We start from the raw sequence: 72,089 nt of genomic DNA, 5'->3' as shown, positions 1-72,089 counted from the left end.
TGTTTATTACTTAAGACTTCTTTACGTAACATATCCCAATTAAATGAACATTTATTAACAGGATACCTACCTACATATGATCTTGTCAAAAAAATCGAAATTCAGTACATTTCTTAACCACAAAGCACAAGGTCATGTAAGAACAAGGTCGGAATCAATTTAAAATCGTTTTGGCAAAAAACGAGACTTATAACAATCAAAAGTATTTAAAACTGTTGTTGATAATAATCTGACAGTTTTTGTTATGTTTGTGCTTTTTCGGTACAAGAAAAGTTCCAGCACCAAAGAAAAACTGGGTCATTCCATCTGAAGCGGAACAGCATTTGAAAATTACCCTCTCCGATCCTGCTCAAATTTGGCAGAGCTGTTGATACTATCAAAACATGCAAGAATCCCGAATTTCATCCAAATCGGACCACCCCATCCATTTTTGTACCTCCCCAAAAAATCGACTTTTTGGCGATTTTTGGCCAAACCTCCTAGTTTCAAACGGCGATAGCTCAGGAACCACAAATCTCAGAAGGTCGGTCTTAGACTCAATTTTGAAGGAAATTGGACGTAGAATCCATTTCCGTGATCAAAATGTTGATTAATTTATTTTTTCTACCTGTATTGCGCAATTGAAAACTTTAAACGGCCGTATCTCAAAACACCCCAACTTATTTTTTTTATTTGACCTCACCATTGTGTTCCCCGGCCAATTTTACATAAGAATCACCTATCGACAGAAATGAATATGTTTCGTTCCAGAGATATCGAATTTTAAAGTTTTGTGTTTTCGAGATTACCTGCATCAGCTTCATTCGCCGCATCTGCTAGATGCACACAGGTGGGCTGATCAATAACTGCTACCTGGCCATTTATTGAAATAATATTTCATCATAAATAATCTTCATCAAATTGAGCAAAAATTAACTGTATAATACTGTAGGAAACTGAAGTTTAATCGCAAATATTTATCTGCTCAAAAAATTAATGAAGTGAATTTCTGTGTTAACCCACTGGACAGAGCAATGACGACACACAGTAAAGGGCAGAATTGGATTCCGACGGAGCGAGAAGAAAATGCAATTCTCGGATTAGTTTTCAAAAAGCCGTAAGAGCCATTGTTAAACAAAGTCCTTTTTGCATCGGTATTCGACCTACTTACGAAAAACCAATATCAAAATGCTCGAGATTGTTCATCTACACGTCCTTCAAGTGCCCCAAACTTAAAATAAATGAAATTTTGTTTCATTTTCTAGAAAAACGAAAATTAGTGTCAGAGGTCACAATGGCTCTTACGGCTTTTTAAAAACTCACCCGAGAATTAATCTTGTTAGTAACACTGAAAAATAAGTGCACGATACATTATTGAGTAAAAATATGAATTAAAATGAATAAAATTTGTTGATACGTTGTACTCTAGTGAAGGACGATCACAAAGAGTAGGAAAAGGATTTCTGGAATGTATAAAACTGAAAAATGTAAGAAAATCACAAAGTTTGATCTGCTGCAAAGCGGCTGATTCTCCAAATTTAGTTGCGATGATTTCGACACCGTCCGAAAAACAGTGTTTTTTTTCAGCTATCATTCTTGGATTCTTGGAACACAATACGGCTGCTGTCCTCACGTATAAGGATTTTTTTAATTAAATGTACCTTGACCAAAATCATATTTTAATGAAATGGAGCTGGCTCACTATATAAAAATTGATTTAATATGATCAATCTAAACCATAAATCAGAATTATGGTAAAGTGTCAATAATAAACTATAATAATAATAATAATAATAATAAAGCAGGTTTTGGGGTTTTTGCTGAATGGCACTATTTTGCTCCACTTCATTAATTTTTTTGAGCAGATAAACATTTGCGATTAAACTTCAGTTTCCTACAGTATTATACAGTTAATTTTTGCTCAATTTGATGAAGATTATTTATGATGAAATATTATTTCAATAAATGGCCAGGTAGCAGTTATTGATCAGCCCGCCTGTGTGCTTCTAGCAGATGCGGCGAATGAAGCTGATGCAGGTAATCTCGAAAACACAAAACTTTAAAATTCGATATCTCTGGAACGAAACATATTCATTTCTGTCGATAGGTGATTCTTATGTAAAATTGGCCGGAGAACACGATGGTGAGGTCAAATAAAAAAAATAAGTTGGGGTGTTTTGAGATACGGCCGTTTAAAGTTTTCAATTGCGCAATACAGGTAGAAACAATAAATTAATCAACATTTTGATCACGGAAATGGATTCTACGTCCAATTTCCTTCAAAATTGAGTCCAAGAACGACCTTCTGAGATTTGTGGTTCCTGAGCTATCGCCGTTTGAAACTAGGAGGTTTGGCCAAAAATCGCCAAAAAGTCAATTTTTTGGGGAGGTACAAAAATGGAGGGGGTGGTCCGATTTGGATGAAATTCGGGATTCTTGCATGTTTTGATAGTATCAACAGCTCTGCCAAATTTGAGCAGGATCGGAGAGGGTGATTTTCAAATTTGCACTTTTTCGTGCACAGTTGAGATGGAATGACCCAACTACAAGTTTTTCAACCTTAAATTTTAATGACTTTGAGTGTTTGAAATTTCTCCCAGAACATTTCATTTTCCTATGTAGGTCCCTAGTCGGACCCCGCCTATCAAATACGCAACTCAAAATTGCCATGGGAAACTTTTTTTCGTGACGGCTTTCTCATCACGCTCCCTCCAACAGATCTAGACTTATATTTGAACGTGGCGTATATCTAAACAAGTTTTTCAAGCAAATGATTCCAGAATGCTTATTTTGTAATCGCGAGTTGTTTGTGGCTTTCTCAGTCAATAAAACAGATCAAACGATTTTGTTGTTTGAAATTGCCCGACGTTTCGGCTCGGGTTTGAGCCTTTTTCAAGGGAAACTATAATTGGTTGAAACAAGTTAAAATACACATCAAAACAAACAAAGAAATGGACATACTTATGGTCTAATCGTTATCGTTAAAAACGTTAGTTGCAAACGGTGGGACGTGTCTAGGGGGATGGTGTTGTTGGTGGTGCTATTGGTACAAAATTGAACGGTTAGATTTGAACATAAAACATAATTAAAGAACATACTGCACAAACATGAGATTTGTTCGGAGATCTCATACTATCACTACGCACTGTTACGATCACTTGGCTACTTTTGGGACAACATGGGATTGGTACAGTTTTGGCTCAATAGTTTTGGCTCAAATGTTGGGTTCATTTTGGTTTTTGGTGAGTTCCTCTAGGGACGTGTTTGTGCTGATATTGTTCCTGCGTGTAATATGTGTGTTGATGGAGTGTAGTATTCCTGTGTAGGTAGTGCCAAGCTTCTCTACATCGGTACGGTGGTTAACTGTGTTTGTTTTGACAGCAATATGACACATTTCCAATATCGGCAGAGCAGTGGATTTGAATGTACTGTCGATGATCTGGACCTTGTCCAGACCAAACGAGTGTCCCTCTTCAATACAATGTTCAATTAACGCAGTTCTATCCTTTAGCTTGTCTTTCTGCTCTTCGATATTGGTAATGCCACTTACCACTACAGATTGAAGTTTGTTTACATCGTGCTTGTGTCCGTACATTCTGGTTTGGAGTTTGTTTTTAGTCATGCCAATGTATGTCATTTGGCAGTTGTTACAGGGGATACTGTAAACAACTTTGGACTTTTGCAGAGGTTGTACTGGGTCACGGATGTTTTTGAGGATTTGGGAATTTGTTTTGAGGGTTTTGCGGGCTATTTTAGTGTTGGGAAAATCATTTTTAAAGGAGCTAATTAGTGCACTAGTGAGGATCGGGATGTGGGGCAAGGATCTGTATGTTGTTTGGGCTGTTTCTGATGTTGTTGTCGGGTGGTTACCTGTTGTGTTGTTCATGTTATTGCGGGACCACAGCCGGTTGATGAGGGTTGTTGGATAATTGTTGAGGCGCAAGTGTTTAAAAATGATTTGTTTTTGCTGTTGTAGGGGCTGGTCGGTCGTAAGGGATGTCACTCGGTGGATGAAGTTGGCAGCTACGTTGATTTTCATTCCCGTTGGATGAAACGACAGGTAGTTTAACAGCCGCCCAGATGCGATGGGCTTGGAATACCATTCGGTTGACACGGTCTGGTCTTGGTTCCTGATGACGACAATGTCCAGGAACGGTATTTTGCTGTCTCTCTCTTCTTCCATCGTGAACTGCAAATGTTCGTTGTAGCTGTTGAACAACGCCAACGTGTCGTGATCAAGGACAAGGGCAAACGTATGGTCCTAATGAAGGTGACAGAATATGACGAGAAGATGAACGCTCTTCTTACCGACTCGACGTACAAGGTTCTTCCCAAGGACCCAACTCCGAGCGTCGAACGTAAGAACAACAACTTGGTAGACCGACTGCTGGATTTACACCTTATCGATAAGGACACTGGCAAACGGTTGAGGAACAAAACATCGATATGCCCACGCATCTATGGTCAACCGAAGGCACACAAGGCAAACCTCCCGTTGCGCCCAGTAGTCCCAAACATCACGGCGCCGACCTACCAACTCTCCAAGTACCTGTCCAGCATCCTATATTGGAGCTTATATCTGTAAGCCCATGAGTCTGCGATCAGCAGAGAAGCGAGTCAGACGTGCGTCCCTCACACACCAAAAAAAGGTGCAGGTGGTTATGTTACACATGACCAGTATGACAAAGAACTTTGCAAGATGATTGTTGAAATTTTCGATTAGAATGTCCGGTCCAAATTCCCCCCTTATAATAACCGTCCTATCGAACTAAGGGGACGGAAATTGCAAGTGGAGCTGAAATAGAAATCGAAGTGAAATCAATTTACTTTCCTTCACCACTCGAAAGTTACCAAGATGCGGGAATGTTTTTGCAGGGCTGTTGCAAGCAATCGGCGGCAGTAAAGGAAATTTGAACAGCAGACAATAAAAACTACCCTTACAGGGCTCTTAATGATTACGTGATAGTTATTTTAAATTTCCAGAAACAGATTTTCGCAGTGGCATAAAAAAATGTGCATCGCAGTAATCTATTTATTACTTCCTGCCTAATAAGCAATATATTTTAACTGCTTAGTTTCAGATAATGGCCAAATGCAACTTTTTATGTCCAGTATCAAAAATCATAAAGTTTAATACCCATATTGCCCCAACTCTTACGGTTCGGCAAATGTCCCCCCCCCCATCGGAACATCCGCGCGACCTCCGGCCACTCCGGATTGTGGCCACTACTGCCAAAATATCAAATTTCATATCCAGTATCAAAAACCATAAAGTTTTATACCCATATTGCCCCAACTCTTACGGTCCGGCAAATGTCCCCCCATCGGAACATCCGCGGGGCCTCCGGCCACTCCGGATTGTGGCCACTACTGCCGAAATGTTAAATTTCATGTTCAGTATCAAAACCATAAAGTTTGATACCCATATTGCCCCAACACTTACGGTCCGGCAAATGTCCCCCCATCGGAATATCCGCGGGGCCTCCGGCCACTCCGGATTGTGGCCACTACTGCCGAAATGTCAAATTTCATATCCAGTATCAAAAACCATAATGTTTGATACCCATATTGCCCCAACTCTTACGGTCCAGCAAATGTCCCCCCATCGGAACATCCGCGGGGCCTCCGGCCACTCCGGATTGTGGCCACTACTGCCAAAATGTCAAATTTCATGTCCGGTATCAAAAACCATAAAGTTTGATACCCATATTGCCCCTACTCTTACGGTCCAGCAAATGTCCCCCCATCGGAACATCCGCGGGGCCTCTGGCCACTCCGGATTGTGGCCACTACTGCCGAAATGTCAAATTTCATGTCCAGTATCAAAAACCATAAAGTTTGGTACCCATATTGCCCCAACTCTTACGGTCCGGCAAATGTCCCCCCATCGGAACATCCGCGGGGCCTTCGGCCGCTCCGGATTGTGGCCACTACTGCCAAAATGTCAAATTTCATGTCCAGTATCAAAAACCATAATGTTTGATACCCATATTGCCCCAACTCTTACGGTCCGGCAAATGTCCCCCCATCGGAACATCCGCGGGGCCTTCGGACACTCCGGATTGTGGCCACTACTGCCAAAATGTCAAATTTCATGTCCGGTATCAAAAACCATAAAGTTTGATACCCATATTGCCCCTACTCTTATGGTTCGGCAAATGTCCCCCCATCGGAACATCCCCGGGGCCTCCGGCCACTCCGGATTGTGGCCACTACTGCCGAAATGTCAAATTTCATATCCAGTATCAAAAACCATAAAGTTTGATACCCATATTGCCCCTACTCTTATGGTTCGGCAAATGTCCCCCCATCGGAACATCCCCGGGGCCTCCGGCCACTCCGGATTGTGGCCACTACTGCCGAAATGTCAAATTTCATATCCAGTATCAAAAACCCTAAAGTTTGATACCCATATTGCCCCAACTCTTACGGTCCGGCAAATGTCCCCCCATCGGAACATCCGTGGGGCCTCCGGCCACTCCGGATTGTGGCCACTACTGTCGAAATGTCAAATGTCATGTCCAGTATCAAAAACCATAAAGTTTGATACCCATATTGCCCCAACTCTTACGGTCCGGAAAATGTCCCCCCATCGGAACATCCCCGGGGCCTCCGGCCACTCCGGATTGTGGCCACTACTGCCGAAATGTCAAATTTCATATCCAGTATCAAAAACCCTAAAGTTTGATACCCATATTGCCCCAACTCTTACGGTCCGGAAAATGTCCCCCCATCGGAACATCCCCGGGGCCTCCGGCCACTCCGGATTGTGGCCACTACTGCCAAAATGTCAAATTTCATGTCCAGTATCAAAAACCATAAAGTTTGATACCCATATTGCCCCAACTCTTACGGTCCGGAAAATGTCCCCCCATCGGAACATCCCTGGGGCCTACGGCCACTCCAGTCCATGTGGTGGCCAGTTCCAATGATCGACTCCCGCGACTGGCATGTCGCTTAGCTGGTCCTTGCCTCCAAGCCATCTGATCTGCTCTCGGACCTCCAGGCCGTCTGCTACCAGGCCACCAGGCCATCTGCTTCTGATGTGTTCTCGTCGACGTCCAGCAGAAGAATGAATTTTCGGGACCGACCGAGCCTAGTTTTGTTGGCTCGTCGGCGATCCGAAAATTATGAGGTGGAGTGGGGGTGAATTTAGATACATCAATCTCACGTCTCTCGATTGACTGATTGGGAAACGTCCGTTCATCCAACCAGCGTGCACCAAAAAGAGGGGAAATTTGCCGAGAGGGGAATTCGTCACGTAACGTTTTCGCTTCGCGAAAATTTTGGATTGACACCACGTATAGAAACCTTAGGACAAAGTTCTTTGTCAAAAGTGCTTAAAAAGTGCAAAAATGCCTCACGGCAAGAAAAAGAGGCGGTCCTCACCAGTAGGATCGGCAGATTTGAAGAAGCTAAAGAATGCCGAAGCGCTACCTGCAAAGCCAGGCAGTTTGAGCAAGGACGCTCAAAAATTGTCTGGAAACCAGTTCGCTACCCTTCCTGTGGACGTGAGCGAGAAGGAAGAATTTGAACGACGGGAAAAGTTGCCACCCATTTTTGTGAAAACATCGTCATCGGATTCGGTGCGAAAGTGGCTGACCGGGTTTATCAAATCTGGTGCTTTACGAGCTTCCATTCGCTTGTGTGCTGATGGACTCAAAATTCTGCTACCTACCAGAAAGGATTACAACTACGTTCGGGATTTCCTGAACAACACAAACATTGAACACTACAGCCATGACGATACAGGTAAACGCCCCATGAAACAGGTCCTCCGAGGCCTGTACGACATGGATGTGAGTGTGTTGAAAGAAGAGCTCAAAACGTGATCGAAGTCTTCAAGATGACGAGACACAACAAGGACATCAAGTATCGTGATCAACTGTACCTGGTTCATCACGAGAAAGGATCGACAACGCCATCTGAGCTGAAAGCAGTTCGGGCAATTTTCAACATCATCGTGACTTGGGAACGTTATCGTCCAGTGCACCGTGACGTGACACAATGTTCGAACTGCTTGCAGTTTGGACATGGTGGAAGGAACTGTTTCATCAAGAGTCGTTGTGCAACCTGCGGAGGTGAGCACAAAACTCAAACTTGCGAAACAATCAACGAGAACATCGAAGCCAAATGTTTCAATTGCGGCGGCGACCATTCGACCAAGAATCGAAGCTGCCCAAAACGAGCTGAGTTTGTGAAAATTCGGCAGCAAACGACGACGAGGCACCAACCAAATCGTCGCAAAACACCACCAACTTTCACGGACGTGGATTTTCCTGCTTTGGCGTCACCTGGAGCGGGATCTGTTCGAGTGGTTCCAAATCTGCAGCCATTGCCGTTGAATCAGCGGCAAAAAGTTGCAGAGAATACAACACCTCCTGGCTTCAGTCAGCAACCGAGGGAAAACCAACCAGCATCAACGGATGAAGGCAGTAGTGACCTGTTTTCACCACAAGAACTTCTGAACATTTTCATCGAGATGACAACAACACTGCGTGGTTGCAAAACTCGTGCGGAACAAGTAAGAACGCTTGGAGGATTTATCTTAAAATACAGTTCGTAGTTTACTCGTTCTAGTGATTTTGAATGTTTCAATGAATTATTTTTTTTAGTTTTAAGTTAGGATTAGTTGTTAAAGTGATTTTTTTCTTTTTTACCCAAATGTATTCGATTCAATGCAATAATGTAAAACAATTTGAAGTAAATAAAATAAATGTGATCAGTTAATAATAAAACGAAAAATACAACAAAGATGAAGAGCATTAGGCCATACCACTTAGCATGTAAAAGAAATGTAATTATTATAAGAAAGTTCAATAAAGACATATTTAATTCCAAAATTTCTGTAAGCCCATCAGTGATGTCAACCATCGCGAGGCTCATTACTGTTGTTGAGTTCTGCAAGTGCTTCGGACACAATTTTGGAAAATTCCGTAACTGAAAAGCAAAACAAACGAAAAATGTGCCGCGAACCAAAAATGAGCGTCGAAATGGTTGACATTAGAGGTGGGCAAAAAAAGAGCGAGCCGCTCAAAGAGCCGGTTCACTGAAAAGAACGAATGAACCATGACTCTCAAAAAAAGATCCGCGGTTCTTTTTTAACTTCGGGATTTTTAATGAACCATTCCAAGATATAATAAATATGATTCATTGAATTTCGAACAAATAGTAGCATAAAATCTATTTTTGAGAGTTGAAAATGCAATTCCAAATTAAAATATAATTGCTTATTAAAAAATAATCCCAAAATAACATTGCTGCCAAAACCCACTTAAAAAAAATAACCTCATTTTCAGTTTCCTACTTTTTTTTGAAATTCCAAAAATCAATGATTTTCTTAACAAAATGAAAAACAAAATTATTGTACAACTAATTGTACATTAATAAGTTACCAAAATACAAATTTGAGCACTTAAAATTGCTAAACTTGTCAAATATTACCAAACATCTACTTTAGGAAAAAAAATTCTCTTGTCCGATTAAACTTTAGCGTTTAAAGGCTTAATCGATTAAATCAGAATGTAGCAAAGAGTTTACAGAATATTTTCTCCAAATAAAATGCATTAGTTCAATTTTGGCAAAAATAAACGCAATTTTCAAATTGATCGCCATCTTCAATTTCTTCAAAATCCAAGATTTATGTTTGGATGCCATTCAATTATTTCAATGTTTTGGTTCGAGTAGAAATCTTGAAAAAAAAATCAAAATCAAAATCAAATTATTATTCCTACTCGTAACTAGGTGTCCGAAGGCTTGATTGTTGAGGCAATAGCAAACCTCTTTTAACACCTTAGCTTCCATCCACCCCGGGATTCAAACTGACGACCTTTGGATTGTGAGTCCAACTGCCTACCAGCGACTCCACCAGAACAGGACCCAGGGAGGCGACTCTTACACCTGGACTGAGCTAACGAACTAACCTTTTTAGGTTAGGCCGGGGCCAACATTTTCTTCCCGTCCGACGGAAGGCGTAATCAGACAAATCTCGTTTCAAAATTTGCCACCGGGACCTTCTGGGATCGAACCCAGGCCGACTGGGTTACCCCTACACCACGGTCCCGGCTACACCCATAACTGGGCATCGGCATACGAGAGAATAAAGAGCACGATTCGGTAGTAAAATGGTACTGTGTGCGGACTGAGAGGATAAATCCCGAAATAACCGTGAGTACTTTACTCATGGGTTCATCTTCAAAAAAAGTTCATCTATCAAAAAAAAAGTACCGGTACCGAGACTCGAACCCAAAACCTTCGGCATATTGAACCGTGCCTTTGCCGTATGGGCCACCGCGGTTCGGTGACAAAGTGGCGGTCATGTGTCCATATAAGCCACTCAATAGGATGAACTGTTCCAATGAACGAATGAACACGCGAGAGGACTATACTCTCGCAAAATAACACTTTCCTTACGTTTCTTTTCGTGAGGACTATCCTCTCGTTCTTTAACTTTGGGTGTAGAAATCTTGAAACAGAGATCAAATTATTTACAAAAGTTCAATGTGAGATAACTTTGAAAACCATAGCATTCTAAAAAATAACCTTTTTATCATTTTTTTTAAAGAGCGAAAGAGCCGTTCAAAAGAGCGGCTCTTTTTAATGAGCGAACGAAAATGAGCGGCTCCTAAAAAAGAGCGGTTTTGCCCACCTCTAATTGACATCACTGAAGCCCATGCATCCGATTGAAATGTGGTCAAAGACAAACTTATGGGAAATTGGACGAGCTTTCCGGTAAAAATATTTTCGAGACTGAAAAATCAAGTCTGTCATTTAGAAATTGCCGAAAACCATCAAAAAATCTATTTTTTCAACATTTTTATTTTTAAAACCGCTGTAACTTAGGACAATGGTTAATATGAAGAGTTTTATGTAAAATTGTCTGGAAAATCGACTCTCGTGTTCCGTTTTTGAAAATTTTGACGTTTAGAGCTCTTTAAAAAAAACAGTAAATGATTTTTGTATTTTTTTAGGTGAGTTGCTCCATCCTGCATTTTTCGTTAGTCTTTTTGTAACATCTAAGGCTATCTCCACAAAAATTTTGAACGAAAAAAAATCGTGAGCTCACCTTCAAATTTGACTTTTAAACTTTAAAATCAAAAAATCTCATAAAAGTGGAGTGTTTTTTTCTTTCAGTGTATTTTTTTTGGAAAGCCCGTCAAATTTCCAACAAGTTTTTCTTTGACCACTTTTTGATACGATACAACGGCTTCGAGATACAGCAATACTTAAATTACGAAATACAAAAATATTTAAAACACTTACGCCCTTCTGTGTGTAACTGGCTCCATATATACAAAAATGGCTTATATATGCCTAGGATAACATGTCTACAAAGTTTCATTGAAATCGGAGAGGGTCGAGAAAAATGTACCTGTTTTGGGCTGAAATTGCTCAGTTGATTTTCATAAAATACTCAATTATCTCAACCTTGACAATGATCCGACACATTGAACGCCACCTTTTGGTGGAATTATGAAGTTTTTGCTTTTTCATGTTTGCGCTTTTCCCACACAAACTTCAACGATAAAAAGTGACGCTTATACCTTAACCGATTTGGCTCAAAATTACTTACTTATTACTTATTGTTGCCTGAAGGATCGAACCAGGGGGTATATCTTAAAATTTTCTAAAATTTTCATTTTTCTTGTCACCCTAATAATACTTATCATTTTTGGATATGTAACAAGCTTTCAAATCAGAAAAAAAGTTTTATTTAATCCCTGTACTCAGCAACGATTTGAAAATGTCTTAGTATTTTGCATTAAAAACCCACCTTATCGCCTTTGTTTTGCAACGTGTGAACTAAAATAGGTTTGGCCGTTTCGAATATAATTTTTCAAAGTTGTTTTAGCTGAAATCGCTAAAGCTATGCTAATGTTTGAACCACCCTTGTTCGGATAGTATCACCCTAATTTCCAATCTTCCTAGGAAGTTCCATGCCAGATTTGAGACCCCTTCCATTTTGAACATGTGAAAAAATACATGATTTTCTATAATTTGCAGCCTTCTGCGGTGAGTTAGTGGTGAGATAGAAATTTGACGTCTAACATTTATGTAAAATTGAACTCCCGATTTCAAATGTTCGAAAAAGAAGGGGATGTACCGCTCCTCCGTCACAAGCTTCTGACTGGTTTTATGGTATAGTATAAAGCTTTGAACTTCCAGGAAAAATCAAGTCCCGCAACTGTACAGTTCCCCCCACAGAAAGCACAGCCTCCGATTACGGAGGTCACACTCACGCGGAGAAAACAGTCGGTGGAGCTTCCGCAGTGTAGTTGTCATTGGAGCGTGCTTTTTGCTTCCTCATTGAGGTCGACCGGTTCCACACTGCTGTAAACGGTTCCGGGGCAGCATGGAATAAAAAAAGGACCCGAGTAGTGTATACCAACTACCCACTGTATGAGCCAACATCATCTATATGGGCAATTTGACGTGACCTGGTGGTTAAGGTTGAGCGGAGGAACAACCCGAGCGGGGAATGACTCTTCTCTTTTCCGTCAATTAGCGAGGCCCGGCTCGGAATGTGTTCCACCTGATCGGGGGCTGTACAAAGGGTTACGCGGAAAAAGATTCCACGTGGACTGGGCAACCGACAGGACAGGGTTCTGGGGTAATTGAGCGAAGCCGATATGGCCATTTGCGGAGGAGATTCGATGGTATGTTTATTCAAACCTGGAGTTTTTTTTTTTTTTTTGAAAAGGTCCAATAAACCAAAATTTCAGTTTTTGCTTTTTGGGTGTTTTTAAAACCGCCTTGAGTCAGGGGTATTAAAAAACACCCAAAAAGCAAAAAATGAAATTTTGGTTTATTGGACCTTTTCAAAAAAAAAACTCCAGGAACTAACATAAATAGGAATTGGTTGGTTACTCATTTGATCATAAAGTTGAAATTTTAGAGGAGTTCGATTAAAAAATAGTTAAATATTGACGCAAAGTATGAAAGCATCGATTTGCTCAGTTAGTTTTCAATAAACCTAGCTCAACATTTCCGCTGTCCTTAACCAGCAGCGACACTGTCCTCAGTGATTATTAACCTTTCAATCCTTGTTTTCCGACCTGTTCCACAAAACTTTCCTAATGACCACCAGCACCACTAGCAACGTTTCAACGGTTCCACCACACACCTGGGTCCAATAGTAGCTACTAGGATATAGTTATGCTGCTGCACTCTTGAGCTGCATCCGAAAGGCATCTGTGAAAAGTGAGGATGTCATTACAATGTTCCTATTTTCGATCTATTGTGTCTAATTTCGACCTATGCAATATCTTTATTTTATGATTATGAAATTTAACAGAAATATGACAAAATAGACTGAAAATAGGAACACTTCCCTTACCCCTACAACTAGCCTGGCACAATGTTGCCACTCCCAACACCAAAGAAGCTGCAGTGGGTGTTGCACATCAAACGGTTTTCATTATCCATTGCATCATCACCATGGTCCTTATGATGGTCGTTATCGGTGGCTGGCATCACTGCACTTCGAAAGTGTTACAAAAGGCTCTGTTTGTGCTGGTGTTGGCCGGAATCACTCCGGACTTGAACAACTCGACCAAAGGAACGAGGAGGCATTCATTATCATCATTATCCCCTTCCCATCTTGAGCTTTTGCGAGATCAGCTGCTGGGGGGAGCTTTTACTTTTACAACTTTTGCCCACTTTGGATGCATGAAATAAGCATTCCGGTTCTACCCTGGAAGGGATTGCTCCCGGCAGTCAGCTAGAAAGAGTGATTGGTTTATCCCGTAAGGGTTATTTGAAGGTGCATTTTTAATAATTTTAGATTCTGTTCTCTGTTCTCTGTTCTCTGTTCTCTGTTCTCTGTTCTCTGTTCTCTGTTCTCTGTTCTCTGTTCTCTGTTCTCTGTTCTCTGTTCTCTGTTCTCTGTTCTCTGTTCTCTGTTCTCTGTTCTCTGTTCTCTGTTCTCTGTTCTCTGTTCTCTGTTCTCTGTTCTCTGTTCTCTGTTCTCTGTTCTCTGTTCTCTGTTCTCTGTTCTCTGTTCTCTGTTCTCTGTTCTCTGTTCTCTGTTCTCTGTTCTCTGTTCTCTGTTCTCTGTTCTCTGTTCTCTGTTCTCTGTTCTCTGTTCTCTGTTCTCTGTTCTCTGTTCTCTGTTCTCTGTTCTCTGTTCTCTGTTCTCTGTTCTCTGTTCTCTGTTCTCTGTTCTCTGTTCTCTGTTCTCTGTTCTCTGTTCTCTGTTCTCTGTTCTCTGTTCTCTGTTCTCTGTTCTCTGTTCTCTGTTCTCTGTTCTCTGTTCTCTGTTCTCTGTTCTCTGTTCTCTGTTCTCTGTTCTCTGTTCTCTGTTCTCTGTTCTCTGTTCTCTGTTCTCTGTTCTCTGTTCTCTGTTCTCTGTTCTCTGTTCTCTGTTCTCTGTTCTCTGTTCTCTGTTCTCTGTTCTCTGTTCTCTGTTCTCTGTTCTCTGTTCTCTGTTCTCTGTTCTCTGTTCTCTGTTCTCTGTTCTCTGTTCTCTGTTCTCTGTTCTCTGTTCTCTGTTCTCTGTTCTCTGTTCTCTGTTCTCTGTTCTCTGTTCTCTGTTCTCTGTTTTTGTTTTTTGTTTTTTGTTTTTTGTTTTTTGTTTTTTGTTTTTTGTTTCGAGTTGTTTCTTGAAATTTTTCGACAAACACAACAAATCAATAATTTTCTTTTGCACAACTGGAAACCAGAAGCATATTTTCAAAGTTTCTTGTCGGTATGACATTGCGTATTTCACGGATTTTAATGAACATCACATTCGATTGCCGTGCGCGAGCATATTGATTCTGCATACACTAGACGCCATATTAAATTCCCTCGTCAACAAACTTGATGGTGTGATGCTGCGTACAAGTGTTGATGATGATAATTTGCTGATGCTCCGTGATAGTGGTTTCGGCAAACTGTTCATCTTTCTGCCCTAGTTAGGTGGTAATCTTTGCTGATTTGCAATTTTAGGAAAAGCTTTTAATATTGCATGAAATTTATTAAATAAATTTAAAATTGTTTATTGAACACTTGTTTAATTTTCCGTAAGATATTCTAGTCAATACAGCTTAAACCTGACTTTTTTTTCTAAGAATTGAGTACCGAATTGACAACTTTAAGCTTTCAAGTTAGGAAACCACATTCCCGGAGAAAAAAGTAAGACCGTTGCCGTTTTCTACCAAATGGCCTAAATCCTGATTCATTTCCGGTTCACTTTGCACCACCAACCACATCCACAAAAGCGGTGGCCTATCTGATGGAGGTGCTCTCAGTCGGCACAACCAAACTGCGTGTTGAAGTGAAATCTTCTTTCTTACCAGAGTTCGGGGTCATTTGTCAACTGTTGGAAGTTTCCTGAAATTAGTGAATTTAACTCGCTTCACTTATTGCAGTAATTGCATACTTTGAGGCGTATTTTACCCCCTGAAGTTGCGCAGTCACTTTTCTTTTTACCCCTGCAGCGCTGCAAAGTGGTCAGCTAACTGCACAAATTGGAATTCATTTCACCACCAACTAGTTTGGTTCTGGCTGGGTGACCTACCCCGGTAGCAGCGGCAGGAAATTGATTTCATTGGCACAAAAGAAGAGCCTTCATTTGCAGTGTTGCACTTTTGCTCAAAACCGCAGCTGCACGAGTTCTGGCGTGACTCGTTTTGACAGACGAGCACGCTTGTGTGCAGAGCGTTGAGTCTACATTCAGGCGCAAGCGAAAGCTATTAGTGAGAAAGGCTGTTGCGGAAAGGTATAATAAGTAGGCGTTGTCCGGCTTTCAAATTCCCGGGAAACGCTTTGAATCAACCGTCCTTAAAAGCCGGTCCCAAAATTACACCATCAATCATCGCGTCTCGTCTCTCTTTGAAATCAAACACGGTTCAACACAATTCTTCCACGAAGCCGGTTGATTAATCTACGCTGGGCTAAAGTGAAAGTCACCCTCACCGGTGAAATAGAGCGGATCCCGGCAAATGTCATTCATTAACGGCCGCCCCGTGGGACGAGCGCGGATTCCGTGAATTTAGAAAACCCCCGCCAAAAGATTCACCGGAATCTGGCCGGAACTTTTGGAGCGCGTTGTGGAACGTCGTCATCATCGCCGCCGCCGGTAATGAGGACAAATAATGAATGAGAGCGAAAGGTTTGCGTTGGACGCTAACCGAATTAGTCTTGATTTTCGACGAACCCCTTGCGTTTATCATTTTAATATGCATGAATTAGCAGGTGAAAAACAAAAAGCATAAAATAGGTCATCATCACAGTAAAAAGTTGTGTAAAATTGGAAGGTGTTATTTTAGAAGGTTGAATAAAACCCATTTTATCAAAATCAAATTATTCGCTCTACAGCATTGCCTTGGCGTTCTCGATTGCAAGATTTCTCCTCGAAACTAGGTGTCCGAAGGCTTGATTGTTGAGGCAATTGCAAAGCTCTTTTTACACCTTAGCTTTCATCCTCCCCGGGATTCAAACTGACGACCTTTGGATTGTTAGTCAAACTGCCTACAAGCGACTCCACCGAGGCAGGATTCAGGGAGACGACTCCTACACCAGGACTGAGCTAACGTCCTAACCTTCTAGGTTAGACCGGAGCCAACATTTACTTCCCCGTCCGATGGAGGGCGTGGTCAGACAAATCTCGTCTCGAAAAATGCCACCGGGACCATCTGGGATCGAACCCAACCCGACTGGGTGAGAGGCAACCACGATTACCCCTACACCACGGTTCCCAGCGATATTTGTGATATTATTTTCCCTAAATTTAGACTGAAAAATGACATTACAACACAAAATTTGTTGATTGTTAATTTGTTAATTTGATAATTTGTTAATTTGTTAATTTGTTAATATGTTAATTTGTTAATTTGTTAATTTGTTAATTTGTTAATTTGTTAATTTGTTAATTTGTTAATTTGTTAATTTGTTAATTTGTTAATTTGTTAATTTGTTAATTTGTTAATTTGTTAATTTGTTAATTTGTTAATTTGTTAATTTGTTAATTTGTTAATTTGTTAATTTGTTAATTTGTTAATTTGTTAATTTGTTAATTTGTTAATTTGTTAATTTGTTAATTTGTTAATTTGTTAATTTGTTAATTTGTTAATTTGTTAATTTGTTAATTTGTTAATTTGTTAATTTGTTAATTTGTTAATTTGTTAATTTGTTAATTTGTTAATTTGTTAATTTGTTAATTTGTTAATTTGTTAATTTGTTAATTTGTTAATTTGTTAATTTGTTAATTTGTTAATTTGTTAATTTGTTAATTTGTTAATTTGTTAATTTGTTAATTTGTTAATTTGTTAATTTGTTAATTTGTTAATTTGTTAATTTGTTAATTTGTTAATTTGTTAATTTGTTAATTTGTTAATTTGTTAATTTGTTAATTTGTTAATTTGTTAATTTGTTAATTTGTTAATTTGTTAATTTGTTAATTTGTTAATTTGTTAATTTGTTAATTTGTTAATTTGTTAATTTGTTAATTTGTTAATTTGTTAATTTGTTAATTTGTTAATTTGTTAATTTGTTAATTTGTTAATTTGTTAATTTGTTAATTTGTTAATTTGTTAATTTGTTAATTTGTTAATTTGTTAATTTGTTAATTTGTTAATTTGTTAATTTGTTAATTTGTTAATTTGTTAATTTGTTAATTTGTTAATTTGTTAATTTGTTAATTTGTTAATTTGTTAATTTGTTAATTTGTTAATTTGTTAATTTGTTAATTTGTTAATTTGTTAATTTGTTAATTTGTTAATTTGTTAATTTGTTAATTTGTTAATTTGTTAATTTGTTAATTTGTTAATTTGTTAATTTGTTAATTTGTTAATTTGTTAATTTGTTAATTTGTTAATTTGTTAATTTGTTAATTTGTTAATTTGTTAATTTGTTAATTTGTTAATTTGTTAATTTGTTAATTTGTTAATTTGTTAATTTGTTAATTTGTTAATTTGTTAATTTGTTAATTTGTTAATTTGTTAATTTGTTAATTTGTTAATTTGTTAATTTGTTAATTTGTTAATTTGTTAATTTGTTAATTTGTTAATTTGTTAATTTGTTAATTTGTTAATTTGTTAATTTGTTAATTTGTTAATTTGTTAATTTGTTAATTTGTTAATTTGTTAATTTGTTAATTTGTTAATTTGTTAATTTGTTAATTTGTTAATTTGTTAATTTGTTAATTTGTTAATTTGTTAATTTGTTAATTTGTTAATTTGTTAATTTGTTAATTTGTTAATTTGTTAATTTGTTAATTTGTTAATTTGTTAATTTGTTAATTTGTTAATTTGTAAATTTGTTAATTTGTTAATTTGTTAATTTGTTAATTTGTTAATTTGTTAATTTGTTAATTTGTTAATTTGTTAATTTGTTAATTTGTTAATTTGTTAATTTGTTAATTTGTTAATTTGTTAATTTGTTAATTTGTTAATTTGTTAATTTGTTAATTTGTTAATTTGTTAATTTGTTAATTTGTTAATTTGTTAATTTGTTAATTTGTTAATTTGTTAATTTGTTAATTTGTTAATTTGTTAATTTGTTAATTTGTTAATTTGTTAATTTGTTAATTTGTTAATTTGTTAATTTGTTAATTTGTTAATTTGTTAATTTGTTAATTTGTTAATTTGTTAATTTGATAATTTGTTAATTTGTTAATTTGTTAATTTGTTAATTTGTTAATTTGTTAATTTGTTAATTTGTTAATTTGTTAATTTGTTAATTTGTTAATTTGTTAATTTGTTAATTTGTTAATTTGTTAATTTGTTAATTTGTTAATTTGTTAATTTGATAATTTGTTAATTTGTTAATTTGTTAATTTGTTAATTTGTTAATTTGTTAATTTGTTAATTTGTTAATTTGTTAATTTGTTAATTTGTTAATTTGTTAATTTGTTAATTTGTTAATTTGTTAATTTGTTAATTTGTTAATTTGTTAATTTGTTAATTTGTTAATTTGTTAATTTGTTAATTTGTTAATTTGATAATTTGTTAATTTGTTAATTTGTTAATTTGTTAATTTGTTAATTTGTTAATTTGTTAATTTGTTAATTTGTTAATTTGTTAATTTGTTAATTTGTTAATTTGTTAATTTGTTAATTTGTTAATTTGTTAATTTGTTAATTTGTTCATTTGTTCATTTATTCATTTGTTCATTTGTTCATTTGTTAATTTGTTAATTTGTTAATTTGTTTATTTGTTTATTTGTTTATTTGTTTATTTGTTTATTTGTTTATTTGTTTATTTGTTTATTTGTTTATTTGTTTATTTGTTTATTTGTTTATTTGTTTATTTGTTTATTTGTTTATTTGTTTATTTGTTTATTTGTTAATTTGTTTATTTGTTTATTTGTTAATTTGTTAATTTGTTAATTTGTTAATTTGTTAATTTGTTAATTTGTTAATTTGTTAATTTGTTAATTTGTTAATTTGTTAATTTGTTAATTTGTTAATTTGTTAATTTGTTAATTTGTTCATTTATTCATTTGTTCATTTGTTCATTTGTTAATTTGTTAATTTGTTAATTTGTTTATTTGTTTATTTGTTTATTTGTTTATTTGTTTATTTGTTTATTTGTTTATTTGTTTATTTGTTTATTTGTTTATTTGTTTATTTATTTATTTGTTTATTTGTTTATTTGTTTATTTGTTTATTTGTTAATTTGTTTATTTGTTAATTTGTTTATTTGTGAATTAAGTTATTTGTTCGTATCATTATGTTATGAGCAATTCCAGCTCAAATCAGGAATTTTTCTGGTACTTTTGTACCCGACCCTCTCCGATTTCAATGAAAGTTTTAAGACATGTTATCCTAGGCCTATATAAGCCATTTTTGTGTATATGGAGCCAATAGTACTCGAAAATAACATTTGAGAAGGGCGTAAGGTATTTAAATATTTTTGTATTTTGCAATTTAAAAATTACTGTGTCTCGAAGCCATTGCGTCGTATCAAAAAGTGGTCCAAGACAAACTTGTAGGAAATTGGATGGGCTTTCTGAAAAAAATACACTGAAACAAAAATACACGCCACTTCTATGAGATTTTTTGATTTTTAAGTCTAAAACTTAAATTTGAAGGTGTTGTCACGATTTTTTTTCGTTCAAAATTTTTGAGGAAATAGCCTAAGATGTTACCAAAAGGCTGACGAAAAATGCAGGATGGTATGTCTCTCCTAAAAAAATACAAACATCATTTACTAAAACTGTTTTTTTGAAAAGTGGTCTAAACGTCAAAATTTTAAAAAACCCATAGTGGGAATCGGTTCCCCAGACAATTTTACATAAAAGTCTCCATATTGACCATTGTCCTATGTCCAATCCTTGGGAAGATACAGCGGTTTTAAAAATAAAAATGATGAAAAAATGGGTTTTTTGTGGTTTTGGCAATTTCTATATGACAGACTTGGTTTTTCAGTCTCGTAAATATTTTTACCGGAAAGCTCGTCCAATTTCCCATAAGTTTGCCTTTGACAGCATTTCAATTGGATGTAAGGGCTTACAGTTATAAGCTTAATTACATTGTTAATAACTGAAAAGAGAATATTTTTTGCAGTGTGGTAGAAACCTGGATAATAAATTAGCTTACGTAAATATCAAAACGAGTCAAATCAAAAAGCTGTCAAAGGCAAACTTATGGGAAATTGGATGAGCTTTCCGGTAAAAATATTTACGAGACTGAAAAACCAAGTCTGTCATATAGAAATTGACAAAAACCACCAAAAAACCCATTTTTTCATCATTTTTATTTTTAAAACCGCTGTATCTTCCCAAGGATTGGACATAGGACAATGGTCAATATGGAGACTTTTATGTAAAATTGTCTGGAGAATCGATTCTCATTGTGAGTTTTTTAAAATTTTGACGATTAGACCACTTTTCAAAAAAACAGTTTTAGTAAATGATTTTTGTATTTTTTTAGGAGAGACATACCATCCTGCATTTTTCGTCAGCCTTTTGGTAACATCTTAGGCTATTTCCTCAAAAATTTTGAACGAAAAAAAATCGTGACAACACCTTTAAATTTAAGTTTTAGACTTAAAAATCAAAAAATCTCATAGAAGTGGCGTGTATTTTTGTTTCAGTGTATTTTTTTCAGAAAGCCCATCCAATTTCCTACAAGTTTGTCTTGGACCACTTTTTGATACGACGCAATGGCTTCGAGACACAGTAATTTTTAAATTGCAAAATACAAAAATATTTAAATACCTTACGCCCTTTTTAAATGTTATTTTCGAGTACTATTGGCTCCATATACACAAAAATGGCTTATATAGGCCTAGGATAACATGTCTAAAAACTTTCATTGAAATCGGAGAGGGTCGGGTACAAAAGTACCAGAAAAATTCCTGATTTGAGCTGGAATTGCTCTTATGTGTTTTTTAGTTTCTTACTCACTATCTTGCAGGCTTCCACAAAAGTATCATCAAATGGTGCTCAGTGTGCAGAATAGAACTAATATTTGCAACTCCATTCTTCAAAATCATTTTTCAAACAACATTACTTAAGTGAACTCAGCAAACTGAAACAGTTTCAATTCGCTGATAGAGTCGTCGTCAACTTTCGTCATAAACTAGGGTACACACATCATATCATACAACTGAGTGTGTGTGCATTAGCATTCAATTTGGTCTCAAAAGTGGAGAAATAGGATGGGATTCCGCTCTGGTTTCATAATAAAAAGTTTTGACATCCGTGTGACAGCAGCAGCAGCAGCACCGTTGACAGCAGAGTGTCATCATTTCATGCGGTACCACATGGTCTTATGTAGGTTATTGTGTTCCGGAGGAACATCACATATGACTTTCTTACACAGTCAGTGCAGTGGTAGAGCAAACAAAATTTTGCAGTAAGGATGGCTTAGTTAAATTATTTTTTGTGAAGTGTTTAGTTTTCAACAATATTTTAGTCAAAAATTAGAATGTATGAATTTAAATTTGTGTATACTGAACATTTTAAAAAATGTTATGAATTGGTAAAAATATTTATTTCAGGAAAGGTTTAAAAATGTCATTAAATTTTCAACCCAACCATCTCTGAATATCTGTTACTATTACTCCACACTCGCTCCTTCCGAAACCAACTTTTGTCTTGTCAAATATGGACAAAAAACTCCAGCGAGCCACCATGGAGACGACTCAGCCAGCATCAGGAAGCTTTTCGGAAAAGAAATTTGATGGAAGGCAAGAATCCAGGAGGAAAAAACTTTTTTCCCGTTTCACAAACTCAACTAGTGCCTGGAACATCCATCTAATACGGGTTCCAGAAATGCGGGACGACGAAGGTGGAATCCTTAAGCCTAGGCAGGCAGGACATTTGAGATGTGTGAAATTGAAATGTAGCACAGAGGAAACCGGAAAGAAACACAGTTGTTTCAACAGTTGTGTGTTCTGCTCCACATATTGACACTGCCGGGGCCAAAACTGACAGCGTAACCATTTCTGATGGTCTCAACGGAATCCGGGAACATGGGACGAAGATGTTGATAGAGACGACTTCCCTTATTGACTGACAGTTGTTAATTCTTGGTCGGAATTCATCATTCCGCAAAAGTAGGTAACGTCCGGTGACAGACTTGATCCGTGTCAATCTTTGATGCACAGTATCCGTGAGAAGAGGGACGACAGCTTATCAATGTGGTTTTTTTTGTCATTTTTTCGATGTTGTATAAGTTTTCAGAAATTCTATAATTAAAACATACAATGAACACAAAAAACTCAAATTTTATCCACCCTAGTTTTATTGTTCTTAAAAAATAATAAGGTCAAATACGTTATGCGTTTCCATGAGCACGAGATTCGTACAAACCTGTAGGGGAGAGTGGGGAGACTTGATCCCCGGGGACACTTGATCCCAAGCCTGTATCTCGTCAGCATGTGGGTAAAACAATTAGCTTTGTTCTAGAAAGTTGTGCGAAATTAACTAAAACTCATTGTAGAAAACAAAGAAAAAAATTAAAAAATGTTTAGATTGAGTTACACACATTTTTCTAAAACGAGCTGCAAAAAACTTCCAAGAGATCTTTTTTTCTTTTTCTGATATGCATAAAAAACACTAAAAAAATATTCAAAAAAATATTTTTTGTATATGAATTGTTTGATAAACTTATCAACTTCAAAACCCTTACGCATTTGATGTTAAATTTATCATCATACTATTTTTACAATCAATTGTTTAAAAAAGTGCGTTTAGGGAGACTTGATCCCTGCCTTTTTGCAGTCACTGGAATCAGCCTCAAGATTAATTAATTGGGCTGGGATTTCATACTTAGTTTCCTTTAGTATAGTTGTACATAACTCACTGCAGTTTGAACCTTTTTTCAAAAGTTTTGTAAACAAAAATTTCCAGCTTTTGTAAACATGCTTAATTTTGATCTAAAAAATAATATTTTAAGTTTTTAAATATTTTACATACTAAACTTGTTAAATTTTGAACAAAAACGTACAGGTTTTATGTGAAATTGCTGTAACTAATAGAAAATTTAAAGTTTGCATGAATAAGAAACATTTTGCTTAAGATTTCTTCAAAATGTTGAAAGGGGGATCAAGTTACCCCTAACATTTTAAAAATGCCGGTTTAAAATATTTTTTTAAAACGCTTGGCTAGATTCGAAGAGTTTATCTGATGATATATCCTTATTAGGCAAACATACATGAATGTTTAAGCTTTCAATTCATGCAAAAAGATCATAGTTTTGTGAGTAATTGACAGAGTTATGTGCGATACAAAAAAAGGGGATCAAGTCTCCCCACTCTCCCCTACATTAGTTGTAATTAATCTCAACAGCGAACTTGACAACCTAAGTTGTCATCGTGGCGCAGTAAAAGCACCAACTGGCACCACCGGAAGCGGACCAAAACTCGGAAATGCCACGCACCGTCGAGTTCGCAGTCATCCACGGCAGCGTCCCCTCAGGCGAAAGATTTACCGTTGTGTGCCACGTGGTGCGGCCACGTGGTAAAGCTTTTAAGCGGCTACACAAAATATGACAAATAAATTATTTTGCTACACGGAAAAAGGATTTGTCACGTTTGGTCCCCCCAAAGGCACGGATTCTGGGCGAGCTCCTGGGCCTCTGCCAGCGAACACAAGTAATAATCCCTCGTGATTTTCATAAAGTCGCTGCCCGGCTGCTGACTTAGTGTGGATGAAGGGATTTTTCATTTGTTTGCTGTTTTGGGCTGTTTAAGCCTAATTTTGACTTTAGAACTCTGGTAATCCAGCACAAAGTCAGTGTTTAAATTGTGAACGAGAATAATCTCAGAAGCTAAAAATTACAACTGATGATGACCATTTGGCCTTAACAGATTCCTAACATTCGATTTTAGTTTTGAGATATTCTACATTACCGTGAGAAACTTTGTTCAATGTTTACACAATCTTCAATTGTTAAAAATCCTTTCATTTTAGTTGCACTTTATTTTGAAATAAAATTACATAATTTTTCAAAGTATCGGTACCATTTCTAAGAATATTAAAAAAATCGTTGGAAATACAAGTGGATTTCAGGCTCAGTTGTGTAGTGCACCGAGAAAAAAGAGTTCCCAAAATCGTGAAAAAGTGTTCATGAAAATGGGAACCACGAACAAAGTGTTCAAATTTCATGGTACATTTTTCAAAATCGTACCATGGGATTTGAACACTTTGTTCGAGGTTCTCATTTTCATGAACGCTTGTTCACGATTTTGTGAACTCTTTTTTCTCCGTGTGGTAGGCGTGGTTGCCTCTCACCCAGTCGGCCTGGGTTCAATTCCAAGCGGTCTCAGTGGCATTTTTCAAGACAAGATTGGTCTGGTCACATTTTCGTCCGACGGACTTTGGGGGGGGGGGGTAGTATTTTTTTGAGAAATAGCAAGAAAACTATTTAATGCATATGAACATCCCCTTCCATTTGCGGGGTGAACGAAAATCTTTGGTCGGGAAAAATTAAAGTTATCATCTTTTGAAGTTTTTGAAATTTTTTCCTATGGGACGAAATTTCACCTATTTTAAATTTGTTTTGTTTTACGTACACGTGGACATGATGTATGGTTCAAATCAAATCATTTCTTATGGAAAATGATGCAGGGAACATTTTTCCTGAAGCACGCAAAATGATTGGAAATAAGATAAAAAAGTTTTAAAGGTTTTATTGAAATTTGGAAAAATTTTGTCCACAAAATTGATGTTATTACTAATAACTGCAACTTCAAATTTGTATTTTCAATACAAGAAGAATGCCCAAAAGGACATTAAAATTATGGAAAGGCTAAGAAACAAAAACCTTGTAATTGTATTCAAACTGCAGATCTCAATCAAATAAACAAATATCATGTGGACCATGAACTCACAAAAAAACTGTGAAAAATTAATGAAAACGTTCATTTTATAACCAAAACACACCAAAATATGTCGATTCGATTAAAATCCAAAATTAATAAAAATAACTTATAACACCAAAATATGTCGATTCGATTAAAATCCAAAATTAATAAAAATAACTTATAGTTGAGCATAAACCCAATCAATTACACTTTTTTGTTGTTGTTTTTTGTTCTCAATGAGCCCAGAAACATCTCTCTAAAGAGAATTTACCAAAACAATTATTTCAATATCGAAAACATTGCGGTTTTTGAGAAAGAGGGTGCACAATTTCCCAAATTTTAATAAAACCTTTAAAACTTTTTGCCTTCCTCACTGAGGTAAGGTTATAATCCTGCTCTAAAAATGAACTTTGTATAAAAACGTCGTAGACCCACCTTCATGTGTACATATCGACTCAGAATCTAAAACTGAACAAATGTCTGTGTGTATGTGTGTGTGTATGTGTGTGTGTATGTATGTATGTGACCAACAAACTAGCTCATGTTTCTCGGCACTGGCTGAACCGATTTGACCCGAACCGGTTGCATTCGACTTAGTTCAGGGTTGATGAAAAGACACACAAGAATTTTCTAAGTGTACTATGATTTGGTTCTGCACGCGACAAAACTGTGAGCGGTGTGCGTGCTTATGTTAAGCACGCAGTGCTTATAATTTCCCGTGCCTATCTGGTTTAAATACATTTTAAATCAACCCACTATATTTTTTAATAAATGACCTTCACTGGCTTTGCCAACGGCTTTGATCCTAGTTCAATCTGGTGTGATTATTTGTAGAAAAAATCGGTAAAATAGTTCTGAACAAAACAAAACTAAGGATTGGTTTAGTTTATAGAGTTAATTAAATAAAATTGGTAATCGACCTTCCATTTGTCGGAACCCGAAGGATGCGTCTGCGCTCTGTCCCGGATTAGTTGGTCTGAGTCTATAAGTGATAGGACCATAACCCGTCATCCGATGCATCCCCGCGCCATCATCGTCAGCCCGCTGTTCGTACCTGAAAAGGAGGGTCACCTATGCGGATCATCAGGTGCTAGAACTGCCAAACAGCCAAGGATAGGAGCCTAGGCACCTGCCCGACGGAACCAGCAACGCCTGTAGGTCATCCATAGACCAAGAACAAGTAGCCGAGAAAACGAAGCCGTATACGGAGGTCGGCAAAGGACACTGCATCCGGCAACTGAAGACCGGGCTACAGCAACCTGCAAAAAGCAACTTTTACCAGCAAACAACTTCCACCGGGCGTTTTTTCCCCATTTTTTTAAATTTAAATTTTGAAAAAGGTTCTTCGGTCTGTTAATTTTTAATTGCTCCATCCTAAAAGAAAAATGATTTTTTCTAAGTTTCCTCAAGAAAGAAATTAGGGGAACTATACCCTTTCTCAGCCTATTTGTATTATCGGCCTATCAGCACTTTGATCATGAATTACAGCTTAAAGAAAGTGTTTTTGACTGTCCCAAAGTAATAAATAGCTCAAATAAAAGTGAGCAAGCAAATCATCATTGTTGATACATCTGAAAATGATGATTTAATAGCGGAAATGGCAAAAGTGATGAGAATGGGTCGAACGGCTTAGTGTGATTAAAATGGGTATATTTCCCCTAAATATTTTACAAACCTCTGAATGTCACTTGGAAAAAGTCCCTATGAAAATAAGCACACGTGCAGTAATGTGCTTAATATGTGACGTGCTAACCCGAAATGTAAGCACGTGAAAATAAACAAGTGACGTGCATCACCATAGACACTGAAAAATATGCGTGTTTGGTGACAACTAGATGCCCACCTCCTTTGATTTAAGCTCGGCACCGTGCATATCAATCAACCCTGACTTAGTTTAGGGTACCATAGATCGAGTTTTATACAGATTGAAGTTTCGATAAGTAGTTGAACTATGTATGAACTATGTGTTGAAGTTTTGTATAAAAATGTGTTTTCACATATATCCAGATCTCACTTAAATGTATGTAAACTATGTTCGGGTCCATCATCCGACCCATCGTTGGTTAGGCCATCAAAAGACCTTTCCAACGAGCCCAAAACATTGAAGATCTGGCAACCCTGTCTTGAGATATGCCCACTTAAGTGATATTGATGTACTTTTTGGAAGCCGGATCTCACTTAAATGTATGTAAACTATGTCCGGATCCACCATCCGACCCCTCGTTGGTTAGGTTATTAAAAGACCTTTCCAACGAGTCCAAAACATTGAAGATCTGGCAACCCTGTCTCGAGATATGCCCACTTAAGTGATATTGATGTACTTTTTTGAAGCCGGATCTCACTTAAATGTATGTAAACTAGGTCCGGATCCACCATCTGACCCATCGTTGGTTAGGTTATCAAAAGACCTTTCCAACGAGTCTAAAACATTGAAGATCTGGCAGCCCTGTCTCGAGATATGGCCACTTATGTGATATTGATGTACTTTTTTGAAGCCGGATCTCACTTAAATGTATGTAAACTATGTCCGGATCCACCATCCGACCCATTGTTGGTTAGGTTATCAAAATACCTTTCCAACGAGTCTAAAACATTGAAGATCTGGCAACCCTGTCTCGAGATATGGCCACTTAAGTGATATTTATGTACTTTTTTGAAGCCGGATCTTACTTAAATGTATGTAAATCATGTCCGGATCCACCATCCAACCCATCGTTGCTTAGATTATCAAAAAACCTTCCCAACGAGTTCAAAACATTGAAGATCTGGCAACCCTGTCTCGAGCTATGTTCACTTAGGTGAAGCTGGATCTAATTTTAATGTATATAAACTATGTCCGGTTCCACCATCCGACCCATCGTTGGTTAGGTTATCAAAAAACCTTTTCAACAAGTCCAAAACATTGATGTTCTGGCAACCCTGTCTCGAGGCATGGCCACTTAAGTGATATTTATGTACTTTTTTATTCCGGATCTAAAAAATAGATGAAATGTTTGTACAATTCCATCACATCAGCCATTGTTGGAAATAAGTGAGGAAGGCTCCAACCACGTAGGTGGATTAAGTTAGTTTTTCTCTTATTTCCAATCATTTTGCGTGCTTCAGGAAAAATATTCCCTTCATCATTTTCCATATTTAAGTATTTGATTTAAACCATAAATCATGTCCACGTGGACTTAGAACAAAACAAAATTGAATTCGATGAAATTTCGTCCCAATGGAAAAATGTTAAAAAACTTCAAAAGATGATAACTTTATTTTTATCCCGACCAAAGATTTTCGTTCACCGCGCAAATGAAAGGGGATGTTCCATACTTTCATATGCATTAAATAGTTTTCTTGCTATTTCTCAAAAAAAATACTACCCCGTGCATGGCTCCCTGCATCGGTGGAGTCGCTTGAAGGCAGTTGGACTCACAATCCAAAGGTCGTCAGTTCGAATCCCGGGGTGGATGGAAGCTTAGATGTAAGAAGAGGTTTGCAATTGCCTCAACAATCAAGCCTTCGGACATCTAGTTTCGAGTAGGAATCTCGCAATCGAGAACGCCAAGGCAATGCTGTAAAGCGAACTTTTTTTTTTTTGTTCAAGAAGTTTAAGAGAATATTAGAAGTGTGCATTTTGAGAAACTATAATAAAAGATTAATTTGTTTATGTGAATCCAACGGGGCTTTAATGTTTTTTTTTTTTTTGTTTGGAGAAGATGTTTTACCGAATGACTTTATTAGGTTTAATTTGTAGTGGCTACAACAAAGTTGTTTCCATCAAACAACTTATTCCAAAATTCAAATCAAATCCTCCCAATCACGACGTCACATTTCGCGGTTACCGTCGAAGCCATAAGTGGTGCGGTTTCGTATCCACTTTGGCCCGGACACAGCGTGAGGAATATCCGAAACGCAACCAAATTGTTTATCATCGTCACCAAATTGGGGAAGGATATGTCATCGGAATCGGCGCCGGAAAGTGAGAATCGCCAAATATGTGCTGCTGCACCATATTTGACAATTTAACCCCTCTTCTCTCTCCATCCCCGCCACGTGAATCGTTAGACAAGGACAAAATGTCAAATGCAGCCGCCGCCGGAACGCATCAATCCCGGGAATGTTTGGTTTTGTCTAATTTATGTCGAAACTCGCTACAATGTCAGTGGTTTTCTGCCAAACGGGGTCGAACCTTCATAATTAATTATCCGAAAGACGCGGCAACATTTCGACATCCGGATATGCATCGCCGTGCCATGGCAGTGACATTCACGTGTGGGCAGAGCAGCGTGGATGTGATTTGCATTTTGCACGCTCTGTCATTCCGCCGATATCGGGTTCGGGTTGATTTTACCTGATGGTGACACTATCCGTGCTGGGTTGTCCTGGAGAAGATCGCTCGAGTGATGAGTTTAATGAGTTCCGGCGGTTTGGGGGCAGGAGATTTTCAATAATTTACGAATGCCCTCGAAAATGTTGACTTTTTCCGATTAATTTGCAAGGTTTACTTTTTTGGCTTGCGATGGTTTGATTGACTTACTATGAATAAACTATATTTTTGCCAAAATTTTTCGAATCTGAAAATTTTAAATTCAAGGCATTGGTTTCATTTTTTTAATTTTAATTTTTGCCCATTTTAACTCTAATAAGCGGTCGTGTGTGAATGATGCTGGATAATCTGGATTGTTCCTTGAAATTCACTAAAACCAAGTACACCAACGAGTAGAGCAACTTTTTGTGAACATTTCTGTTTATTTTCACTTTTTTTAAAGGTTATGCTATTCCTTTTACAAGCATTTAAAAAAAATATTTCAAAATTGCATTCTAATCAGTCGAGTGCATTGGGCCACGCCCATTTTTCTATTTTCAGCTTAGTTCTTTTTTTCTTCCAGCGCTCTTTTGGGTCTACTTAGTGCTGCCAAAATTGATGAAATTTTAAGCGAACACTCACGAAAAGTAGCATTTATAGCGAAAGTTTCCTGGCAGCACTTGCTCACTCCAACAGGCGCTGCACCAGCATGTTGGTGGTGTTGGTGGCCACCCTTTGTTTTTTATTTGCCTTCGCTCCTCGCTCGGTTTTCTTCAGCCTTCGATCAGAAAAAAGACTTAGCGCGTTTGTTTTTTTGATGGTGCTTGCTAATTGTTTACATTTTTCGGGATTATTTTTCAAGTGAGTGACTAAGTAATGGTCAAAAGAACATGTTGCCGGTAGTTGGAAGCAATGTTATATCTTAAGCGCTATGAAATCGTTAGCGCAAGTTAAAAGATATTTATGGCGACTTTCGTTAAGCAGTTAACCTCTGATATTGCGTGTGGATGTGTGTGCCACCAAAATGATGAGAAATGGTCTCGCAAAATAGAAATTATGATCAAAAGTGCAATCAATTTGATCTTTTTGGCCAGTAAGTGACATAAATTTGCGTGCTTACTCGAGGCGGTGCCGTTGCTGGTAAGATTATAGCCTAAATAGTGTTTTTGAAGCTTTAATCGAGCATCAAACTCTCCATATGACGAAGATATGTGTTTGATTAGAAAGGGTATATTTCCCCTATAAGCCCGGATTTGAACCACTATAATACACATTTGTTCAGTTTTTGATCTGATATGTATACATGAAGGTGGGTCTACGAAGTTCCTGTGAAAATTTCATTTTTCAGGCAAGATTATAGCCTTACCTCAGTGAAGAAGGCAGAATACAAAGAAAAAATGATTTGCAAAAACGAAGAGGATAACTCTGAAGTAAAATAGTTTATAAGGAAAACGTTACTTAATCCACCTTAAGGTCATATTCATTTTGTTTTTTAGGTTGTATTTTCAAATAATTTAAGAGTTTTTTTTATTTTTTTTATTAATTTTTTTATTTTTTTTCATTCAATTTTTTTCATTAATTTTTTTTTTTGCAATTTTCAATTCTTTTTTAACCAAATCTCCAAAATAAAGGAGAATGGGGAATTTAAAAGTCCTGATATGCCAACATAGCACTATGGGGTATTTCCATATAAGCGAGCGGCCAAAAATATTTTTTTGCTTTTTTGTGACTTTTTTGTGTTGTTTGTACTTAGTATAATGAAAACAAATGAATTTTGATATTTTTCCAAAAAAAAAGTTTAATTTTCGATTTTTTCATATATTTGAGGCCACATGCATTAAAGTGGTGAATTTTAATATTCTTGCTCTGTCTATTTGATGCACGGAATGGCGGTTTATGCTATGTTAAAGTTTCTGATTTACGTTCAATCTCCCTCCTCTTTTTCTTGAGTTTAAATCCACCTCTCTTTGAAGACCCCCCCCCATCCCCCTCCAATTAAAATTTGATTTTTGCGGTGTTTTAGAATTTTAGACGGTTTATTTTATGGAACATTGTATGGATTCTCGTCCACGTTTTTGGTTGATCCACTTGCAAAATTCACGTTTTCCACGATAAATTCTTCTAAATCAAAATCACTATGTAACCGATTGTCTTTAGATTACTTAAAATATGAACTTCTTCTATGGGCTTTTGTATACCTCGTTTTGAAGCTACAGAACAGCATGCGTAGTTTTTCCTCTGTGGGTTTTTCCTGAGTTGATCATGTGATGGTTCTGCAATGTTGTAATTCTTACAAATATACTCGAAAGCAGTTCTCACGTTTTCAGAATAGTGCTTCGTTATATCGTACAGGGACACTACGGTATTATTATCCATACTTTCAAAAGAACACAACAACGAACTGATATGAATATTCGACGAATCGTTTCTGTAAAATACTTAGAATAAGAATTTCTAATTTTATTAAACGTACCTAAGTACCGTAAACTGGGGTGACTTTGATAGCCCGGGGTGACATTGATAGAAATTTGATTTGGCCACTATTTTTGATATTACTCTTCTCATTGAAAAGTTCCGGCGACAAAATTGGGCGAAAAGTTCACCGCCCGGAGATCGCGAGTTGGCGCGAGTGAATGAACACCGCGAAAAAAGATTTGGGGGTGCATTGGGGTTAAATGATTATTTCGTCATTTGGTTTAATTAGAAAATAATTATTTTTTCGTAAATATCGCTACTTTGATGCGATGTAATTAATTTTGACAGTAAATTAGGCATTGTTACATCAAATTTGACCTTTCAAACGCACTAGAATGGCCAAATTTTAAAACAACAATGTTTGCCAATTTGACCGTTTTACCCCCAATTCCCCTAGTAGAACAAAAGAAAAGTTCATCCGCGGTCTGTCAGCAGCGCGCTGTTTTGTTTGCTAGATCAACATTTGGAAATGTCGAACGTTGAAGGAAATCGCTCAAAAAATAGAAATTAACCGATTTTAAATGTTTTGGCCGCAAATGAAAGGTAAGGGTGCCTAATTTTTGATTCCAATCTGTAAAACTAGTTCTGGCGAAGGTTCTGGGCACTGCGGCAATCGATTTTACCGGCGGGTTGCTTCCGGTTGCATTTGATTTGCGGAGAAGGTTTTTCAATCCACCAGGGGCTTATTCGGGGGCAACAGTTTCGGTAATCCGGAACTTCTGGTAAGTTTAATATTTGCAGTGTTTAGCATGAAAAACAAACTTAGACTAATCTTTCAAGTGTGCGCTCTTTTGAGCGTTGTTGCGGGGTTTTGGCGTAAAACGGGATTTTCTTTTTTAATTTTATTTACAATTAAACGAAACATTTATATAAGGGGTCATCCACAAAACACTGATAAGGGGTCATCCTCAAATCTGGGTATCCAAGAACTCCCGGATGTCATGACCTGGATATCTACCTGCTCAACGGGGGTCTATATGGGTGAATTTATCATCGGTGTAGCTTCAGGTAGCTTCACTGAACCACGATGTTAGAGACAAACCCGGCACGGAAACCCAGCAGCATGGTGCAGCAGTGTGCAAAGTGTCAATCATGGTCCACTAAAGCTTCTTGAAGCGATACCGATGGTTGATATACCCATATAGTTTCGCGTTGATCAGGTAGATCATCAGGTCATCACTTCCTGGATTTCTTGGATGATCAATAACAATCCAACGTAGGGTAGAGTAGTCATCAATGAGACACGGGGAACAATGATAAAATGGCTCTCACAAGTCGAAGTTTCAACCAATCAGGCTCATATTTGGGGGAAAGGTGTGTCTACTGGATACACGTCTGCCATATTAGTGGCTTTGGTTATGGACGCTCCCTTGAAAAGTTATTCATAAATGTTTGATTCTGGGGTGTAAAAGTAAATTATGGACAAAAATTACTTTTTCGCTCGTAGGCTGCCATTTACACCAAAACTAATATTTCTTCAAATTTCTTTCGACGTTCCATAGGGATTAAGTTGGGCTACAATGTCCTTTCATTAGATTTGGCCAAAATATAGAATAAACTCAGAATCCAGGGCTGTCTCATTGTTCCCCACTCATTTCAGCCCATGGGTAACAATGAGACACTTTGATTTTTCTTCATTAAACTTTTCAAAATCGATGGAAATCTTTCAAAACATGAATTAAAAGTGATTTTTGGCATATTTATAGAGTTTAAACTTCATTAAACCAAAAATACAAAGTTATTTGGTATTAATATATGGATTTTACAAAATTGAAATACTTTTTAGTGTAACTTTTGTTATTAAAAGTTTCATGTTGGCAAAATTGCTCTAAAATGTTCAAGGCAAGTCACCTGCAATGGAACAATACAAAAACATGATGTTTTGCTAGAAAAATGTTGATTTTCGTAGAGTGTCTCATTGTTCCCCACCTGTCTCATTGTTCCTGCCAAGTGCGTCTACAATGAGACAGTTGAATAACTCTGGCTGTAGATGTCGGATCGATCTCATATTTTTGTCAATGTTAGAACACATTAAAAGAATGATAATGCAACTAAAAGCTCATTAAAACATGCTGATGAAAAAATTAGAAAAATCGATGAAAGTTGAAAACCAAAAGTGTCTCATTGATGACTACCCTACCCTACCCCAGAGTATCTCTCGTGGTTCACTAAAGCTACCTGAAGCTACACCGATTGGTTAATTCACCCATATAGACCTCCGGGTCGTGTGTGTGTGTGCGCGCTGGAGTGAAGAGTAGCTCCCGACCGTTCCGCCGGAATTCGTCGAAAAACCCGCGGTACCGTAGTGTCCCACGTCGCGAAGTGGCCGTATTCACCGTCGGAACACTGAGTGATCCAGACGCCGGTGAAATCCGTGCTCGCCGGTCGTTAATTTGGCTGCAATTAGTGCGCGAATTTGTGATCGGCCACGGGCCAAAGCCAACAGCAGAAGGAAAAAAACAATACACGCAGCCGGGCGCCTTTGAAAGAACGTCGTCGTCGTCGTCCCTCGACCACGTTGATCGTGGTGTACGGCAGTAGTGTAGTGTGGTAGAAAACGAACACAAGTGCGCGGCACGGAAAACGCGGAGTGTGCAAAATTTGTTTTTGAAAACGGAGAAAAGTTTTTAATTTTTTTTGAGTATTATTTTGAATTAAAAAGTGAAGTGCCCCCCCCCCTCCTCCGCCGCAACCAAGAACCCCCGGGGCGGCTCGAATCAATAGGAGTTCGAGTGTTCGCAAGCTGTTAGCGTCTGTATCCCAGGTCAGGGGCGGCTGACAGCAGCGGGTGTTGGAACCCCCCCCCCCCCCTCTTCGAGCGCCTGTTCCCCAGGTTAGGGGCGGCTCAAGGAATCCGGTGTCCTACTCCATCGTCGAGGTAAGCGTCTGTTCTCCAGGTTAGGGGCGGCTTACAGCAGGTAGAGTTAGGACCCTCCCCCCCTCGAGCGTCTGTTCCCCAGGTTAGGGGCGGCTCGAAACAGCGTCTGTACCCCAGGTTAGGGGCGGCTGATTGAAAGTCCCTGTGTCGGCGTGGGACTCTAAACAGTACCGGCACGACGGTCCTCCGGCGAGACAGGGGGTTTGTGATGGCTACACGCACCCGCCGTAAAACCGTAGTGCAGAGAGCTCCAGATGCGAGCCGATCCAATCGCCGACCCGATTTTCGGGGATCCAGGGATTGGAAACTCGGGACGTGTAACTGCAGGTCCCTCAACTTCGATGGGAGCGACCGCATTCTTCACAACGAATTGCGGGTCCGCGGTCTCGAGGTCGTGGCGCTGCAGGAGGTGTGCTGGACGGGGAAGGACCACCGGGTGTACGGTGACTACACTATGTATTGGAGCGGCGGCAATACACACGAGCTGGGGACAGCTTTTATAGTGTTGGGCGAAATGTCGAAGCGCGTGATTGGTTGGTGGCCAGTCAACGACAGAATGTGCCGGTTGAGAATCAAGGGCCGATTCTTCAACCTGAGCATTATCAACGTGCACAGCCCGCACATGGGAAGCGACGCCGATGACAAGGACGCTTTCTACGAGCTTCTTGACTGCGAGTACAGGAAGTGTCCAAAACACGACGTCAAGATTGTCATCGGCGACTTAAACGCTCAAGTTGGCCAGGAGGAGGAGTTTAGACCGGTTATTGGGAGGTTCAGCGCTCACTAGCAGACGAACGAGAACGGCCTACGACTCATCGATTTCGCTACCTCCCGAAACATGGCCATACGTAGTACCTTCTTCCAGCACACCTCCCTATACAAGTACACCTGGAGATCACCAAACGACACGGAGACGCAAATCGACCATGTTCTCATCGATGGTCGGCACTTCTCGGACATAATCGACGTCAGAACCTACCGTAGCGCGGACATCGACTCGGACCACTACCTGGTGGTGACAAAGCTGCGCCAACGCCTGTCTGAGGTCAACAAGATCCGGTACCGTCGCCCGCAGCGGTATAATCTGGAGCGGCTCAAGGATCCTGAGGTCGCTACCCAGTACGCGCGGGAACTCGAAGCTGCGTTGCCTGACGAGGGTGAGCTTGCCGAAGCCCCTCTGGAGGCCTGCTGGAGCCATATGGAAGCAGCCATCAACGCAGCGGCATCGAGCGCCATCGGGTACGTGGACCGAGTTCGACGGAACGGCTGGTTCGACGAGGAATGTCAGGCGATTTGGGACGAGAAGAAAGCAGCGCGGGACAAGTGGCTGCTGCACAACACCCGTGGGAACAAGGAGTCGTACAAACAGTTGCGAAGACAGCAAACCCATCTCTTTCGGGACAAGAAGCGCCGCCTGGAAGAGTTGGAGTGCCAGGACATGGAACAGCTGTATCGCTCCAACGAAACGCGTAAGTTCTACAAGAAACTCAGTCAATCCCGGACTGGCTTCATGCCGCGAGCCGAAATGTGCCGGGACAAGGACGGAGGCATCTTGACGGACGAGCGTGAGGTGATCGAAAGGTGGAAGCAGCACTTCGACGAGCACCTGAACGGCCCAGAGGCGGAGTACCAGGACGACGGGGGAAACGACGTCAGCGGTATGGTGGACGGCGAGGACGAGCCAGCACCCACGATGAGGGAGGTTAGGGATGCCATCAAGAAGCTGAAGAACAACAAAGCAGCGGGTAAGGATGGTATCGGTGCTGAACTCATCAAGATGGGCCCGGACAAGCTGGCGGCCTGTCTACACCGGCTGATAGTCAAGGTCTGGGACACAGAACAGCTACCGGAGGAGTGGAAAGAGGGAGTAATATGCCCGATCTACAAGAAGGGGGACAAGTTGGAATGTGAGAACTATCGAGCCATCACTATTCTCAACGCGGCCTACAAAGTGCTGTCTCAGATCATCTTCTGTCGTCTGTCGGAGCGAGCAAAGGATTTCGTTGGGACGTACCAAGCCGGTTTCGTGGAGGGGAAATCGACGACGGACCAAATCTTTTTGCTACGCCAAATCCTCCAAAAATGTCGCGAGTACCAGATCCCGACGCACCACCTGTTCATCGATTTCAAAGCCGCGTACGACTCGGTCGATCGCGAAGAGCTATGGAAGATCATGTACGAGAACGGCTTTCCCGGGAAGCTGATCAGACTGGTGAAATCGACGATGGACGGGGCACGGTGCAGCGTGAAGATTTCGGGAGCGATGTCCGACCCGATCGAATCGCGCAAGGGACTGCGACAAGGCGACGGTATCTCCGGCCTCTGTTTCAACATTGGGCTTGAAGGTGTTATGAGGCGGGCGGGCTTCAACATGCGGGGCACGATCATCAACCGGTCCAACCAGTTCATCTGCTACGCCGACGACATGGACATTGTCGGCAGAACGTTCGAGGATGTGGCCAGGCGGTACACCGAATTGAAGCGGGAAGCGGATAAGGTTGGATTGAAGGTGAATGTGGCGAAGACGAAATATCTGCTGGCAGGAGGAACCGAGTCCCTTAGGACTCGCATAGGACCGAGCGTGACGATCGACGGCGACGAGTTCGAGGTTGTGGATGAGTTTGTGTACCTCGGATCGTTGGTGACGTCGGACAACAACTGCAGCAGAGAAATTCGGAGGCGCATCATCACCGGTAGTCGTGCCTACTACGGACTCCACAAGACCTTACGGTCTGGTCACCTTTCCCGGCGTACAAAGTGTACCATGTATGAAACGCTGATAAGACCCGTCGTCCTCTACGGGCACGAGACGTGGACGATGCTCGAGGAGGACCTGCAAGCGCTTGAAGTTTTCGAACGGCGAGTGCTTAGGACGATCTTTGGCGGCGTGCGTGAGAACACTGTATGGAGGAGAAGGATGAACCACGAGCTGGCGCAACTCTACGGCAAGCCAAGTATTCGGAAGGTCGCCAAGGCAGGCCGAATCCGGTGGGCCGGACACGTCGCAAGAATGCCGGACGCGCTGGATGCGCGCCAACCGAACCAGACTATCAATCCGGTGAAGTTGGTGTTTAATTCGGAGCCGGTTGGAACGCGGCGGAGGGGGGCGCAACGTGCAAGGTGGTTGAACCAAGTGGAGGAAGATCTGGAAAGTGTGGGAGTTCCGCAGCGAAATTGGAGAGTAGCAGCCCAGGACCGAGTCCAGTGGCAGCGCATCTGGAGACAGCTCATGACCCGGAGGTTGTACGAGCAGTAAAAGTAAAGTAAGTAAGACCTCCGTTGATCACGCATGATCTCAGGGGGTACCGGAAAACAAACCCCGTAATGGCGGACAATAGAGTCCTAAAGCCCTAAGTCATATGTTCAACGGTAAAAAACAGATTATTACCATATCTGATCACTTTTTTCATTTAAATGCAAAAAATAGGACAGGACATCATTTTTTCGATGAATCCACTAGAACAAGCTGTGACGTAGGGGAACTATACCCTTTCTCAGCCTATTTCTATTATCGGCCTATCAGCACTTTGATCATGAATTACAGCTTCCATTAAGTGTTTTTGAGTGTTCCAAAGTAATAAATAGCTGAAATAAAAGTGAGCAAGCAACTCACCATTGTTGATACATCTGAAAATGTTGATTTAATAGCGGAAAACAGCAAAAGTGATGAGAATTGGTCGAACGGCTTAGAGTGATTAAAATGGGTATATTTCCCCTAGGACCTTTTTGTCAAGAAGGGCCGCGATTTTTTTTCAAATTTATTTAAAAATCGATTTTAAATCATTCTCGGTCGTACAAAGTGTCATTTTGCTCAGAAATATAAGCTTTATCGTAGTGAACAAAAATATCACAAATTTAAGCTTCTCTTTAGGACCCAATTGAAACATATCAAACGAAATATTTGAAACCAAACCTGCACAACAACAAACAAACAGAAAAATGAGGCGTTATTTTGTATTCAACAAAGTATTTAATTCCTTTCGTTATTGCAAATTGACTTTTGATTGCATTTTCTGATTTGTATGAAACCTTGTCCATTGATTTATTTATTTTGACCAAAAAAGTTATTGTGCACTATTGCTTCATATTCTTCATACAAAATGGCGTCTGTCTCAAAAAGAGCGCACACTTGAAAGATTAGTCTAAGTTTGTTTTTCATGCTAAACACTGCAAATATTAAACTTACCAGAAGTTCCGGATTACCGAAACTGTTGCCCCCGAATAAGCCCCTGGTGGATTGAAAAACCTTCTCCGCAAATCAAATGCAACCGGAAGCAACCCGCCGGTAAAATCGATTGCCGCAGTGCCCAGAACCCTCGCCAGAACTAGTTTTACAGATTGGAATCAAAAATTAGGCACCCTTACCTTTCATTTGCGGCCAAAACATTTAAAATCGGTTAATTTCTATTTTTTGAGCGATTTCCTTCAACGTTCGACATTTCCAAATGTTGATCTAGCAAACAAAACAGCGCGCTGCTGACAGACCGCGGATGAACTTTTCTTTTGTTCTACTAGGGGAATTGGGGGTAAAACGGTCAAATTGGCAAACATTGTTGTTTTAAAATTTGGCCATTCTAGTGCGTTTGAAAGGTCAAATTTGATGTAACAATGCCTAATTTACTGTCAAAATTAATTACATCGCATCAAAGTAGCGATATTTACGAAAAAATAATTATTTTCTAATTAAACCAAATGACGAAATAATCATTTAACCCCAATGCACCCCCAAATCTTTTTTCGCGGTGTTCATTCACTCGCGCCAACTCGCGATCTCCGGGCGGTGAACTTTTCGCCCAATTTTGTCGCCGGAACTTTTCAATGAGAAGAGTAATACATCCAATGTAACAGTCACATTTTTGCATATATGTTCGATAATAAGCTTTCCCTTAATGCTTACATACTCAAAATTCTCAAAAATGTTTAAATATTAATTTGACGGGCATTTGAAAAACCTATCAAAGTCACCCCGGGCTATCAAAGTCACCCCAGTTTACGGTACCAACAAAGTCATGAATATCAAATCAATTTCAAAACATACATAGCAGGTACGTCATTTCTGCCTCCGCAGGTAAATAATGTGATTTTAACCAAGCGTATACGCGAAATCATTAATTTTCTTGCATGAATCAAAATGTTCAAAATGGCATAACTCAAAAAGTGCACATTGAAGTGCACTTTGAAATTTGGAGACAAGTTAGGACATGGTTCAAATTTTAAGCTGCAAAATTTTCGCACAAATGCACACAAAAAAAGTACTCCATTAACAAAGTCGAAAAAAACTAAATTTTGAATAAAAATCCATCTTTTTTGATTTTTATTATTTTTTTTAGCCTATAAAAGTGTGTTTTGTAAAATGTTATTGAAAAGTTGAATCAATTACCTTTCTGAATATTTATAATGATGCAGGAAAAAATACATAAACAGCTACACAGTACAACTATGAAAAATGTTTTTTCTTACCATTTTCGCCTTTGAAGGTCTGCAATTCAGTGAATATTGAACCTACAACTTTCAAACTCCGGATTTTTCTTAGTTAGAATGTTTATTTTCGAAAAAAAATACCCAAAAAATAATTAGAGTATGTCGGTTTTTCGATTTATGGCCGCCTGAAACCCCATAGTGCATAGGGGGATGGCGTCGTTATTTTTAGGCCACGTTTTCCACTTTTTCTCGATCGAAACCGACTACTTTATCGACTTCATTTTGCTGGGCGAGATAGGACGCTGTCTGTTTTTAGACGATGACTCAGCACTTTTCCACTCTAGCACTTTAACCCTTTCAGGCCTGAATTTTCAAAAAAATATTTTTTTAGTCAGTGATGGGAAAATGATTCTTATGACCATACGAAAATTATAGGCTAGCTTTGGAAATTTTGATATTTGGGTCATATATGACCCATCAGGCTCGAAAGGGTTAAGGGGAAGTTGAACGCGCGAGAATCCGTTTTTTTCCTGCCACTGCGCAACGACATGCGGGAACGTGCGCATAAAGCGGATGAGCGAAAAAGTGTCCAGCGCAGTTAAAAATATAAAAGTAGATTTGCTGCTTGTTTGACTTAGCGCGCACTCACAACAGCAAGTAAGCGTTGATACTATCAGCTTAATAAATATGAATTCCACTTTATGGTAATTTTTTGGAGGTCAACCATAAAAACTGGGTGGTCGATAAACGACGTACTTTTGGTATACCCGTACCTAATCCAATCAAACATAGGCAAAATGGGTATCAAACTTCATTATTTTGAATGACTAACTAAGAAAAGATAATTTGAGGTCAATTCTTAGACCCTGGTCACTCCGGAACCGGTTCTGGGTACCCCCGGGGAACCTATGAAGTGGTCAACAATATATAAAAGCAAAGCCCGTCGATATAAGTATCAAGTTTCTACATTTTATCAGAGAAATTCATAAATTGCCTTTCCATGGCCACTGGCCACTCCGGAACCGGTTCCCGATTTCCTCCGGGGAACCATTGAAGTGGCTTATATCATAATGGCTAATGGCTCTAAAGCAAAGCCCATCAATATGGGTATCATAATTCTTCATTATATTAGAACATTTCAAAAATGGTTTTTCCAAAATATGTTTCTGGCCACTGGCCACTTCTAAACTGGTTCTGGATTTCCCCCGAGGAACCTTTGAAGTGGCTTATATCATATTAATGCAAAGCCCGTCAATATGGTTATCAAATGCATCATTTTGTCAGAACATTTCAAAAATGGTTTTTCAATAAAATTTTCCACTCCGGAACCGGTTCCAGTTATCCCTCGGGTAACCTATGAATTGGCCAGTATCGGCCAATATAATATCAGAGCAAAACCCATCAATAGGGAATCAAAACACTTCATTTTGTCGTAACATTTCAAAAAAGGTATTCAAAAAATATTTTTCTTTAATTAATAATAACAAACCGAGACCAAGGGAGGAAAAAAACCATAACATAAAAATAACAAGCCGTAAAACTTTGGAATTGATAATCCAGCTCATTTATTTTTCACAGAAAGTATCAATGTTATGGTATCATTTTACTCGTCAGAAAATTTGCTACAACCTTGCAAGATTCCTTTAGGCGGTAAGTCGAATTTTTCGGGAGTTATCCTGGGGGGAAGGAAAATTTTTCGATTTTTTTAGGCGTACCGCATTTTTATTGCTCGAAATCCAGCTATATATAAAATCAATAAAACTTCAATGTTCTATAGTGTTTCGGAAAGCTGAGAATCTCCTCTATCGCACTACAAGGTTAGTTTTTGAAAAAAAATCAAAACCCGATTTTTGCCAGAGCTGAGGAGATAAAAAAACTGAAAATCCGATCCAACGGAGACAACTTCCCCTTAAAAAACCAGATGGCAGCACGATGTAACGCCACGTCTCTATTAGGTGCACGATGGAATTGCATGCTGTCCCTCCAGTCTTAGTAAACAATGTCTTATGAGTTGTATATTTCAGTAAAAAGTTCGTATAAATCTTTGTCGAGACAAAATGATGTATTCAGCAACATAATTAATACAGACTTTTTCAGGAAGAGACGCAGACACTGCTTAAGCAATGTGGCAACCGGGCAATATGCATGCTGCGCGACTCTCGCGCGTAAGCAAAAAGACCCGGACTTTGAGGTTAGACAATAATCACCCTTTTTAGTAGCTACAAAAAAAACCTTTTTCATGGCATAACTTTAAAAGTACTTTGTTAAACAGAATAAAATTTAATAGGGTCTTAAGGGACCCCAAAAGGAACAGAATAAGGTGGATCCGGCCAAAATCGGTTCAGCCAGTTCTGAGATAATCGTGTGGAAAAAAATCATGTCCACACACATCCCCACAGACATTTGTTCAGAATTTGATTCTGAGTCGATAGGTATACGTGAAGGTATATCTGAGAGGTGTATTTAAGAAGTTCATTTTTCGAGTGATTTTATAGCCTTGCCTCAGTGAGGTGAGGAAGTCAAAACGAATGCCTTATATTTTAATAACAATTTGCCGCCAAAAAACAGTAAAGGAAAATATTTGTTTGAAGTAGAAAACTTTTCATAATTTGTCAACAACCATGCGTTTCCATTTAAATGAAACGATGATAAATATATCAAGGAGACGCATTGCAACTGAAAAATGATTTCGTTATTCCAACAGAAATAATTAAAAAGTTTTACATCTGAAACGTGTTTGTTCTGCAATCAAGGAATAATCCTACCATTGGCAAAGGTTGCCTCAAATCCAATTCCTAATAACCATTAATTTCCACAGCCAAATCCGTCCAATCAACACAGCTGTGGTCACTAATTGGACGCCATCCTAAGGAGCCAAAACCGAAAATTAAAGTCTGCCAAGCTTCCAAGTTATCTCAAGCCAAGGCTAATCAATTCATTCCAAAGTTTTCGAGGAAAATTCAGTGGTCTGGATCGGAGGCCTTGGAAATAGATTTATTCATGGTGAGCAACTATTCAGTTCAGAAGCAGAGAGGGTTTAAAGTCGGGGGTGAAGAAGCAAAGCCACATCTGCCACGACGCCTGCCAGCCAAAGAGTTGAATGTTTGATTTACGACTTGACCGCAACCCCGGCTGCTAGTCTGCCTGCGTGCAACAGATGTTTCCCTTTGCATCTACCCCTCCCCCAGAAACTTGATGAGAGAACGACTTTGCCGCCTCATTTAATTATAGCTACCGAGTTTGGATGGGAAAACTTGAAATGCCACCCGCCTTGCAACCAACCCTCCAAATTACCCCCACCGATATTCACTGGGGCACAAATCAAACTGAGTGGAAATGCTGAACTGGATGACTATTCATGGCTTAAGTTTTGATGGGGTGCTTCAATTTGAAACCTTAAAAGATTTGATTCAGTGAATCCACCAACGTGGTTAAAGCCTTCGTCAAACTTTTCAAGCCACAATTGACTTAAAAAAAATCAAGCAATCCATATTAACGATCTCCAGTTTTTTAATGGTCTCTAAGGCAAGTTTCTGCTCAAACCTATGAGTCCAAAGGCATGAATGAGGAGGGAACCCAAACCTCTTCCTGCTCCAGGGAACCTTCGGCCCCAGGGTTCGAACTGACGACCCTTGGTTTGCTTTTGGAAATAAGCTTTACTCAGAATTATTTAATAATTCTTGCACCGGTTGGGAATTGTCCAAGAATAAAATCCTATTACTAATTTGAAGGTTTTGATGCGCTCTTTGGATTGTATTTTGGCTCGAAACCCGGAACTCAAAGCCTTATTTTTAAGAGCTCTTTTTCTGAAATACTTGTGCGATGTATGTATCTGCTGTTCAGATTTTGTGCCATTCATCATTGGAAAACCACTCCTAAAACCCACAATTTTTATATTTCAGATTTGAAGCCGCGGGGTCGGAGATGATAACTCTTTTTTCGATTCACAATTTAGGACTGGCAGAAGTAATCAAAATTAGTTTTTGAGGAATTTTTGGAACTATTTTACAGACAACACTTTCAAATTCAAAGAATTTCATTTCAAACAAAAAAAATCGAAAACATGTGCCATAAGGTTTTGTTCAAATATTACGTCCAAGGCTTTTGGGGATTTTAGGCGCCAAGAATAAAAATAATCGTCTTTTCCCTCCCCAAGCACCGGAAATTTGTAGCGGGTGTAGGGACACTTCGCAAAGACGCCCTTGCCCCCATCGCGTCACTAAAGATATGGAGCGACGAGATATTGATGAACATGCCGCCCAATATACTGTATACTTTATACAATATATTGATCAGGACCCTTGTGTGCAAGTAGTAATAAGAGTAAATTAAGCTTGACAACTTAATTTAAAATATACTCCCGAAATTCTACTGAAATCAAACGCATCCACCCACTCATCAATATCCCTTGGAAAACGATCCCCGCACGGTAACCTCAGTCTCATTATAATGATGGCGGAAATTTAATTAGTGCACCCGCGAAACCTGAAGTAATTTCAGACTCCATTAATAATGATTAGCGGAAATCACCTCAGCTTCATCGTCGTCGCCGTCGTCGAATGGCGCCCATTCATATTAAATTGACCACGTGGCCGGGGCCACACGTGGGACACGTACCTACGCCGGACGCCAATTCATTAGTTTGGTGTGTGTGGAAACATATTTATTGACAAACTTCTCCACCCGGTACTTCCGGTGTCCCAGAGGGTGGTGATTTTGGGAGGGGTGGTGAGAAGCCCTGATTTTCAATTACCATTAAATATTGACACTTTGAACAGGCATTCAACAGTTGTTGTGTGCGTTGGTGGGTGATTTATTAATTGGAATAATTAATTTTTAATTTGAGAATCTTTTTGGGATTAATCACGACGTAAAACATCATCATTATAAACTCTTTTTTTATTTTCCAAAATAAATCCAACCCGTCATTTAAAACTGACGGCACATCCATTATCCCAATTAGGGTGGATCTTTTATCCTCAGGTGAACCCGTAGTCAGCAAAATGGTGGAATTAAATCATTAAATGTCACGAGGCCCTAATTAGCGTTCGCCTCCCACGCCAAATGCCACTCGGAGTGCTCTGGATTTAACCTCCAAATGAGTCAGCACGCGCTGGGAACACTCTGAGAAGTAAAACAATCAGTTATCTCGCTCTCCAGTGACACTCTGGAAGTGAATAAAAACACAGAACTGCAACAATCCTGCAGCCAAGTAATCATCATTAGGAGAAGATTGCAGGATCATTACAACACTTCTTGGCAAACGTTCTCTCCTGGAGCAATGAAATTTTGTAATGACTGTAACATTCGGAAGTGGAGCCAGGTGTGTTTTGGAAAAGAACAACAATTGACACGGGAAACAGTTTGATTTGCTTTGGGGGAGTAGGAAATTATTCAAGTATTTTTGATTTGGTTCACGCTTTGTGAATAAAATCTTTTTCAATTTGTGTTTTTACACGAAAAAAAATCAATTCTCAAAATCGTGAATTAAATTCACGAATGCGAGAACCACGAAAGAATATATTCACGTTTATAGTGCAATTGCACCATACTCATGAATAAATTCCTTCGTGGTTCTCACATTCGTGAACTTAATTCACGATTACGAGTGTTGTTTTTTTTTTCTACGTATTAGAAAAAAAAGCAGTTCTGATCCAGGATGTTACATTTACGTTTCAGAGATTTGGAGAACCATTCCACTGAGATTAATACAAAAGCCTTTGCAAGGAGGGTACATATTTTTACGTTTAGATTTTGCTAGCTGAGTACTCTTTTAAGGAAAATGAATTTAAAGAAAAAACCCAAGATCTATGTTTGGCAAAAAAAACTAATATCACAGTTGTTGACGGAGGAGTGCTTCGATGAGCGGATTAGTTGAAATCCCACATGAAGTCCTGAAGGTTCTCGTTGCCTTTTCGATGCTTGCGTCCATGGTGTTGACGCCGGCCAGCTCGTGTAGATCGTCGGCCGGAGAATAATTTTTTTTGTCAACGATCATCCATGCATTCTCTGTGTTTAAAAAACCCATTTGCATCATTAGTTTTTTCAAAGAAGTCTCCACACAACTTTGCATGCTGGTCATATAAAGAGGGCTTTACAATACTTTCATCTGGGGCGAACCCAGACTACAGTATGAATAGGGACTAGAGGGTGACGAGCGGGAATTCCCGGGAAAAATTTCCCGGGAAATTGACCATTTTTGGACCTCTCGATTCCCGGGAAATTCGGTCGAGACTCCCGGGAAATTTAAACTAATAAATATCGAAGCAAAATTATGTGAATCAGAAAAAAACATTTAAAAAATTCAAAATTGTTTAGAACATTGAATGTCCAATGTTCGATGTTCAAGTTCGAATAAACCAATGTTTCTCTAATCTTCTTATTCAGAAAGTGTAAATTTTAACTTGTCAAAAATTCCAATAACTACAATTTAGAGAAGCCAAAAAAAGGTGGACCCAAAAATTTACCTTAAAAATTATTTAGCAGTTACACCCCAGATATGAAATTAAATGTTTTATTGTCAAATATATTTTTTCCAATTATTTGTAAAAGGGAAAAGTTTTTTCTAGTTAAGTTCAATTCCATATCTTCTCTTGAGCATAGCAATCCAATCTAGTTTTTTGTGAACATTTGGGTTTTCCTGATAACTGTAAATATTTCTTCAATGAATATTTAATGTTGAACTAAAAAATTTAAAAAAACAATTTAATTTGAGTCGTTATTTATCATAATGCAAAATTCCCGATAGTGGGAAATTATATATAAGCTATATTAGCTATTTTACAAAAATCTAATAACAAGTTTGTGAACCTTTTGAAAAATCACTCAGTGCGAATTAAGATTCGTAAATATTTTAAACTACGATTTTGAGTCTTTAAAAACTCAAGAAACGATTTAGTTTTTGCAGATTCAGAAAAAAAATAATCAAAAGTTTTATATAGTTCCTCGACTTCCTCAAAACAGGCTGTTCAAACTAACGTTTCATAGAATTAGTATGAATTAACAGTAACTGAATTCATTTAAAAGAAACACATTTATTACTTTTTATTTTATTTTTTTTACTCTGTTGGCGTAGTAAAAAAAACTCCCGGGTCCCGGGAATTCCCGGGAAATTGCCAAGTTCAACTCTCGATTCCCGGGAAATTGAAAATCTCGAGAATCGTCACCCTCTAATAGGGACATCATGTTTCAGAGCACTTGAAAGCTTGGAATTTGGAAATCAATTCAATTTCAATCAATTTTCGATACATCGTGACGGAGGGGCGGTACGACCCGTTCCATTTTTGATTTTTCATTAAAAAAAACTACAAAAATAATTTGAAAAAAATCTGCCATTTTTCGTTCCTCGACTGTAATTTTTGTCATGTCATTTAAAGGAAAATTTAATTTTCCAGAAGGGTTATTTTTGCACCCAGAACTAGAATTTTCATTCTCAAATTTCGTGTTTTTTCTGACTTTTTAGAGTGCAACAATGTTTTACAAAGTTTTAAAACAGACAATTACAAAGAAATGATTTATAAATATAAAGGGGTTGCTTGTAACCATTACGAATTATCGCGATTCTACGAAAAAAAAAGTTTTAAAATGTTACCTTTCTGTAGCTGTCTATTTTACGAACAAATTATATAAAATGGCTTCTTTTGACAAAGAAATACAAAGACAAATTTTCATGCAAATTAAAAAACACAAAATTAGCAAACCGTGCTGAACATTTTCTTTTTTTTTTAATTTTACAGAATAACAACACACAACAACAACACACAAATGATATCAAAATATTCTAAAATATTCTTTAAAAAAAAACTTTAATAGAAATAAGGCCTCTGCAAATATTTTCCAATTTTATGTTGAGCCTCCCCCCCCCCCCCCCCTTCATTCACCCACTTTAAAATGGGTTTCAAAAATCTAGAAGAAAAATATTTTTACAAAAAACTTCAAAATTTTAATGAAAATAGAGGTCTTTAACTCTTTTTACTAGTGATAACAGTTAAACAGAAATTGAAATTATGTCAGCAATTATCAAAAGTCAGTTTTCTTTGTTTTGAAGAAGGGAAAAATCTATTTTTGTCAGCAGTTAGCCCCAAAATATTATTGATTCAAATCAATTCAATAACCAGACAGAAGAAAGTTTGCAGTTTGATTGATTTTCAACATAAACTGATAATTAGTATACCGTCAATTGGAGTGAATTTTGATAACAATAATAGGGGATAGGGATCTTTCGTTTAACTAACATGCTATTTACTCAAAAATAGTCCTTCTGTTTTTAGATACATTAAATGATTAGTAGAAAAAAAAACATTCATTAATCTTTAAATAATAAAAACGCGAAATCTTAACACTTACACTTCAAAACTGAACACTTTTTGAAATAAATAATACATCACGTAATAGAACAAAACTTTTTTGATTCTGGGGAATAAGTTATAAACGTACAGGACAGCAAAAACTTGCTTTCGGAAAAAAAATCGTCGATGCTTTGATTTTTTGAAAACTAACGATTGCAAAACAATTGGACAGGTGTATAATGCATTTTAAAACACTTTTACCATTCAAATGTTGAAACTATGACTCGTTTTTATTTTTTTATACTTTTTATCTTTTTTGGTGCCGTTTTGATTTTTTTGTGTTTTCAGGAGAGTTGTTGCAAATGAGCAATTCTGTGAGATTTCAGTCATTCGATTTTTTTGTATATTTTAATCCGGCTGAAACTTTTTTGGTGCCTTCGGTATGCTCAAAGAAGCCATCTGCATCATTAGTTTATCCATATAATTTTCCATACAAATTTGGCAGCTGTCCATACAAAAATGATATGTGAAAATTCAAAAATCTGTACACTGAAAAAAATGATACACTGTAAAAAAAATGTTGGTTTTTAATTTAACTTTTTGTCACTAAAACTTAATTTTCAAAAAAACACTATTTTTATTTTTTTTTATTTTTTGATATGTTTTAGAGGACATAAAATGCCAACTTTTCAGAAATTTCTAGAATGGGCAAAAAATCTTTGACCGAGTTATGATTTTTTGAATCAACATAAATTTTTTTAAAAAATCGAAATATTGGTCGCAAAAAATTTTCAACTTCATTTTTCGATGTAAAATCGAATTTGCAATCAAAAAATACTTTAGTGAATTTTTGATAAAGTGCACCGTTTTCAAGTTATAAACATTTTTGGGTAACTTTTTTGGAAATAGTCACAGTTTTTCATTTTGAGCAATTCTCTACGAAATCGGTCTTTTTTCTTCAATTTTAATTTTTGTATTTTTTAGTCCGGCTGAAACTTTTTTGGTGCCTTCGGTATGCCCAAAGAAGCCATTTTGCATCATTAGTTTGTCCATATAATTTTCCATACAAATTCGGCAGCTGTCCATACAAAAATGATGTATGAAAATTCAAAAATCTGTATCTTTTGAAGGAATTTTTTGATCGATTTGGTGTCTTCGGCAAAGTTGTAGGTATGGATACGGACTACACTGGAAAAAATAATACACGGTAAAAAAAAATTTGGTGATTTTTTTATTTAACTTTTTATCACTAAAACTTGATTTACAAAAAAACACTATTTTTAATTTTTTTTATTTTTTGATATGTTTTAGAAGACATAAAATGCCAACTTTTCAGAAATTTCCAGGTTGTGCAAAAAATCACTGACCGAGTTATGAATTTTTTAATCAATACTGATTTTTTCAAAAAATCGAAATTTTGGTCGTAAAAATTTTTCAACTTCATTTTTCGATGTAAAATCAAATTTGCAATCAAAAAGTACTTTAGTAAAATTTTGATAAAGTGCACCGTTTTCAAGTTATAGCCATATTTAAGTGACTTTTTTGAAAATAGTCGCAGTTTTTCATTTTTTTAAATTAGTGCACATGTTTGCCCAGTTTTGAAAAAAATATTTTTGAAAAGCTGAGAAAATTCTCTATATTTTGCTTATTCGGACTATGTTGATACGACCTTTAGTTGCTGAGATATTGCAATGCAAAGGTTTAAAAACAGGAAAATTGATGTTTTCTAAGTTTCACCCAAACAACCCACCATTTTCTATCGTCAATATCTCAGCAACTAATGGTCCGATTTTCAATGTTAATATATGAAACAATTGTGAAATTTTCCGATCTTTTCGAAAAAAATATTTTTGGAATTTTCAAATCAAGACAAACATTTTAAAAGGGCGTAATATTGAATGTTTGGCCTTTGTGAAATGTTAGTCTTGATTTGAAAATTCCAAAAATATTTTTTTCGAAGAGATCGGAAAATTTCACAAATGTTTCATATATTAACATTGAAAATCGGACCATTAGTTGCTGAGATATTGACGATAGAAAATGGTGGGTTGTTTGGGTGAAACTTAGAAAACATCAATTTTCCTGTTTTTAAACCTTTGCATTGCAATATCTCAGCAACTAAAGGTCGTATCAACAAAGTCCAAATAAGCAAAATATAGAGAATTTTCTCAGCTTTTCAAAAATATTTTTTTCAAAACTGGGCAAACATGTGCACTAATTTAAAAAAATGAAAAACTGCGACTATTTTCAAAAAAGTCACTTAAATATGGCTATAACTTGAAAACGGTGCACTTTATCAAAATTTCAGTAAAGTACTTTTTGATTGCAAATTTGATTTTACATCGAAAAATGAAGTTGAAAAATTTTTACGACCAAAATTTCGATTTTTTTAAAAAATCAGTATTGATTAAAAAATTCATAACTCGGTCAGTGATTTTTTGCACAACCTGGAAATTTCTGAAAAGTTGGCATTTTATGCCTTCTAAAACATATCAAAAAATAAAAAAAATTAAAAATAGTGTTTTTTTGTAAATCAAGTTTTAGTGATAAAAAGTTAAATAAAAAAATCACCAAATTTTTTTTACCGTGTATTATTTTTTTCCAGTGTAGTCCGTATCCATACCTACAACTTTGCCGAAGACACCAAATCGATCAAAAAATTCCTTCAAAAGATACAGATTTTTGAATTTTCATACATCATTTTTGTATGGACAGCTGCCGAATTTGTATGGAAAATTATATGGACAAACTAATGATGCAAAATGGCTTCTTTGGGCATACCGAAGGCACCAAAAAAGTTTCAGTCGGATTAAAAAATACAAAAAAAATCGAATGACCGAAATCCTAGAGAACTGCTCTTTTTTAAAAATAGTGCCCATGTTTGCCCACTATTGGAAAAAATATTTTTGAAAAGCTGAAAAAATTCTCTATATTTTGCTTTTTCGGACTTTGTTGATACGACCCTCAGTTGCTGAGATATTGCCATGCAAAGGTTAAAAAACAGGAAAATTGATGTTTTCTAAGTCTCACCCAAACAACCCACCATTTTCTAATGTCGATATCTCAGCAACTATAAGTCCGATTTACAATGTTAAAACATGAAACATTTGTGAAATTTTCCGATCTTTTCGAAAAAAATATTATCAAAAATTTTAAATCAAGACTAACATTTCAAATGGGCGTAATATTGAATGTTTGGCCCGTTTGAAATGTTAGTCTTCCTTCAAAAGATACAGATTTTTGAATTTTCACATATCATTTTTGTATGGACAGCTGCCAAATTTGTATGGAAAATTATATGGACAAACTAATGATGCAAAAGGGCTTTTTTTGGGTACCGAAGGCACCAAAAAAGTTTGAGTCGGATTAAAAAATACAAAAATTAAAATTAAAGAAAAAAGACCGATTCCGTAGAGAACTGCTCAAATAGGAAAGGACAACTTTTTGTTTTTATTTTGCAGTAAATAAGGGTAGTTCACGAATGGGAAGTTTTTGAAAATGTGACTTTTCAGGAATATTTTAGTTTTTTTTGTCTTCTAAGAAGTTGTAAAGCAGGTCAGTCGAAGCAATTTTATCCAAGACACCAAACTTTTATCTCACAATCTGAGCATAGTTTCCAATCAACTGTACACGATTTTCAGTGAAAACATATTTTTTAAAGTAATTATTAAAATTTTGAGATTTACGTTGAAAAAAATCTCAGGTGCTGGACGCGCTAAACTTTCATTTTTGTCTTATAAAAAATAACTTAATCAAAAATTTATCTCTATCAAAAACTGAATCTTTAGTTCCCGAAAGTATTTCAATCCATTACTCCTCAATCCGTTCAAAACTTCAAACAAAGCGTTCGATTGTAATCGTGGAGCACTCTTTCTTGCGTCCAGAACATAATGCTTGCGCAAGCATTTGTACGATCGTCGCCACATCTCTCAGCCAGCATAAACATAAACACAGCGATACACTGTAAGCTGATCTCCAGTTACTTTTGTGAAGTGTCTACTAAAGAAATTTTGAACGGATTCAGTTGAGAACTTGTCGTCAATCTGGTCGGAGTTTGTGATTTTGCTAAGTGCTCCAAAATGGTTTCCCTCAAAGCTTCCCGTGTGATCGGCTACAGCTATGCTGGAATTTGCCTGGTATGCTCGTTGCTGCTGATCATCAACTCGGGACACATGGTGAAGGTGAACGATCGATTATCCGGTGAGTGGTTCCAGATATAAAGTACATGGTGATCTGAATGTTCAAACAATGTTGCAACATTACAGGACGCAGCACCGTCAGCGTTACATGTGTGCTGACACTTGTTTTTTCACTGATTTCGATGGTCTTCAACATTCTTTTAGTTTTTGGCTTGTTCATGGTAAGAGAGTAAATTTATTTTAAACGATTAAATTGTAAATTTATTTATTTTTTCACAGCATCGAGCAAACTTTGTCAAGTATTACCTTCGATTTGTGACAACAGTCTACGCGTTCGTATCGATTGGGCTGTTCATCGGTTGCATCGTGGTGGGGATCGTAATTAGTGATGACGTCAGAACATCTTATGTAGAAGATTTGAGTATAAGTCTGGTTGGTGCAACGGTTGGATTTTGTATTCTAATTACTCTAGAAACTCGTAAGATTGTTCGTGTAGTTACTTGTTTATGTATGAAGAGTAAAATCAGATTTTTTTACAGTGTGGTACATTCTGGTCGTATGGATCCTGAAGCGTGTGATTGAAGTCATTAGGCATGATGCTGCTCAGATTGCTGCCGGAGATGATGGTGTTATCATTCCGGATTTGATTTAAAGAATTTGATATGCAATAGCTATGATGAATAATTTCGAGGAAATCTTTATGATGAACATAAAGTTTGGATCATTGAGTTTCTGTTTTTTTTTTGCTTTTTTTTCAAATAGTCTTCCTTACATAATTATGCACAGAAGATGATTTACTTCGGCAAGGTTTTTTTATAGTTTCATCAACAACATTATTTCTTAAAAAGGCCTCAAATGAATTGACACTGTTTATTTTACGCCATCAGCTGCAAGTAACCGCGCAGTTAACTGCTCATCCAAAACGTCCTAAACCGTCACTTCTCTGCATTGCCATAAATATCGAGGATAAAACTCATTTTATTTCCTTACCCGCAATGTGAAGTTCACCTGCCCAAGAGCAATATTCCCCAGTATCGCGTGCTTTATGTCTCGAAAGAAATTTTTATGTTTTCAAGCATGCGACAAATTTCCGACTTAAAAATTTAACCCCCAAGTCATTTATCAGCTTGGACCTGCAGCAGCTGTCTGTCATTTGCATAAGTCACATCAATAAAATTATCTCGAGGCAAATTTGTGATATTTCAGAAGAGAACATTAGTTTGTGCCCAGCGGGCCGTTTGATCTGATTAAGCTTGCTTACGCGAGTGACTAACCAACTGGAAAACTTCGAATGTGGTGTGCCTTTAGTGCATGTTGCATAGATTCGGGCGTTTAAACTATTAAGCAACACAATAATTTCAAATTATATTGGCCAAGTTTTACGAATAGTGGTGTACAACGGTGTCAAAATACTTTTTAAATTTAGATTATTAAAAACAATTCTGTTTATCAAATGGAAAGAAATTTTTTTTTGTTTAACTCTGATAACAAAAATGCCCCATAAACTATCGGCTATGAAAACTATTATCCTGTTTGGTTATGTCTTCCAGAGCCACCCACAAAGCCACCAAGTCAGCCGAAAAAACATCGTTTATCAAAGTCAACATAAATAACAGGTGCTTTGAATACACAGCAAAAGTTTATTAAACAGTCAACGCGCAACATTCATTTTTTCGTGAACAACAATGACATTTCCAACAACGAAAATCTACATTCTTGAAAGTGTTTAAAAAAAATCAACCAAAACTGTATTACAGTGCATGCCGTGAACGTCATAACTTTGCCATCGAACAACACACCCGGTGCTGCTGCTGACCGCGGCCCCATTGTGTTCCCGTTCAGAGGCCACAGCTTGGACCGTGTTCTGTGGTACGAGAATCTCACAGCAGGTGAGCCCGTCCAGCGACGGAACAGGTCCGGCTGACCCGGACGCCATTGCATAGAAATTAGCCTGCTAACTGCCCGGAGAGAACATCCGAGGCTTCTTCCTTTTTTTATGGAACGTGAATGGCTATGAAACGAAGACAGACGAGACTTTTGAACAACAGTTTAAACTTTCAATTTGATAAATACGAGTAGCTGGGCAACCCTACGTTTTCGCAAATCGACAAATCAATAGAGTTTTCATTAAAAATTGATATGATATGATTTTGAAAGCCTTCGGTAAACTTTAAGATTATGATCAGACTTTTCAGAAACAAATGAGTACACTGAAAAAAAGCATTTTTTTATATTGCTAAAGAACTTTTTTTGAAGACTTTTAAAACCTTCGATTTTTACATCTTACGTTTTAAGGAAAGTAAAAGTATTTTTTTCCCATGACCCATGAAGAGTATGGGTTCCGTATTATCAAAGCGGATTAATGTTAAAATTCCATAGGTCGTCATTCCTTAAGGTGTCATGATAAGGTCCAGCTTATGATGGTACACTACTTTCCCTTTACTAAGCAATCGAATCCAGAAGGAAAACGACCACCAGTTGTGTTGGTCCGAGCCGGAATTTGAATAACAAAAAGGAAATCATTTCAATAACAAGCTTTGTTAAAATATCAAATTTTGTTATCAGAAAATGATGATCATGGGTAATGAAAAGAGAAAATTATAAAATCCCCGACACTTAGAATAAAAATTGTTATTTAACAGATTTTAAGAAAGAGTTAGATAATAAAAACTAAAGGAATGGAAAGATCGGGGAAGTTATCCTGGGGAAGTCATTCTGGATGCCATAAAAATGGCGGCCATAGGCCGTAGGATAACCGTCCAGGATAACTGTCCATCTTTCTCTAAGAAGGGAAGTTATTCAATGACAGTTATCCTACGGCCAAAAACGGCGGCCATCTTTATGGCATCCAGGATAACTTTTGGTTATCCTACGGCAGATTATGGAAGATGAAATTTTTTTAGGATGTAAAAACTATTTAAACAATCCAAATAAATAAAAACAGTAAAGATTTAAAATGGGTAAATCAAAATCAATCCTTCAAAATTCATAAGAATCTAAATAATCGGCAAAACCCCTACCACCCCCAGAAATAAAAAAGATGATCAAAGTAAATTGTCAATTCTGCATCCATGCCAAATAATTTTTAAATTTTTTTCAGAACATAATTCAATAAAATTTAAAAAATTCAAATAAATTCTAATAAAACCTCGAAGGGCCAGGTATGAGGAGTTGATAAAATTAATCTAATGATGCGTTCCAAATAATTGATAATAAATTTCGAAAATATTTATATAAAATTTGATTTGAATTAAAAGAATTTTCAAAAATTTAGAAATGTTATATTATTTTATTAAAAAATGTTCTGAAAATAATTTAAAAAATTACTTCGTTTTATGGCAAATTAAAGAATATGCGAGGTTTATAGAGAATTTCTTGAGTTTAGTCAAAACATTAATAAAATATTTCCTGCAAACATTTTTAAAATTATTTGGCATGAATGCCGAATTGAAGAACATACTTGTATTACTTGGAAATAATGTTCTGCATCATTAGAATAAACATATAAACTCCTCACAGCTGGCCCATCGAGATTTTGACTGTTTACTTCAATCATTTCATTTATTTCTGAGGAGCGCTGGGATTTTTTCAGATCATGTTTGAACTTATTGAATTTTGAATCCGTTATCTAGATTATAAACCATTTCCAAGATTTTGGAAATCTTAACTATTAAACGGTGTTTAATTTCTTGAATCATTTCTATTTTTCATAATCTGCCGTAAGATAACCAAAAGACCATAGTTTGACCGCCCAGGATAACTTCACCCAGGTCTCATTTTGATCTTATTTTTTAATTTTACAAACTATGGCCAGGACTATAGGAAAATGTTGACCACTTTATCAAGGAAAAAATGTGGTCTGTATACTAAAACTGTTTTAAAAATTGATTTGTTTAAAATATTAATATATAAAGGAAATCAATAACTTGTTCAAAGATTTTATAAGTGTCCAGAACCCAATTTGCTATTTTTTTTTTATTCAGCGAGAACTATGGGAAAATTTTGACCTATTTCTTCAGGAGCTTTGTTTTGGCCATGAAATGTGGTCTTTATACCAAAACTTTTATAAAAAGTGAAATACAGTTCTTGTTCGATAACTGGGCTGAGAACGTAGCCTAGAGACGTTAACTTACGAAGGGACCACCGATATGAAATATAAAAGTAAATGTTACTCAAATTTATTTACAATGCATACTTCTTAATATTTCTATGATTATGACTTGAAATCAAATAAAAGTTAGAAAAAAGTTTTTGCATCCATTAACCCCTCAGTCTTTTCGGTTTGTTTTGGTTTTTTTTACAATAAGCTAATAACTACACAGAAAAAAAAATCATGGTAATATTACATCTGGGAAGGGGTACATCTTTTATGTCAGAAAAAAGGTGTAATTTTACCTCTGGAAATGTGTAATTTTACCACTTTTCTGGAGTAATGTCACTTTTTCAGTCTAAATTGAGGTAAAATTACATCATAACAGAGGTAATATTCAACCTTAAAAAATTACAGCTTCCAAATTTACATTATTTTGTTCTGTGTAGATAACAATATCAAAACCAGTTATTTACCACTCCATAAACCATGTTTCAGCAATAGGTACCATATTTGAGTGTTATTTGTACACTTCCAACTCATTAAAAGATGTTTCCAGCTATAACACAAATGATATCTTACTAAGTGTTCGGATTTCCAAATCGTGTCGCTATAGCTTTGAAAAAGCTTTGTATGTTTTAAGCTGACCGATTCATCCCCGTGAGTGGGAGTAGATTTGGGCATTCAAAAGAGAGGGAAATCCATTTTTCAGCATTTTCAATTTCAGGTTGACTCGGAACAAGGAAACTAGCCTATAGATCATGCACGCTAAGTAAAAGAGGTGTACGTGTACCTGTGATAAGGAATGACGACGTTGTCGGAGGAAGGCAAGATTTCGGTGCTGCACAATAGATTAGATAGGTTAGTTTTCTGCTCCAGACGTCGATATTTCATGGCTTGGTCATAATTTTCAACGCGGTTTCGACGATGATTGAACTTGTTTTTTTTAGCAAAAAAAGTTTGGATTGTCTACGATTTCAAAAGCATACATAAATTTGGAAAAAATATATTGAAATCTTAACATTGTCAATCTTAGTAGATTTAAGGAAACGAAAAAAGTTTTCAAAGGCTACTCCTAACCCTAACTTTGAGCTACCTAGTTAAAATGCGTTACAAATTTGAAACAATGTTACGTTAGCCAGTTCTGTTGCTCTTGTTGATTCATTTGAAAACCATGTCACAACCATGTCACTTTGTTCACCAAAATGCAACCGAAAGAGACTCGATACCATTTCGGGGGGAAAAGAACGCTCACTTAACCTGATTTTAGCTTTGGCAACAATTTGAATCTTCTTTGTGCACCGTCGTCGTTGTGAGCAAACTGGATTTTCACAATCTCAAATAAAAGAAAAATGGAAGAAGTATGTGGGTGGGCGCTGTTTGTCAGGAATTGAGAATTTATGCAAAATGTTATACCAAGTACCTCTTGTCTCAATCCACAGTCATATCTCGCAACAGTCAGTCAGGCAGTCGCAGTTGGTTGATGTACACTTGGAAATTTGGGAGTGCATCTCACAGAAAAAAAAACTGGCGTTTACGCTTGCTTCTCATGTGAATTTTGTAAAGTGCCAACATGAGAGTGATACTGTGTAAAGAGGAAAGAAAGAAATCCACATTTGTTCACCTAGAAGTGTAAAAATGCTTCTCACTTTGATGTTCTAACAACAACCTAGATTTATAAATCATTCTTTATCTATTTGGCGTTGTTAATTAAAATTTTAGAACTTTTTTTGCATTTGCCGTCGGTAATATTTATAATATAGCAATACATGATTCATATGTTTGCCATTAGAGCAATTCTCCCAGAATTCCGGAGAAAGATTTTTTTTCTGGAGATTTTTTTAAAGGCCCCATGAACCAAATTTTCAATTTTTGCCTATCGGGTGTTTTTAAGACCACCTTGAGTCAGGGATATTCAAAAACACACCTAAAGAGCAAAAAATGAAAATTTGGTTTATTGGATGGATCATATTTGAACAAAACTTAAAAGTTTTCAAACTTATATTTATTCAGTTTCTAGTTTTCTTTGAAATTTCAAGCGTGAATGATATTCTAAACAAAATTAAGAAAAAAAATCAATATATACCTGATCGTAAGTATTACTAGAATATGAATTTGAGCATTTCAAGTTGCTTATCTTCGAAAATTTTACTAAAATATAATATATAGGGGAAATATGCCCATTTTAATCACTCTAAGCCGTTCGACCAATTCTCATCACTTTTGCCGTTTTCCGCTATTTAATCAATATTTCAGATGTATCAACAATGGAGAGTTGCTTGCTCACTTTTGTTTGAGCTATTTATTACTTTGGAACAGTCAAAAACACTTTATTAAAGCTGTAATTCATGTTCAAAGTGCTGATAGGCCGATAATAGAAATAGGCTGAGAAAGTTCCCCTAGCATAAAAGATTTTGGAAAGAAATCGAACCCTCTTGCCCGTTTAAACTTTAGCAATGTAGAAAAGAATTCGCAGAATATTTTCTTCACATACCAGCAATTGTTCAATTTTGGCAGAAATAAACACAATTTCGAAAAATTAGGAGCAATTTTCTCAAAAACCCTAGATTTAAGTATGGGTTCCATACAATATCGAACGTTTAGGTTTGAGCCGAAACCTTGACATAGAGACTGCCAAGACTTATGATTTTCAAGCGCATGTCCTTTTTTTTTGAATGTATATATATATTTTTTTAATAAATTATACAAATTCTATAAAAACCTAAAAAAAATCTCACTTTCTTGTAAATAGCCTTTGAGACCATCCACACGGAGAGACTGTGCCCAGAAAATTAAACAATTACATTTGTAAATTTTAACAAAAACGTACTTGTTACTACCAGTTTTCAGTAAAAATAACCAAAATTCAGTATTAATTCAATAACCTGTTTGTTGAAAATGCTAGAGGCAAAAATCTAACAGATTTCCCAAACTCGAATGAACGTGATCGACTGTTAGTTTTGGTTTTAGGAAAATCAAAAATGTTGTTGGTTGAATAAATTTAACAAATGGTTGAATGTTTAAAAGATGAACTTGGGTTTGTTAACGTGTGTCATTTGAAGTCAGGATTCGAACAAGAGCGGTCGATTTGTTGAGTTTGTGTTGTAATTGTGAAGAGAGAGGATGTTAGGGTGGATTTTCATGGATTTTTCGATGACCGACATCGAAAGCGGCTTTCGATGCTCGTGGTCATATTTTGCCGAAAACTCATTTTTATCAATCAGGTTAAATCGCAAAATGGTTTGGATTGATATTTTATGGTAGTATAAGCACAAACAAACACATACCCATCGCCGGAAAGTTGCGAAAATGCGATTTTCCGACTTTTCATTTTCGATGCACGAGCATCTTTAGACGACCGACATCGAAAGCATACTCACGACCATGCTTTGCTAAAATGTCCGTGCATTGAAACTCGATGCTCGTTCAGTGCCTTTTTGCTACCTCAGCGGCACCCTAGACACAAACCTAAATAACGCTTTGAAACGCTTGGTACGGGATGGGAATGAAACTTGACGAAACAAATTCTATCTGTCAAACCAGACCTTGTCAACAATCAAAACAGCTGATTTTGCATGGTGAAATGAGGTGAAATGGAGTTAATCTTCTGGCCGTTGTTTTGCAGGCGGAATCCGTCCACCGGTGGACGGATTGCTTGCCTAGGTTAGCAAGAGGAACTGATCCACCGGTGGCCGGATTTCTGGACATTGTTTTGCAGGAGGAATCCGTCCACCGGTGGTCGGATTTCAGGGCATTGTTTTGCAGGAGGAATCCGTTCACCAGTGGACGGATTGCCTGGCCAAGTTGACAAGAGGAACTTGTCCACCGGTGGTTGGATTTCGGTGCATTGTTTTGCAGGAGGAATCCGTCCACCGGTGGACGGATTTCAGGGCATTGTTTTGCAGGAGGAATCCGTCCACCAGTGGACGGATTGCCTGACCAAGTTGACAAGAGGAACTTGTACACCGGTAGAAGGATTTCGGTGCATTGTTTTGCAGGAGGAATCCGTCCACCGGTGGACGGATTTCAGGGCATTGTTTTGCAGGAGGAATCCGTCCACCAGTGGACGGATTGCCTGACCAAGTTGACAAGAGGAACTTGTACACCGGTAGAAGGATTTCGGTGCATTGTTTTGCAGGAGGAATCCGTCCACCGGTGGCCGGATTTCTGGGCATTGTTTTGCAGGAGGACGGATTACTGGGCGTTGTTTTGCAGGAAGATTCTGTGCACCGATGGACGGATTGCCTGGCCAAGTTGACAAGAGGAACTGGTCCACCGGTGGTTGGATTTCGGGGCATTGTTTTGCAGGAGGAATCCGTCCACCGGTGGCCGGATTTCTGGGCATTGTTTTGCAGGAGGATGCCGTGCACCGTTGGACGGATTGCTTGCCTAAATTTTGCTTAAATTTCTTAAATTCCAAAATTTCTAAAATTTTCAAAGTTTCTAAAAAAAAATTAAAATTTTCTTAAACTTATAAATTTACTAAGTTTTTTGAAATTTCTAAAATTTCTTGAATTTCTAAAATTTCTAAAATTTCTAAAAATTTTAAAATTTTTAAAATTTCTAAAATTTTTAAAATTTCTAAAATTTCTAAAATTTCTAAAATTTCTTAAATTTCTTAAATTTCTTAAATTTCTTAAATTTCTTAAATTTCTTAAATTTCTTAAATTTCTTAAATTTCTTAAATTTCTTAAATTTCTTAAATTTCTTAAATTTCTTAAATTTCTTAAATTTCTTAAATTTCTTAAATTTCTTAAATTTCTTAAATTTCTTAAATTTCTTAAATTTCTTAAATTTCTTAAATTTCTTAAATTTCTTAAATTTCTTAAATTTCTTAAATTTCTTAAATTTCTTAAATTTCTTAAATTTCTTAAATTTCTAAAATTTCTAAAATTTCTAAAATTTCTAAAATTTCTAAAATTTCTAAAATTTCTAAAATTTCTAAAATTTCTAAAATTTCTAAAATTTCTAAAATTTCTAAAATTTCTAAAATTTCTAAAATTTCTAAAATTTCTAAAATTTTTAAAATTTCTAAAATTTCTAAAATTTTGAAAATTTTGAAAATTTCAAAAATTTCGAAAATTTCGAAAATTTCGAAAATTTTGAAAATTTCGAAAATTTTAAAAATTTCAAAAATTTCGAAAATTTAGAAAATTTAGAAAATTTTGAAAATTGCGAAATTTTTTTAATTTTTCAAAAATTTCTAAAATTTCTCTATTTTTTTTTTATTCTATAAATTTTTAATTCTTTTAATTTCTTTAATTTCTTAAATTTCCTCAATTTTCTAAATCACTAAATTATTTATTTTTTTATTGAATTATTAGTTTTTTTTTTTAAATTTCTTAATTTTTTTAAATTACTTATTTTTTTTTGAAATTCCTGAAATTTTTCCAATTTTTGGTCCACTCTATAGAGAATTTGCAGCTAAGCTAAAAGACACATGTCGCCACCAATGAACAAATAGCGTAAACCTATGATTTTTTTTTTGAAAAAATGTGTTTTTTCCTTCATAATCAACATTTTTATTAAACTTATGCCGGATTCGGATGAGAAAAATTATTTCCAACAATTTGGTGTACAACTTTCCAATATTTGTTTGATTTTTCTATGAGAAAACTGTAAATTTAGAAAAAGATAGTAATTTGGACTATTTGGCAAGAAAGTCTGTCAAAAATCAATAAAAATTGTTGAATATACGTAAACACATCTGTTATCAATTATAAAAAATTTCTGCGCGCCCAAAAAATGATGTTCATTATTTTAAAGCAAAAAAAAATTTCTCGTCTTTTGCAATCAGTTTCATTAAAAATTTTGTTCTTCAATCCAGCAGAAAAAAATAGGATTTTTGGCAAGTATCCTCATTTTGGCGCCACCTACATTTGAAACACAGTCGCGCTGCAAAACCTCAATTATCTCTCATCTTTTTTGCATGATTTTTCGCAACGAACATGAGGCAAAAGGTTTTATTTAATTAAATTATGCGCTAGTCTAATCATGCGCCTTTTTGAAAAAGATTTATTGAACAACATCAGCTTATTTCAAAAGTTGTTCTGGAATTCCAATCGCCACGCAATGCTGCTTTGTTTACGTTTGAATCTGTCATTTTCCATCCTTCGTTAACTTGCATGCAAGTGTTCCTCAATCCGGAAAGTCGATTTTGGGGTTGTGTCTAAGCTAAATGAAGTAACGGAAGTAACGCAAGCCACGAGCATCGAGTTGGTTCGATGCTCGTGCTCTCGATGTCGTTGCACAATCCATGAAAATCCAGCCTTAAAGGTAATAAAATAAATGAAATTTATAAAAGATATATCTTATATATACAAATGAAGATAATTAATATTTTAAAAATGCTGTTGAAAGAGGACTGCTCAATAAACTGATAAGTAAAACTCATAATATTTTTTTCAGGAATCGGAGTACGTGTGTTGCCAAAAATATTTGTTAAATTGATGCAAGCTTGGTAAGTAGTATTTTTGATATTTCTTCTTTCCTCATTATAATAACATTTATTTACGATCCTTTTTTCATTTTATAGCCGAAATTTAGAATTTTGTATTTAATTACTAATAAATTTCACATGTCTTGCAGCAAAAGGTTCATTATGGTGTGAATTTTGTGTCCAACCACAAGAAAAATAACTAAACCTGAGACCGTTATAGATGATGATGACTCATCGGATGATTTCACAGTGATGGTAAGTGAATACAACACTTAATTTTCTACAACATAATAAAAATATAAGCTTAAAACTTGGTGAAAATTTTGCTCGGTTTCTGTTTTTAAGGAATTCACGAGAAATTAAACATCTTTTTTAAATATGTTCAACAAAATTTGTAATATGCGTTTTTATTATATTTTAGGTTAATGCAACGTAGTTTTTTTTAAACATTAACCAAACTTTAGATGTTTTATTACAACAGTTAAGTTTTTTGCTTTTTAACAGTAATTTGATAACTTCATGCAAAAAACGAATTAGTACAATAAGTTAAAATTTTAGGCAGAATAAAAGGAAATAGAAAAACACCAAGCAATAATTTGTGAGGCATTATTAAAAAATTTACTGCAAATTCATTAAACATATTGCTAACAACAGCTAATTATTGACTACACATACGAATATTTTTCTGTATTCAAGTAAGGCAATAGTTAAAAATATGGCGAGAAATTCGGCCCAGCATGTATTGTTAAATAATTAAAGAAAATATATATCAAAACTAACATAAATTATGTTTAATAAAGAAATGTTTTGTTATAAACCACTAATAATTTGCTGCATGCAAAAATATTTCAGTTGCTACAACAAAATAAAATAGTTGAAAAATATGGTTCAGCTTGTTTTTTACAAAATATTCCACAATATTTCAGCTAAAAAGAAAATAAAAATAGATATTTTTCTGCAAAAAATATTCTAGCAGTCGACTGCTAAAAATTTTTTTCGGCCATTTAACCAACCAAAATTGCAATTCTAACTATTTCAGTTACTGGTGGTCAGCAATTTTGGGTTAAAAAAATCAACAATCGATTGTTGAAGAAAAAACCTGTGTAAACATACTTTTAGTTTAATTAACCAAGATTTTCTTAGATTTGCCCCGGCCGGCCTCTCCGTGCATAAACCACGTGGACACGCCTTTTATCAAAATTTCGCCGTTCAAAAGAGTCGCTCTTTTTAATGATCGAAAAAAAAATGAGCGGCTCCTAAAAAAGAGCGGTTTTGCCCACCTCTAGTTTAAAAATTAATAAAAACGTTACTTAATCCATCTTTAGGTGGTTGGTGCCTTCCTCTCATTTATAGAGTGATTCCAACCCCCTAAGGTTAATCTAGGAAGTCAAATTAAAAAGTTAATTTTCCAAGTGTTTTTAATAGCCTATCCTCAGTGAGGAAGGCAAAAAGCTTGTAATCGTATTTTTTGTCCTCGAAAACATACCAAATGTGTAAGATTGACCAATTTCATTTATTTGTTCTTGTAGTGTAAGGTTTGCTGCAGCTTTTAAAACTGCTATTCCATTTTCAATAAACGCAGTTTTTTTTGTTTTGTTGTTTTTTTTATTTCTGTTTCTAAAAAATTAAATCGTTGAAATGTTTTATGAATACCGTCATCTGCGGTGAAACGCGACACATGGGGCGAAATGGGACAGCTGCTTTCAGACCTATTACTGCACAATATTTGGATGTTCTGGTTTAGTTTTGGATATAACAAACACAGAACAGTGTATCTTTTTTAAATTTAAAGCTTTTATGTGCTTTAAAAACGGTTTAGTCTTTAGTACCGATTCGCTCCAGTTGATGGTATTCATATAGACGACAGAATGCTTTTGATCTAGCTGCATTTTGATGAATATTTTATTTATAAAACTAATCGGAAAATAACCACAAATCCATCAAACTTTCCTTCGGCATAAAAGTAAAAACCGAAATACCGCCTAAGCAGCAGCGTTGCAGCAACACCATGCATACGAAAGTACTCCAAATATGATACACGTTCGTCACAGACAGAACTCGAACTCGCAACATGTTCAAGCTGCCTTTCAGGGTGTGTTCAAACAGAATCATGACAAATTTTACGATGTCGAGAGAGATGTTTATTGTTTGGGAGTTTATTTTTTCCCTCCGAATACTTGAAACACACCCCCACGCCTCCCTCACACTTTATTTTGTCTACAAATCTACCGATCCCGTTCCACAGAATCCGGGTCGGCGACGCTTGACAAATATAAAACTTTTATTTCGTATCCTGTTAAAAGAGGGAGGGGGCGGCAAGCCCTTGTCTTCATGCCGGAGGACACACGTTCCATTTCACAGGAGGAAGAAAAAAAAGGGATACAAAGATATGTTTGTACCAACCCTGATGGTGCAGCTTTTGTCACCTTGGCACAAAGCTGAACTCCTTTTTTCGTGGATCTGCTCCCCCCGCGGCGGGTTGATAAAGATGATGATTACCCCCCCTTGTGAGTGGGTGGCATCACGTGTGCTCTTTGTTGTGTCGGTTCGATTTGGCAACACATGTTGACGATAAACTGTTGATGCTGTCTCGATAGTTTGTAGCTTAAAAATTGATTTATTGAGCACTTTTTTCCTCCCCAAAACATCGATCCAGAATATCCAGCACATTTCGAAGCAAGAGCCGCGGTGTAATTCGACTTCGAGCAATGCAGATCCCAGATTAAGCGCTGCGGATTATTGGTTTCGGACGGCGAAATTGCACCTTGCAGCTCGAGGTTTGGAGTCATTCCAAGTGAACGGAAAGGCAAGCCACTTGTTGAAGATCCGGATCAATTTTCGAGGAATGTGTCCTGGCTGGGGTGATTGGTGGTGGATAGTCCAATGTCGGTAGAACACGATGCTTCGGAATGAACCCGTTTTTCATTTTTGGTGCTGGTTCTTTGGTGCAGAATCAATCACTGTTTCACCATCGAATTGTGGATAAGATTATTTTTTTTGGCATTTGCTATAATGTAGTTTTAGTATTCAAAAAAATAACAAAATAATCGTGAAACGTGAGCAAACTTAAATCATTTCATTACTTACGAAAATAAACCAAAACTTTCGACAAACATCCATGCACACAAAGGAGTCCAGAATATAAAAAAAATGTTTCAAAACCTCTCGCCACAAGCAAAATGTATACTTATGAATTCATACCGTCATCTGGGGAGTGAGAACTTTTTTTTTCAAAAATCTGAATATTGGATGCAATACTTTATGTTTGCAAATTTGATTTTACATCGAAAAATTAGGCTGAAAATTGTTAGCGACCGATATTTCGATTTTATTTAAATCAGTATTAATTCAAAAATTCATAACTCGGTCAAAGATTTTTTGCACATTCTGGAAATTTCTGAAAAGTTGACATTTGATGTCCCTTTTAACATATCAAAAATTAAAAATAGTAATTTTTGCAAATCAATTTTTATTCTCTACCAACTCACACGAAATCGGGAAAAGTTGCCCCGACCCCTCTTCGATTTGCGTGAAACTTTGTCCTAAAGGGTAACTTTTGTCCCTGATCACGAATCTGAGGTCCGTTTTTTGATATCTCGTGACGGAGGGGCGGTACGACCCCTTTCATTTTTGAACATGCGAAAAAAGAGGTGTTTTTCAATAATTTGCAGCCTGAAACGGTGATGAGATCGAAATTGGGGGTCAAAGGGACTTTTATGTAAAATTAGACGCCCGATTTGATGGCGTACTCAGAATTCCGAAAAAACGTATGTTTCATCGAAAAAAACACTAAAAAAGTTTCAAAAATTCTCCCATTTTCCGTTACTCGACTGTAAAAAAATTTGGAACATGTCATTTTATGGGAAATTTAATGTACTTTTCGAATCTACATTGACCCAGAAGGGTCATTTTTTCATTTAGAACAACATTTTTCATTTTAAAATTTCGTATTTTTTCTAACTTTGCAGGGTTATTTTTTAGAGTGTGACAATGTTCTACAAAGCTATAGAGCAGACAATTACAAAATTTTTGATGTATGGACATAAGGGGTTTGATAAACAAACATCGCGAGTTATCGTGATTTTACCAAAAAAAAATAGATTCGAAAATGACATGTTTCAAATTTTTTTACAGTCGAGTAACGGAAAATGGGATAATTTTTGAAACTTTGTTAGTGTTTTTTTCGATGAAACATAAGTTTTTTCGGAATTCTGAGTACGCCATCAAATCGGGCGTCTAATTTTACATTAAAGTCCCTTTGACCCCCAATTTCGATCTCATCACCGTTTCAGGCTGCAAATTATTGAAAAACACCTCTTTTTTCGCATGTTCAAAAATGGAAGGGGTCGTACCGCCCCTCCGTCACGAGATATCAAAAAACGGAACTCGGATTCGTGATCAGGGACAAAAGTTACCCCTTAGGACAAAGTTTCACGCAAATCGAAGAGGGGTCGGGGCAACTGCTGTGTGAGTTGACGGAGAATTACTCATTGACAAAAAATTAAATTAAAAATTACCAATTTTTTACCGTGTATCATTTTTTTCCAGTGTGGTCCTTATCCATACCTACAACTTTGCCGAAGACACCAAATCGATTAAAAGATTGAGTTCTGCACAATTTTATGATCTTCTAGACATCCTTACAGATCGCTGGAAAATAGGATCGTCCTGATTGATTGAGTTATGCTCGAGCCTACCAAAATCATGTAAGCGGAAGACCACAACAATACCAAAATGGGATATGCCAAGGGAGTTGGATTTGGTATTCAAGCAATGATCCAAAATCCAGAATACCTCAACGTGGTATTGCACGGAACGGAATCGACGTAACACCTTATAATGTGGCCCTCTTAAACCTTGCGGTTTCGTCAACGGATCCACAGGCGTGTATCGTTCTTTTTGCGACAAGACTCCGCCTCCCGGGTCTCCTAAGTGTGAAGGTATGGCACGGGGAGAGGGCACCGAAAACCTATATTTACACTTAGAATTTTTTGCGTCCGCCTCGGGATTCGAACCGGTGACCTCTGGATTGTGAGTCCAGTGCGCGGTCCGATTGATTCACACAGGCAGACAACGTGGTATTGAAATGGTTTTATTTTACCCTTGGAATAACATGGTTTAGTATTGTTGTGATCTTCCTCATGCAAAATTTTGGTAGGATTTCATGGTATTTTACTATCTATTACTGGATAACCAAGCGTACATTTTGGTCCCTGTTATTTGCCCAAGTGCTACTAAAGTTTGGTATTCCTGTGTGAATTACTTCGGTTCGGGATGTGTAGAATGCATAGAAATCTAAGAAGTTTAAACTACTTTGCGAGCTCTCATTTTTTTAATGATCAAACTTTTTTTCCTGCCAGAATATCCAGAAGGATCCAGGAGAAAAATGATTCATTGAAATAGATTGAGTTTGAACACGAAAGCTCAAACAACACAACAGTCAATACGTCTACAGTGGAAGAAACAAAAACCAATATGAGCTTGTTAATTTTGCCAAGTTGGTTTCTTATACTGATAGGCTACTTATTTCAGCGTGTAATGTTGCATATTGCGTGTTACCGTCATCTGGGGTGTAGTGTCCACTCGGGTTGAATTGGGACAGCTGTTTTAAACTTGTTACTGCGAAATATTTGAATATTTTTGATTGAATTCTGATAGAACATACACAAATAAATAAAAATGGCATCAATTTCCAAATTTCAAGCTTTTAAGCACTCTAAAACCTGCTGTCCCTATTCAGACTGTAATCCCAATCTAATGTTGCATGTATTCTTGAAATAAAGCAGATGTATTGTACTATCTAATATTTCTACGCATATGCTTATTCTTATGACGGTAGATATTTTGTGTAACATTTTTAGTATATATTTTTATTTTTTTTTAAGATTTAAAGACTTGTGTATTTCTGGTATTCTATGTTTTGATACAGTATTATGCTACTATCATTAATTGATGTCATTGTAACCAATCTGACACAAATGCAGTTTTCCAGCCTTTTACCCAGGTTCAATTGAGTTAGTCCCACTGTTAGTCTCAACAACGTTGAACTATTTCCAGATGACCAACCGTCCATCAGTCCAATCGGGGTTTTTCAATGAGTAGGTGCAGCAACCGGATAAAGCTGTAACAAAACCCCTGCCGGCATTGGATTACTTTCCGTTCCAAAATGCGGCTTTGTACAGGAACAACAGCCACGTGGCCACACCTGCAACGTGGGCTGGTCGCGCTAACTCGTATTTTCCGCAAAATAGTGGCGAGTGTGTGTGTTTTCTGCCCTCCTCCGAATTGCTTCCGTTGTATCATTTCCAAATCTATTGGATCGACGCATCCGAAACTGAGTGAAAAGTTCTATGAACTGGATGTTGAGTTTTTACATAATATACATAAACTTTATCGTTCCTTAAAAACAATAGGTGATGACTTTCCGTAGAACCTCCTCGGAGCAAAAACGAATACCAATGATTACAGCATAAATTTTGCCTCCCAGAAGTTCCGTTTCCATCACCCTTTGGGATCGATATCGGCCACACATTTCCACCAATTAGACCATCATCCATCGAAAGCAGGTCAACCGGTGTCGTAATGCAATGCCATCGATTCCAAGGGAACCAGCGACACCTCCCAGCATTATCCAGGACCCAGAGTTAGCAGCATTCCAAACGTCCGGAACTGCAGCATCTGAGCATAAATGTATGCATGAATCGGGTCTCACTCCCCCCGGTAGGGTGTGCTAACTTCCGGTAGGTCCTCCGAGACCGGTAATAATATATGACTGTTCAATATCATTCATGTTATCTCCTCTTTTACATAATCTTCACCGATCCAGGGAATGTTCCGACGACCGACCCTCTGGCAGTTCCACCACCCACCCTGACTGGTCCGATTCTCGTTCGAATTTATATCCCTTAGACAAAAAGTCCATCCTGATAATGATAATACATTATCCCACATTACCGGAGGCGATGCACTGAAAAAAAACAAATTCTCGAAATCGTGAATTAAATTCACGAATGCGAGATGTTTATAGTGCAAATGCACCACACTCATGAATAAATTCCTTCGTGGTTCTCACATTCGTGAACTTAATTCACGATTACGAGAATTGTTTTTTTTCTGTGTGAGGATAAACGAAGGATTTCTTTTAGAGTGGGAAGTAGGAGGGTGTTGGAACCGGAAAAAATCGTCAGTCACCCATCACGTTCTTCCTTCGTGAAATAGAGAGATGACTAGAATGGCTAGATCTCTCAGAATGGCATTGGCACCATCAGCCGGTGTTGCTGCCTGCATGCCAAGGATTGTGAAGGAAATGACTTTTGAAATCTGGCTTCGAAAAGCTTGTTTAATGGTGGAAGTCAATGACGCTGGTCGTTGGGGCTTGTGTGGTTCAAATTTAATAAACTAATTTTATAAATTCCTCTATTTCAAATTAAATTTTCGAACACATTCAATTTCCTCCTCAAAAACACAAAATCAATCCTTATCATAGTTGAGCCAACCTTCCGAACTGACCGATTCTTAGCACTTGTTTACCAAGCAGTAATTTTTTCAAGTTGAACTTTGGATGGTTCTGATAATTTTCCATGTTTTCCCACTATTTGAACCACACAAAAAATATATTTCCACACCAAAGTTCCTATTCTAAACATATATGTGAGCAGATGTTGTAAAATGTATAAACGCTGAGAATTTTTAATTTTCCCAACTGTTTTAAATAATAGCTCAAATTAATGGAAGGAATGCAGATATTTAATCAACCTAAACGGTATTTTATAATAAAATGACTCTTTTATAAGCCCTCTTATTGACAGAAGCAGATTCTGTAGGTATAAAATTATACAGGACATTTGAAAAGGGGGTATATGGAAGCGTTGTCCCGTCACGAAAAATGACAATAGTTTAATTTGCAATAGTTCGTGAAATCGGTTTTGCATCATATTTTGGGTTCTCTTCGTACTTAAAAAATCCTTTAAAATGCTTATTAGAAATCGAAAATTGGCCAAAAGGATCCAGAGTTACGGCTGACGCAAGTTTGCGTTGTCCCGTCACGCCAATTTTTTGGTCAAGGCACGAATTCAAAAAAAGATGCTCATTTCTCGTGTCTAGAAGCAAATCGTGTAACAGGCCAGTTTTTGATCGATCTAGACTAAATCGACCCTCCAGAATCCAAATTTGCCTGTTGATTTTCCTGAGTCTCAAAGGGAAGCGAGATATTCAAGATGGCGTCTAATATGGCGGCAGAATGGAAAAAACACCATTAAAGGATTTTTAAGTTCAATCAACTAGTAAAATTTAACTAATCTGGGGTCGCTAAACACGAATATGAGCCATATAATACTCCAAAGTACTCAGAGAATGTGCAATCCAAGATGGCGGCCAAGATGGCGAACCTAGAATATTGGAAATTTTTATACAGAAATGTAACAGGCAGTCAGTTGGCCTGGGTTTGATCCCAAACGGTCCCGGTGGCATTTTCGAGACGAGATTTGTCTGATCACGCCTTCTGTCGGACGGGAAGTAAATGTTGGCCCCGGACTAACCAAAAGGTTAGGTCGTTAGCTCAGTCCAGGTGTAGTAGTCGTCTCCCTGGGTCCTGCCTCGGTGGAGTCGCTGGTAGGCAGTTGGACTAACAATCCAAAGGTCATCAGTTCGAATCCCGGGGTGGATGGAAGCTAAGGTGTAAAAAGAGGTTTGCAATTGCCTCAACAATCAAACCTTCGGACACCTAGTTTCAAGTAGGAATCTCGCAATCGAGAACGCCAAGGCAATGCTGTAGAGCGAATAATTTGATTTTTTTTTGTGTCCAAATCCATCATATCACATATCACCCATTGTTGGAAAAGAGTGAGGAAGGCAC

General features: G+C 37.1%; 1 protein-coding gene across 1 annotated transcript; it reads left to right on the top strand.

Moving 5' to 3' along the window:
* Positions 1–52,604: 52,604 nt before the first annotated feature.
* Positions 52,605–53,907, top strand: LOC120425429 (uncharacterized). Its single transcript, XM_039589962.2, has 4 exons — positions 52,605–52,767; positions 52,833–52,927; positions 52,986–53,184; positions 53,246–53,907. Exons 1-4 carry the CDS (start codon positions 52,647–52,649, stop codon positions 53,356–53,358), a joined length of 528 nt encoding a protein of 175 aa, XP_039445896.1. The 5' UTR covers positions 52,605–52,646; the 3' UTR covers positions 53,359–53,907.
* Positions 53,908–72,089: the final 18,182 nt, after the last annotated feature.

Source organism: Culex pipiens, chromosome 2 (genome assembly GCF_016801865.2).
Source record: "Culex pipiens pallens isolate TS chromosome 2, TS_CPP_V2, whole genome shotgun sequence".
NCBI lineage: Eukaryota > Metazoa > Arthropoda > Insecta > Diptera > Culicidae > Culex > Culex pipiens.
Note: the sequence above shows the minus strand (reverse complement) of the source record. Positions and strands in the feature narration are given on the sequence as shown.

Coding starts and splice junctions, on each gene's coding strand:
- LOC120425429 (XM_039589962.2), top strand. CDS start 52,647: ATGGTTTCCCTCAAAGCTTCCCGTGTGATCGGCTACAGCTATGCTGGA. Junction 52,928..52,985: donor TAGTTTTTGGCTTGTTCATG/GTAAGAGAGTAA, acceptor ATTTTTTCACAG/CATCGAGCAAACTTTGTCAA. Junction 53,185..53,245: donor TCTAATTACTCTAGAAACTC/GTAAGATTGTTC, acceptor ATTTTTTTACAG/TGTGGTACATTCTGGTCGTA.